Source organism: Perognathus longimembris, chromosome 6 (assembly GCF_023159225.1).
Source record: "Perognathus longimembris pacificus isolate PPM17 chromosome 6, ASM2315922v1, whole genome shotgun sequence".
Lineage (NCBI taxonomy): Eukaryota > Metazoa > Chordata > Mammalia > Rodentia > Heteromyidae > Perognathus > Perognathus longimembris.
The window spans coordinates 66,547,028-66,617,184 of record NC_063166.1 but is presented as its reverse complement, the minus strand read 5'-3'; the positions used below and the strand labels follow the sequence as shown (position 1 = coordinate 66,617,184).

Sequence of the window (70,157 nt, the reverse complement as noted above, 5' to 3'; positions counted from 1 at the left end):
GGGGAGTGTGCGGGGCGGTCAGAAACCGCCCCCCCCCCCCCCCATCCCTGGGAGAAACGGCTCGGGGTGGAGGGTTGAGGCTGAACTGCGGCTTGGGGAGAGACCCCAGGGAAGTCTGCACTGAGGGGCAATGAGTATCGGACTTGGGACCATGCTTGCATTCATTCATCCATCCACTCCTGCATTCATTCATGTGCTCATTCACCCTGCAGGATAGGAGGTCCTGGAACTCGTGTGTGTGGTGTGTGTGTGTGTGTGTGTGTGTGTGTGTGTGTGTGTGTGTGTGTGTGGTGTGTGGTGCGCGCATACGCCAGCACTAGAGCTTGAACTCAGGTCCTAGGGCACTGGTCCCTCTTAGCCTTTTCTCTCTCAAGGCTGGCACTTGAGCCATCACAACTCCTCCTCTAGCTTTCTGCTGGTTAATTGGAGGTAAAAATCTCATGGACCTCCTCCTAGGACTGGATTCAAACCATGAGTCTCAGATTTAGACCTCCAAAGCAACTAAAATGTCTTTTATGTTCTTTTAAATCTCCTCAGATGTGTTGGAGCAGGAAGGATGTTCACTTGGGTAGAAGAGGAGTTGGTGCAGGGCCTGATGTATTCGTGGCAGGACTAGAATCCAGCCTCCTTCTCCTCGTCGTCCTCCTCCTCCTCGTCCTCGTCCTCCTCGTCCTCGTCCTCCTCGTCCTCGTCCTCCTCGTCCTCGTCCTCCTCGTCCTCCTCCGCCTCCTCCTCGTCGTCCTCCTCCTCCTCCTTCCTCCTCCTCCTCCTCCTTCTCCTCCTCCTCCCCCTCCCCCTCCCCCTCCTCGCCACTTCTGGTTTTCTAGTGGCTCATTGGAGGTAAGAGTCTCATGGAGTTTCCTGCCCAGGCTACCTTTGAACCGCAACCTGACTAGCTAAGATTACAAGTTTGAGCAACTGCCTCCAGCCTTGGGCTGGCTTGGTGCTTCTGCCTGGGCCTCCTGAGTAGCCAAGATTCCCGGGCTGTTCAGTCCCTTTCATTTTTGAGGAGTGGGGTCATGGTGATCTGACTGTTCCTGTGGGTGGGGCTCATCCGCATGGCTGAGGGGCTCCAGGTGACCACTTGGGAACAGCTCTCACAGCAGCCCATCATCCTGCCTCAGGCGCTGCAGGTTTGGGGACAGATGGCATCAGGGGCACCTGGCTTCCTTCTGGGCCTGGCCTCTGAGACCCCAGGGTCCCGCCATAGGATGGATTGCACTGAGCAGCGCCCTCCACCATCCTGCAGCAGGGACTTGCCTTCCAATTCCCAGCTATGTCACTTAGCTGATGTGTGAAGTTAGACAGGGCACTTTCCCCTTTTAGGTTTTAGTTTCTTTATTTCAACATTGTAATCTGAACAGATTGCACCCTGATTAAAAAAATAAAAGCCGGGCTGGGAATGTGGCTTAGCCATAGAGTGCTTGCCTAGCACGCACGAGGCCCTGGGTTCAATTCCTCAGTACCACGTAAACAGAAAAACCTGGAAGCGGCACTATGGCTCAAGTGCTAGCCTTGAGCAAAAGAAGCTTAGGGACAGTGCCCAGGTCCTGAGTTCAAGACCCAGGACTGGCAAAAAACAAAAACAAAACAAAAAACTTTTGACTACAATACAAAAGCCTGAGCTTGAGGTTCAAGGCTCTGGGTGCTCAACCTCCTCTCCCACGGAAGCCTTATTCTGCTGTACCCCATTTGTCCTCCTGGTGCCTTGCTCCACCCCGCCTACCCCATGAGTTCCACTCCACCTTTTTCTGACATATTCTATTATTATTTTTTATTGTCAGGATGCTGTACATAGGGGTTACAACTACATACTTAAGGTAGTGAATACATATACATTTCTTGTCATACCAGTTATCCCCCTCCTCATTTTCGTCCTCCTTTCCTCCCCCCAGCCCCTCACTCCACCTGTCTTGCTTTCTTAATTATTTTTTCAGAGACCAAAACATGAAATAAAATAAACAGAGATCTTATCCTTAATGTCCATTGTCCCTCTCTAGTCTATAGTGCTTATGACCTCCATGATTGGTAACTGTAGAACAATTCCTTCCAGTTTGGGTGATATATGTCTCTCTCTCTCTCTCTCTCTCTTTCTCTCTCTCTCTCTCTCTGCTTCGTGAAACATTCTATTCTATTCCTTTTGCCTAGGGTTCCCTTTCCTGATATAACTTATGTCTCAGACTCTAGTCAATGCTTTGGGCAAGTTTTATCTCAGTGGTTTTCATTCTTCCACAGGGCATTAGGAATACCTAGAAGGGAGCTGGTCTCTGGTAGCTCATGCCTGTAATCCTGGTTACTAAGGAGTCTGAGATCTGAAAATCACAGTTCAAAGCCAGCCCAGGCAGGAAAGTCTGTGAGACTCTTGTCTCCAATCAACTGCCAGAAGACTGGAAGTGGCGCTGTGGCTCAAATGGTAGAGCGCTAGCCTTGAGCTGAAGAGCTTGACAGTGCCCAGACCCTGAGTTCAAGCCCAGTAACCAAACAAAAAAGAATAAAGAAAGAAAGAAGGAAGGAAGGAAAGAAAGACACCTAGATAGCTTGGTAGGCTGCAGCTTCTGGGACCCACACTCCATAGCTTTGGTCTAGTAAATTTGGGGTAGGAATGGGGGATTTACATTCTAATAAGTTCTAGGTACTTGGTACTTGGTACTAGGTACTTGGTATTGGGAGGGCACTTGTTGGAATGTATTGCTTCATTTAATGCTCTCAATGAAATTGGTACATATCACCTCAGGGAGCTAAGTCATCCCCCCTTTCAGAGTAGGTCTAAACGTATGTTTATTAGAATGGTGCTGTGAATTCTGGCTCTCTCTCCTTGGCATTAAAAAGGGAAACCATGCCCGGTGTTGGTGGCTCAGCCTGTAACCTTCGCTACTCAGCAGAATGAGATCTTCTAAGGATCAAGATTCCAACCCAGCCTGGACAGACAAATCAGACAAATTCTAGAGACTCTGACCTCCCGTTAACTAGCAAATAGCCAGAAGAGGAGGTGTGGCTCAAGAGGTAGAGTGCCAGCCTTGAAGAAGAAAGCCAGGAGAGAGCCTAGGTTCAAGCCCCAGTACAGACACCGCTAGAGAAATAGTTAAATAAGTAAAATCCTAAGCAAAGCAGAAGGGAGACCTCCGTTTATGAGCCTTGCAAAGGAGGCTTGTTGTCATTCTGTAGATGAGAGCCTGGGGCCCAGGGTTTTGTGAAGTGGCTTGTCCAAAATATTGCCATCATTATGGGAGCCACTCTGTCAGGTCAAGGGTTTTCTCCCTCTGTCCGTCTTTCTTTTTCTTTTCTTTTCCCTTGCAAGGCTGGGGATCGAGTCTAGGGCTTTCTACCTGACAAGTAAGCACCGGACACCCGGTCCCAGTCCCAGCTTCAGAGCTTCACTGCCTCTGGAGGTTGTGGCTGACCAGTTCCCACACAGCTGGCTGATAACCTCGTCCTCCCACATTGGTCAGCTGCCCACCACCCTGCCTTGGTCTGCAGCTCCATAAAGCCTGGGCAGCCAGCGAGAAGACTTGGGCACTTACTTCCCTTCCTGACTTCTCCCTGGTAGCCTTCCCAGGAACTCTGTAGCCATGGCATAGCTACTTCTATTCCCGTGACTCTCCTGGTCTTGGGCCCTGAGACCCCAGGTAACAGTGTGTGTGTGTGCGTGTGTGTGTGTGTGTGTGTGTGTGTGTGTGTAAATGTTGACTAGGTTTCTGGGTCTTAGAAGACAGGGGACATCTAGACCAGTATTTAGATTCCAGCCTTACCATATGGGCCTGAGTTAGACACTGCTCTGATTTTTTTGGAGTTGACAGTGAAAGCCAGCAAGGTACTTGCTTCCTGGAGCTGAAAAATCACAGGCCAGGCAGTGATCAGGGCTAAGTTGAACAGGCAAATGAAGGGTTAGCTAGGAGATTGTCAAGGAAGACCTCTGATAGGGCTTTGTTAAGCTTTTGATTTTGGAAAGATCCAAACATAAGGGAATAGAAAATAATAGAAGGATCAGGTGCTGGGGATTGAACCCAGGACCTCACACACTAAGCCACACCCAAGACTGCACAAAGTGAGATTTTGTTTGTGTTATGGAGACAGGTCTCACTAAGTAGCCCAGGCTGGCTTCAAACTTGCAAAACTCTTGTCTCAGCCTTCTGAGTGCTTGGGTTACAGACACATGAGATGAGTGCTCGTGGTTCAGGCCTGTAATCCTAGCTATGATCTGAGGATTGTGGTTCAAAGCCAGCTGGGGCAGGATAGTTTGTAAGGCTTTTTTTTTTTTTTTTTTGTCAGTCCCGGAGCTTGAACTCAGGGCCTGGACTCTGTCCCTGAGCTTCTCTGTGCTCAAGGTTAGCAGTCTCCTGCTTGAGCCACAGTGCCACTTCCAGCTTTTTCTGTTTATGTGGTGTTGAGGAATCAAACCCAGGGCTTCAAGCATGTTAGGCAAGCACTCTACTGCTAAGCCACATTCCCAGCCCCCAAGTTTGTAAGACTCTTATCTCCAATGACTCACCAGAAAACCAGAAGTGCTGTGGCTCAAAGTAATAGAGAAAAAGAGCTCAAAGACAGAACCCAGGCCCTGAGTTCAAGCCCCACAATTAACCAGAAAGAAAAAAAAGAGGAGTTAAAAATATTTTTATTGTGGAAAAATCTTAAACATGCAAAAAATAGAGAATGATGTCATGATGTGATTTTTTTGGTAGTAGTGGGATGATGTGAATTTTAAAAAGAAACTTTTATTTTAGAAAATTTCAAACAAATAATAATAATTAAAAAATGGTATGAAGAACTCCTATGTGCCCTTCACCGAACCAATACTGAACTTGAACCAACCTTGTTTTGTAATCCCCTACCTTGAATTGTTGGAAGCAGGAAGCAGAGATTTTATGGATCTTATGTAGAAGATGGGTTGCGCAGTATGAACCAGGTGACTGCTCTCTGACAAACTTGTAGAAATGAGGAATCCAAGGCCAGGGGTGTGCCCCCCCACCCCCCGGAAATGCCAGTCATTCCCTTGGGAAATGCCAGCACTGAGCTTTGGGCCCAGGAAGTAAGAGCCGGGTTTCCTGTGGGCCATTACATCTGCACTCTCTTCAGAGTGTAGATTCTTGGCTAAACCAGTGCTGTGTTACTGTTAAGATTCTCTCCTTAGCAAGGTGGAAGGAAGGATGACAGGGTGGGCAGAGCTGGTAAAACTTAAAGGACAGAGTTGGGCACTGGTAATCCAAGCTGCTTAGGAGGCTGAAACCTGAGGATTGCAGTTTGAAGCCAGTCGGGGCAAGAAAGTTGATGACACTTATCTCCAATTGACCACCCAAAAGCTGGAAGCAGAGATGTGGCTCAAGTGGTAGAGTGCTAGCCTTGAGCAAAAAAGCTTAGGGAGAGCACCCAAGCCGTGAGTTCAAGTCCCAGCTCTGGGACACACACACACACATTTACACATTCACACAGAGCTTATAGGAGGGCCCCAAGTTTTTCTGGAAAAGCGTGTGCCATCTCTCTAGAGAAGGCTTTGCCCGGCACCTCCTGCGGCGTCCTCATTCCGCTTGGCTCTCTCTGCTCATCTGAGGACGCATGTCCGGAGATGGCGCTCTAACAGACAAGCTCTCGCCGTCCTCATCCTCCCAGCTCACGCTTGCCTCATCTTCACAGGGCACCCGTCATTTCTCCCATGGCACTGACCACAAACTCGATGGACTGTATTTATTTCTTCGGCTTTTAACTGCCTTTCCCATCAGGGCTTGAGCCACGGGTACATTTTTTTTTTTGTAATTTATTTACTAATTAAACAGAAATTTTTTGACAAGGTGTTGTGCAAAAAGGGCACAGCTACACAGTAGGGCAGTGTGCACACCTCCTGTGACATCCCACACCCCGTTACTTTTTTTTTTTTTTTTAAACTGTGATTTCCCCGACTGCACCACATGTGATGAATGGACAAATGAGAGGCTCTATTCATGCTGTGGCCAAGCGTGGAGCGCGTCCAGGCCCTGTCTTTCCCAGAGCCTTACCTTTTCCGGGTTAAAAAAAAACCCTGTCATTAACAGGGCTTCTAACAAGCAGAGTTCACTCCCTCCACCTTCCTGAAGCCTTTCATAAGAAAGGGGCAATTTTTTATATGGGAGGACTAGGACTGGCAGAAAGAGCAGCTGGTACTGAGTGCATCATGCCAGGAGTTCAGGACAGCAGTGAAAGGCAGGCGATAATAGGAGTGGCTAGTGACCGAGTGAGTGGTGGGGCCCCGGAGCCCAGGACGAGCCCCTGCATTCATCCTGAGAGGAGTTTCTTCTTCTTTTATCTCTGTAGCACTTCAGGAGTCTGCTCACATGGATAGGACCTTAAGAATTTTTTGAATGACATCACCTTTACAATAAAATAAAAAGAAAGTGTTTTTTGAACTAGACACTATGTTGGAAATGAACTAGGAAATGAACTATACAACTTGGAGGGAGGGGGGTCAGGAGGGGAAAACTGGGAGAAAATGAGGGAGGGGTGACACTGTTCAAAAAGAAATGTAGGGCTGGGAATATGGCCTAGTGACAAGAGTGCTTGCCTCGTATACATGAAGCCCTGGGTTCGATTCCCCAGCACCACATGTATAGAAAAAAAAAACAAAAACGGCCAGAAGTGGTGCTGTGGCTCAAGTGGCAGAGTGCTAGCCTTGAGCAAAAAGAAGCCAGGGACAGTGCTCAGGCCCTGAGTCCAAGCCCAGGACTGGCAAAACAAACAAACAAACAAACAAACAAACAAAGGGCTGGGAATATGGCCTAGTGGTAAAGTGCTTGCCTTGTATACATGAAGCCCTGGGTTCGATTCCTCAGGGCCATATATACTGTCCCTGGCTTCTTGCTTTCCCTGGCTTCTTGCACTCTACAAGCAAGAAGCCAGGGACAGTTCTCAGGCCCTGAGTCCATGCCCCAGGAAGGGCAACAAAAACAAAACAAATAAACAAAAAGAAATGTACTCATTACCTGACTTATGTAATGTAACCTCTCTGTATACCGCCTTTACAATAAAATTTTTTAAAAACTTAGAAAAATCATTTAAAAAAGAATTAATCTTTTTTCCCCCCTGTCCTGGAGCTTGAACTCAGGGTCTGAGCACTGTCCCTGGCTTCTTTTTGTTCAAGGCCAGCACTCTACCACTTGAGCCATAGCCCCACTTCTGGGTTTTTCCATATATGTGGTGCTGCTGAAGAATCAAACTCAGGGCTTCGTGTATATGAGGCAAGCACTCTATCACTAGGCCACCTTTACAGGCCAGAAATGAATGTTTTTTTAAAAAGAATTTTTTTTGAAAGAAGTTTTCACATAAGCAGAAAGAGGTGACAGAGGGGAATCTGCCTTATCCAGGCTTGCGGATTTGGGGAACAGGAAGGCAGTAAGAACATAGACAGCTGGGGAGGTGACAGGCAGGAGCAGGGAAGGAACTTGCTGAAAAATTTTGTCTTACATAAAGTCTAGTGGCCAGGCTACAGCTCAGCAAGGAGATTGCCTGCCTAGTGTATATGAGACCCTGGGTTAGCTCCCCAGTATGGAGGAGAGAGAAAGAGAATGAGAGAGGCAGGAGAGAGGGAGGAAGGGAGGAAGGGAAAGAGGGAGGGAGGAAAGAAGGAAGGAAGGAAGGAAGGAAGGAAGGAAGGAAGGAAGGAAGGAAGGAAGGAAGGAAGGAAAGAAGGAAGGAAGACCTTGAGAAGTCAATAGAGTCACTTGACCTACTAGTTTACATTAGCTTGGTGTCACCACTAGGTTGGTGTGTGACTTTGGAGTAAGAAACCAGACCAGACTCTGTGTGTGTGTGTGTGTGTGTGTGTGTGTGTGTGTGTGTGTGTGAGAGAGAGAGAGAGAGAGAGAGAGAGAGAGAGAGAGAGAGAGAGAGAGAGAGGAGTCCTGGGGCTTGAACTCAGGGCCTGGGCACTGTCCTTGAGCTTCTGTTGCTTAAGGCTAGTGCTCTATCATTTGAGCCACAGCTTCTATTTCTACTTCTTTTTGGTAGTTTATTGGAGATCTGTGTGTGCACACGCAGGTGTGTGTGTGTGTGTGTGTGTGTGTGTGTGTGTGTAGTTACTGGGGCTTGAACTCAGGGCCTTGTGCTCTTACTTGGTTTTGTTTTTTCACCCAAGGATGGTACTCTACCATTTGAGCCTCTGGGGTTTTGCTGGTTAATTGGAGATAAGAACCTCACAGGTTTTAACTGTGATCTTCTTATCTCAGCCTCCTGAGTAGCTAGGATTACAGGTATGAGCTACCAACACCCAGCTCCAGCTTATTTTTTGGTGGTACTAGGGCTTGAACTCAAGACCTCTCAGGTTGCATTAGTTGTTGTTGTTTTTTTTTCTTCTCGGCCGGTGCTCTACACTTGAGTCATGACTCCTGTCCTGTAGAGACTTTTCATTAATGTTTATAGCAATGGCTTTATTCCTAATACTTTGTAAGTGGAAACTGTCATACTCATGAGGTGCATGGCTTGTATATCATTAACTATCATGCTTAATAAACAACTCTACATAGCATGAATTCATCTCAGAAACATGATGTGAACTGAAAAAGGTTATACACAAAGAAGTGCACACTGAATGTGTACATGATTTTTCAGAAAGGCAAAACCAAGTGGAGTTAAAAAGTAAGAAAAAGTTGAGAAAAGTCCCTCAAATACTGTTTTCCTTAAAAAGTAAATTGAGTAAATTATCTGCATTGATGCTGCAGCTCCAGCTCCAGAGTAGAATAGACCAAGAATAGGGTCTTGTTTCCTGAGTGAATGGCTAGATGGATGAGCTTCAAGGGGGTGATACTGCCCCCTATGGATGGTGTTGGGAACTTGCTAGGAGTGTTAAGGAGTATTATTTCCCCCCTTTCCCTTTTTGTACTGTATTTCATGCTTATTAAGAATAAAACCAGGGGCTGGGGATATGGCCTAGTGGCAAGAGTGCTTGCCTCATATACATGAGGCCCTGGGTTCGATTCCCCAGCACCACATATACAGAAAATGGCCAGAAGTGGCGCTGTGGCTCAGGTGGCAGAGTGCTAGCCTTGAACAAAAAAGAAGCCAGGGACAGTGCTCAGGCCCTAAGTCCAAGGCCCAGGACTGGCCAAAAGAAAAGAATAAAACCAGGGCTGGGAATGCAGCTTAGTGATAGAGTGCTCACCTAGTATTCATGAAGCCTTGGGTTCGATTCCTCAGCACCACATACACAGAAAAAGCTAGAAACTTGGCGCTGTGGCTCAGAGATAGAGTGATAGCCTTGAGCATGAAAGCTCAGAGACAGCACCCCAAGTTCAGGCCCCAGAAATAAAGAAAGAAACGAAAAAAAAACCAAAAACCCAAAGACACCTCTGTCAGGCTGGGGTGTGGCTCAAGAGGTAAAGTGCTTACATACAAGGCCTTGAGGTCAAACCCCAAACCCTAGCACCACCAATAAATTAGAAAATTAATTGAAAAATAAAGAATCCCCTCCTCCTCCTCCTCCTCCTCCTCCTCCTCCTCCTCCTCCTCCTCCTCCTCCTCCTCCTCCTCCTCCCCCTCCTCCTTCTTCTTTCTGCCTGTGATAGAAAACATGCAACTCTTTCTTCTTTTTCTGTACGTAAATCCACCCATCTGTTGGTGGACATCTAGGCTGGTTCCTAACTTGAGTATAGTGAGTTGTGTGGCAACTAAACATGGGTGTGCAGGAGTCTGGTGTAGTGCTGACTTTGATTCCTTGGAGTATGGTAGAGAGAAAGGATGCTAAGTGTGGCTATTGGGGAGACAATTATGATGTAAATACATTACATACATATATGAAAATGCTGTTATATAGCCTACTGTTTGTACAATTTCTGCACATTGATTATGTCTTGTAGAGTCTAGAAAATTCCATCCAAACTGTGACAATGAGATAGAAAAAGAGAACTAAAGACCAGTCACTGGTGGCTCATGCCTGTAATCCTAACTACTCAGGAGGCTGAGATCTGAGGATGGCAGTTTGAAGCCAGCCTTCATGGGCGGGAAAGCCCATGAGACTTTTATCTCCAGTTAATTACCAGAAAACCGGAAGTGGCACTGTGGCTCAAGTGGTAGAGTGCTAACCTTGAGCAAAAAGAGCTCAGTTATGGTGCCCAGGCCCTGAGTTCAAGCCCCATGACTGACAAAAATAAAAATAAAAAAAAGGAAACAAGAGAAAGAATGCCCCCCTCTTTCCTGTTCCCTCCTCCTCCCCCACCTCCTCTCCTCCTTCTCCTTCTTCTTTGTTTTGACTTCCTGAAGCACTGAAAGGGAACTTTCTGAGAGCAGCCTGGGCAGTGGGCTGCATGCACCTGTGCACACGCATTTACTCATGGCTGCGCGTGCACGTGCGCATGCGCGCGCACACACACACACACACACACACACACACACACACACACACACACACACCATCATCAGCCAGAGGTGTTTATTGAGGGAGCTGTGGGATGGACTGGTTTCGGATTCAGCTTCAGTGTAGGCTTCTTCTGCTCCTGCCTGGCGTCTGGTCTGCGGGCACCGAGAAGATCCACGGCCGCTCTTTCACCTGGTACTTGGGCTTCACGCAGCACACCTTACCATTCGAGCAGTAGATATACACCTTGTCCTTCCTGGAGCATCTCCTGTGGCACTTGCCATGCGAATTCCAGCATCTTTGGCCATCACCTGACACAAAGAGGGAGGGAGACATCAGCAGTGGCCAGGAGAGCTAGGCCCTGGGTTGAAACAGATTGAACTAGATGCAAGAGAAGGCCTCCATTGTTTCCCACCTAGAAACATTTTTCCTTGACTCGGCTCTTTGGGTTTCCCACCTTGCCCATGGACCTAGACCAAGTGACAGACCATGAGACCTTAAAGAAATTCCCATGGAGGACAGTCACTGCAAGGAAATGGCCCCAAACAACCCCAAGCAAAGAGGCAGGACAAACACACAATTGTTTAATCATGCAGAAAGATAAAACCTGCTGCCCAAGACAACCACAGGCCATCCACCCTTCCTTCCACTATCAAGCTGCCAGTCTTGCTGTGACTGAGGGCTGCCCTGCTATCAATTACTGGATGAAGTCTTTAAGCTCGATTTGATTTGCTATTTGAGTCTCTTTTCATGAAGCCGGACAGAGGGAGAACGATAAGGAATGGACAGGCAAGGCTGTGTAGAGGGGTCAGGGAGTTACCTCTCCTTTATACTCAATCTCAACCTGCCGTGGGTGTTTTCTGCCCGCATGCAGGTTAAGGGCATGGACTGTTGGAGCTCCAAGAGCCTGGATTCAACACCTGGCTCCACTATATGAGACTTGGAGATCTTGGGCATCCCTTTCTCTTTGGGGAGAAAAGGCTACTAGCATCAGCTCCAGAAAGCTATAGATGCTAACATAAGAAGACATAAAAATCTACTAGCATACAAAATTCAGATGGTACTTGGTGGCACATGCCTGTATTCTCAGCGGACACAAGATGGAGGCAGAAGGATCAAGAGTTTTGGGGCCAGGCCTGGCTTAGAAGAGCAACTGCAAAATGAAACAAACAAAAGTAACCACTAGGTGCCAGTAGCTCACACCTGTAATCGTGGACTTGCCTGCCCTAGCCAGCCCCAGGTGTGATCCTCAGCTCTCAGCTAAGTAACTAAGATTACAAGTGTGAGTCACTGGCGCCTGGCCTCACTTTCCAGCTTTAAGCAATCATATGATTGGCCCAAGTGGGCCCCAAGCAACAGGCTTTGAGCATTGGCCAATGTAGCACGAGGCTGTGATCTTCCAGCCGAGTCTGATGATCGTGCCCATTTTCCAACTACATGAACAAGGCTTGGGGTACAATTCCTGGCAACACAAAATAGGAGAACCACAAAGATAATTATTTAAAGTAAAATGAGGGCAATCTATACATACATTTGTATGTATAGGAGTCTGACCCTAATCCAGAGGGAGATTAGGGAAATGGAAGTGTACTGTGAAATTTCTCACACTTTACATGAATCGGCTCATTGCCATTGAAAGGCTGGCTATGACAAGGAAAGACATTTGTTGTAAACCTTAGAGCTAATTTCAGACCTGGCACAGAGATTGGGAGAAGATAAGCTTAGAAGATCACTGGTGCAAACTCCTGGAACTGTCTTTGTTATCAATGAAAGGAGAAGCATGTTGAAAAAGCTCCTGGCAGTTAGCAACTTTGTATTTGAAATCCTATCAGCAAGAATGGAACATGATGTTCCTTTTCCTCCTCAAGAAATGAGGTCTTTTCAGTGCAGAAAAGCAGCCTTGATTTCTTCAAGTGCAGTGTCAGAAATGGAGTTTGGGGACACAAGATTCCATCTCTCTCTTGATTTTTTTTCTGTGGAAATGGAGCCCTGAATCTGCAGCCAGCCTAGTTCTGATGGTAACTTTTTGCACTCTGCCTTGTGTTCCTGCCTTGTTTTGATAGACACTGTACCTAAACTCCTTTTTTTCTTGCCTTTATTCTTTCTTGTATAAACGGTGCTATCAAGTAACCAAACAGTAGCCATGTTTGGTTATTCAGCCATTTTTATGGATGACTGCCATTTTTATGTCACTGTTTTACCCAATACCACCACCATTTTGCAATGCCCACACAATGACTGGATGTAGGCTTTGGGCATCAGTGACTGCTATTGACATTGAAAGAGACAACTAGCTATTACAAGAACATATCACCACCAGCAGTTGTACACCAGGGGTATAAGTTGAGCCTCAACAATTATCTGGCTCCAGGTGCCAATTTGCCGAAAACAGAGGGGTCAAAGGAATGCTGGGAATGTCACCCTAAGTCTGCAGCCAGTAAAATCTCCTGTGCGAGGTAATATGTCAGCCACAAGTGTTTTTCAGCAGAAAATTCATGAAAGCAACAAGGGAGGAAGGTGTAACCACCAACTTAAAAATTAAAGGACTATTAAAGGATCTGTTTTTGTAAAAGAAGATGTCAAGCTGTAAAGCTCACTACTCAGGAGGTTGAGATCTGAGGATCACGGTTCAAAGCTGGCCTTGGCAGGAAAGTCCATGAGACTCTTATCCTCAATTAACCACCAAAAGAAGCTGGAAGTGGAATTGTAGCTCAAGGGGTAGAGTGGCAGCCTTGAGGAAAAAAAAAAAAAAGAAAAAAAAAGCTCAGGGACAGCTCAAGCCCTAGGACCAGCACAGTCATTGCTAAGGACTCCTCCCTGGCAATATGACCATTAAAACATGCAAAGCAAGGCCAGGTATAGTAGTTCATGCCTGGGGTTCCAGCCATTTGTGAAGCTGAGATAGGATTGCAGTTCTGAGGCTGGCCTAGACAAAAGCATGAGACCCTATCTGAAAAAACAAATTAGAACAGAAAGAACTTGAGGGCATGACTGAAATGATAGAGCTCGACTAGCAAGTGTGACACCCTGATTGTTACCCTGAACACCCCCTCAGCCCCCAAAAAACCAGCAGAGAATTGATTACTATAAAGTCAGGACATTCCTTACCTCTCTTTAGAGGAGAGAGAGTTGCCGTGAGAGGCATAGGTAGGGAGGCTTTGCCTGACCATCGCCCCCTTTCTCACCTGCATAACATCCTGGAGTGGCCGAGTGGAAAGGTGTGGATGTCACCATTGGTCCCTAAGAGCTACCACCCGTGGCTGACTGTACACAGCTTCCAGTGGCCATGACTTGCCGCCCTTGCTAGTGGGTTGTCCCAGCCCTTTGGACTCCCTGAGCAGACCCCAGTCTGCACCTGCCGCCCCTGCACTGAGGAGGGCCAGGTTACCTGGAGAGAGCTGGGCCAAGAGCAGCAGAACGGCCAAGGTCAGCAGCAGGAGCTTCATGGTTGTTGCTGCAAACCAGATGTGCCAGCCGGTACAGTGATGATGGCCAAGCAAACGGGGAGCTGTACTTGCTTGGATCTCGTGGGGCACACGTCACCCACACGTGCCCTGCGATGCCCACGGAAGCGGCCCCCAGCCTCGAGGCACCTCCCTGTGCCTTTTAGGTCAGCAAGGCCAGGTCAGCCAAGGTCCAAGGCCCAGCAGCAGAGGCCCTGCACCCAACTCTGCGTTGCCTGGACCAAGGGACCACCAGGGGGCGCCACCCACACAGACTCCCCCAGCCTCTGGGAGAAGGCCACATGAGAGGTGGGTGGGTGGAAGAACAAACACTGAAGACCCAGGTACATGACACAAAATGGGGTTCCAGGCAGAAGCAACATCTGTACAGAAGCTGGTGTTGAAAGCAAGAAATAGGATGCAACTGGAGCAAAACCTGGAAGGAAAATGGAGCGCAAGAGGTGAAGCCCAGCCTGAGTGCTAACCATGCACAGGAGCCTGCCCACAGGGTTGTGCTTCTGGGCTTCTTCTGAGTTCCAAGAACAGAAGGTTCCTTCTCGGAACCCAGGGTTTGTAAACATGCTCCCTTTCCTTTCCTTCCAGCCCTGGGGAACCCCTCATCAGAGTCCTTTGTCATTTTTTTTTTTATTCTTTCGATCTTCTACACATATGGATTCAATTCCCCTCAATTATTATACCCTCCATCTCAACTATTTGTGTGGTTTCTGTTTCTGACTGGACCTTGTGCAATGAAGAGGGCCATGGTGTAGAAGCATGCATAAGAAAGCTGCAAGTAGGAGAAAGAAAATAATTACATTTTTGCTGCTGTTCTTTTCCTTCCCTAACTGTTTTGAATAAAACAAGAAAGAAAAATTTTTAAAAAAGAAACCATGCATAAGACCTACAGTATACAAAAGCAACGAAATCCCTCTGTGGGGACAGGAAATACATTGGGTGGTGTAGAAGATGGCAAGGTGAGTGGAAGGGCAAGTAATTCTTTCTAAAGCCTCTGAAACAAAGAGGTGGCGCAACACTGGCTGGGTAGGAACTCAGTGCCCCAACCCTAGAAATCCACACGTTGGGATGTGTGCTTCTGCAAAGGAGGGTGTTGCTGTCAAACATATTAGTGAAGTTTCAGTCAGGAAAATCAAACTTGTAGTTGTATTATGGAACAAGGATCTTATTGTGGGGAAAAAAAAAAAAACATGTCTCGATTTAATAGCAGAAAGCAAGATTTGACAAGGATCCAAGTCACTAACTGGCATTAGAAACAGCGTTTCCTAGCCAGCACTGGTAGCTCACGCCTGTAATTCTGGCTACTTAGCAAGCTGACAGCTGAGGATCACAGTTCAAAGCTAGCTCCGCAGCAGTCTTTTCTCCAAGTCTCTTATCTCCAGTTCAATAGCAGGAAACCGGAAGTGGCTCAAAGTGGTAGAGCCTTGAGCAGAAAAAGCTCAGGGACAGCATGCAAGCCCCAAGTTCAAGCCTTACAACTGACAAAAAAAAAAAAATAAATAAATGAGACAACATTTCTCATAGACATGATGACAAAGCGAAGTAACTGCTGGTCATGTCTGAGTGAAAGCTCCAAGGTCCCTTGGTGGCCTTGTTTATGCAGTCATGGTGTTCTGACCTACACAATATACACAGGAGAAGGGAGGAGCCTCGACTGACTCCGGACATGCCAAGTATGTCTATCCACCCAGTTCCTCACCAATATATACTCTCTAATCCTGGGCTTGCATCTCCTAAGACCTGCGTGGTTGCAAGGGTTTATTCCTTTTCTCCTGTGTCTAGCAAAACCAAATCAATATGCCTGTTGTGTCCTAAACTCCAACTATAGTGTTGAAACAATGTGTGCATTTTTTTCTCTCATCTGCCTTTTTTCTTGCTTGTCCTAACAATTTTGCTGTTCAAGGTTGTTGGGGAGTTATATTATCTTAGCCAGGCCTAGCTGGAAGGTAACTCTGTAACACTTTGAATTCACATGAGACCAATTAAAAAAAACAAAACAAAACACTGTATAAAAAGGGCCTCTAGAAAATCCTAGGGTCAGTAAAGTCTGCATAAGATCTGAAAAATTAAAGCAGCCAGCCAATCAACAACAGCAGCAAGCAAGGTAGAAAAGAGCCAGTAAGAAAGAGATGAGGTGTAGAAAAAAGAAGACATTTTTATGATGAAATAAGACACCCCCCCAAAAAAAAGTAAAGGATTGTTCTAAAATGGAAATATATGAAGAAAGGCAAAACTAGAAAGGTAAGAATACGTGACAGGAGAATATGTGATTAGGTATGTGCCAAGACCCAATTGATAGAATATGGTAGGGGGTGCAAAGAAAATTGTAAGACAACATTTTCTCCAGGAAATGGAAACTTTTTTGTGTGTGTCAGTCATGGGGTTTGAACTCCAGATCTGGGCGCTGTCCCTGAGCTCTTCAGCTCAAAGCTAGCGCTCTACCACTTGAGCCACAGCACCACTTCTGGTTTTCTGGCAGTTAATTGGAGATAAGAGTCTTATGGACTTTCCTTCTTGGGCTGGCTTTGAACCCCGATCCTCAGTTCTCAGCCTCCTGAGTAGCTAGGATTATAGGCATGAGCCACCAGTGCCTGGCCTGTTCATAGTCTTGATGGCAGCTGTAGATGGCTTGGCTGCATCTCTCCTCCATACTAGGAAAGCTCTGGTTGGCTCATGTAATAGGAGATACAGGGTTCTGGAGAGCACTGGACCTGGGAGCTGCCTCTGAGTTTCTTTTGCTCAAGGCAAGCACTCTACCACTTGACTCACAGTGCCACTTCCAGTTTTCTGGTAGTTAATTGGAGATAAGAGTCTCAAGGACTTTCCTGCCCAGGCTAGCTTTGAACCACGATCCTCAGATCTCAGTCTCCTGAGTAGCTAGGATTACAGAAAAGAGCCTCCACCACTCAAACGACATTGATTTCTTTCTTTTTAAAAATTTCATTATATTTTATCATAAAGGTGATGTACAAAGGGCTTACAGTTGTATTAGTAAGGTAATGAGTACATTTCTTGTCGAACATTGTTATCTCCTCCTTAATTTTTCTCCCACTTTCCCCATTGACTGGACTCTCCACCCTTCCCCCCCTCCCCTTTTTTTTTGCGGGTCCTGGGGCTTGAACTCTGGGCCTGGGCACTGCCCCCGAGCTTCTTCTGCACAAGTCTAGTGCTCTACCATTTGAGCTACAGCACTGTCAGTTGCCTTTGTTCAAGCCAATGTCCTATTGATTTAAGCAAGAGCCTAGATTTAAAAGATGGAGAAATACGGTCTATCTCTTGATGGAGAGATAGGGCTGCCATGTTTGAAATCTAGGACAGAAGGTCTAGATTTGGGGATGTAGTTGGCATGGTAGCGCATGCCTGTAACCCCAAATAATCCCAGCACTGAGGATTATGAGTTTTTCAAAACATAATTTTATTGTTATTATTAAGGTGTTTTATGGAGGGGATACCATTTCACAATTCAGGTAATGCATACATCTTTCTTTTGGGCAATGTCATCCTTTCCTTTGCTTTTTCCCCCAGTTCCCTCCTCACCCCCCCACCTTCACCCCCCATCCCCCTCACCCCCATCGCTGCTCCTAAGTTGCTTAAGTTCATTTTCCACATGGTTTCTACTGAATACCATGATTGCTTTTGTTCACCCTCCTTCCCTTCCCACTCTGCCCTTTGTCCTCTCCCCCCACCCTCGCCCCACAAGAAGCAGCAAAAGAAAAAGAAAAGCAACAAAACAAAACAAAGCCACATCACCACCACCACTACCAATAAATAGCTCAGGTTTCCATTTCCTGGGATTCGTGTCAATAAATCACATTTTACACGTTCAGGAGAGTTATGCCTTTGGGTTCTTCCCCTCTTGGTTTCCTTCTTTGGTCTGACTGCTTGTGTGTGAATGCCTAGCTTTGTGCATAGATGATCATGTCCAGTTATAAGGTTATGAGTTTAAGGCCAGCCTGGGTACAAAGTGAGCCCTTGCCTGTCTCAATGAAACCAAACACACACACACACACACACACACACACACACACACACACACACACACACACACAGCTGATGGGACAGTTTCAAGTGAATATTAAGCCTTTAGAACAATTGGAGTAAATCTTTGTGCTTTGGTTACACTGGGAAGAAGGCTGCCGAGGGACTGTGGTATGCACGGGCCATCTAGCATCTTGGGGTGTATATCCGAGGAAGGGAACTTAGTGTAATTAAATTAAAGCATTAAAGACGTATGACTGCCTCCCTGAGCTATGCAACCAGGGATGCTTGCCTACATATTTCTAAAGGATGGATTCCTTTATTTTGAGGTACAAAGCCAGTTCGTTGGGCCTGACTTGGTGGCAGAAATGCAGAGTTTTGCAGCCAATTCATTTTCTGTGTCTTCTCGGTATCCAGGGAACTGCAGTGAGGCAGACTGTGTTGATTTTTACAGCCTGTCAGCTCTAATCTGCCAGCGAGGGCGAGCGTCTGTCCAAGGTCACACAGCCACTAAGAACAATGGGCTGGGTATTTTCAACTCCACTCTTTCCTTTCTTATCCTCCCTCAATAAGAAAATCTCTCCTAAAACTGACCTTTTTTTTTTTCTGGTAAAGTCCGTTTCTTCTGAAAGAGAAATAAATGTTCACTTTTCCTCCTCACTACTCTTGAACGGGAAACACACATTTGAAAAAAAGGAGCTGGTTTAACTTGCATTGGAATCACAATCATGGTGGGTTTGTAGATAACATGGAACTTTGTAGGGCAGGAAAAGATTATGGAGTGCTGGAGGATGTGAAAATGGTTTGATTTATAATTATTTGTTATTATTTAAAAATTTTAATAGTTATAAAAATGATGTACGAAGGGGTTATACTTACATAAGTCAGGTATAGAGTACACTTCTTTTTGGACAATGTCACCCCTTCCCTTGCCCTCTCCCAGATTTTCCCTCCATCCCCACCCACAAGTTGTATAGTTCATTTTCCACATAGTGTCCAGTGAGTACCACTGTTGCATTTGTTCATCCTTTGTCTCCCCATTTCTGTGTCTCCCTCCCCTTATCCTCCCAAAGACAGGTAAACAAACAAGGTAAAAAGAAAGCAGCAACAAAGAAAGAAAATCTCTTGTTTCAATTTTCAGGTGGTTTTTTGTTTTGTTTTGTTTTGTTTTTTTGTCAGTTGTGGGGCTTGAGCTCAGGGCCCAGGCACTGTCCTTGAGTATTTTTGTGCTCAAGGCTAGTGCTCTACCGCTTGAACCACAGCGCCACTTGTAGTCTTTGAGTGGTTGTTGGAGATTAGAGTCTCACAGGGACTTTTCTGCCCGGCCTGGCTATGAACTGCAATCCTCAGACCTCAACCTTCTGAGTAGCTAGGATTATAGGTGCGAGCCACTGGCACCTGGCAATTGTTATTTATTTTAAGTAGTCCAAAGGGGTTTCAATTTAATAACTCATCTTATGAGTACAATGCATCTTGAAGATCAGGTTTCACCAGGACACACACACACACACACACACACACACACACACACACACACACACATCCTTCTGGCTGTTGCATGATTCTTGCCCGTACCTAAAAGGCATAAGGGGACAAAGGGAGACATGTCAGTTGAGGGAGGTGAGGGCCACACTGTGGATGGAGAGGCATTGAGAGGGTGATTGGATCTGACAGAGGAAGGCTGGCCCAGGGCCCACTGTTCACATGGGCAGCTGAAGGAAGGCACATGTAAGGGACATGTGACCTAGTTGATTAAAGGGAACAGAGTTCTCGGCACTCTCATTCACTGCCTTGGCACCTCTGCAGACCGGCGCGGATTCCAAGGGCCCGGGCAGTCATGAAGCCTGTGCTTCTGACCCTGGTTCTGCTGCTGCTGTGCTCGCAGGTCATTCCAGGTAATCCCCACCTCTGAGGGGGAGGGCAGAGGGTGGACAGTGAGTCTTGCTCTGAGACCTTTGGGCCTGGGAAGGCTAGCGGATGGGTGGCACGAAGAAATACTGTTTGTTCTGGGGAAGGGGAAAAAGAGCCCTCAGATCCTGAGCTAGCACCGGTACCCCGGTTTGCTAGCTCTGTGATCCCCCCAGCAAACCACTCAGGTCCTCTGAGTTTCAAGTGCTTCAATTTTACATCACAAATTAAGTTGAGAGGGTCCACACTGAACACATTGACATTTTGGAGTGCAAGGAAACGAACTTCTTTATTGTCTGTAATTCCTTGGGAGGTTTAAGGAACTTTTCTAGTCCACCATAGGGAAGTTGGAAAGGGCCCAGGGTCTGAAGATAAACTCGGAAGATAATTACAGTCATCTTTTCTGATCCAAAACAGCCTCTTAAATAAATTCATCTCCTGCTCTTTCCCATGAGGACAACTCAGTCTAGGAGACAGAGGATATGTCATTAGTTAAACATATCATTATTTAAGAAGTGTTGGGTTAGAGGTATGGCTCAAGCTGTATAACGCATGCCTGGAAAGTGAGTTCAAACCCACACAAATATCGAAAAAGAGCTATTAAGGGAAAGTCTCGCTGAGACTGTGACCCTAAATGAAGATGAAGTGAGTGATCAGGGCAGGTATGTTGGGAAGGTCAGGCATCTATTAGCTTAATGACTTAGCTGACACATGCTTTCCTTATCCGCTATTTGGTTACCTTGGAGTTTAGGGAATTCAGAGAGGAAAGCTTGATTCTAAACAGTTTGCAAGATAATGATTCCTTTCTGTCAACCTCTGAGGTTGAGCATTTGTGTGTGTGTGTGTGTGTGTGTGTGTGTGTGTGTGTGTGTGTGTGCCAGTCTTGGAGCTTGAACTCAGGGCCTAGACACTGTCTTTGAGCTATTTTGCCTAAGGCTAGTGCTCTATGACTTGAGCCATACCTCTACTTCTAGCTCTTCTGGTGCTACATTAGAGATAACAGTATCATAGACTTTCCTGCCCTGGCTGGCTTTGAACCATGATCCTCAGATCTCAGCCGCCTGAGTAGTTAGGATCACAGGTGTGAGCTACCAATGCTTGGTGAGCATTTTTTTTTTGTTGTTGTTAAGTATTACTTATCTTGACTTCATGGTTCTGAGCTGATTTAATTTTTAGTCTACAAGTAGTTTCATGCTTAATACCTCTCTGTTTACTTGACTAAAGTGATCTCTCCAGACTCCTTAGAAGAGGCATGAAGAATCAGTCTCACCTGAGATTCCATGTGTGAATAGCAGTCCCTTTGTGTCCTTGTCCTTGAAAGTCAGCTTTGCTAGATACATTGTTTGCTTACTTTTCTTTCCTTCAGTATCTTAAATACATGTTCCTGATATAAAGTATCATTGTGAAAAAGCCTGAGTATAATCTAATTTTCTTTCTCTTACGTTACTTGATCATATATATGCATATATGTATTTATATCCTGGATGATCCAATTTTTTTGTGTGTAGTGTCCAGTAATTTGGCTACATTATACTTTGTTTGGCTCAGTATTCCAAGTATGTCTTTTTCTTTTTTTTCCAAGTATGTCTTTTTATTACATATTTTCATATATATATTTTATTTCAGGAAGTTTGCTGAATATAGTTTATAGGGTTTGTTCTGTTTCTTGTGTTTTCCTTTGTTTCCTGTTTTTTTTGTGTGTGTGTTTTTAATTTCTTTTTCCTGTTGTCAGTATCTGCCATTTCCCATTGATTCCTTTTTTGATTAAAATATCCTCTTCTCCCCTTGATTTCTCTTCAGCCTGTTATTTGTTTTCTGATGTGTTCCTTCTAGTTGCTTTTTTTTGGGGGGGGGGTGTTGGTCACTATCCTGAGTTTTTTTGCTTAAGGCTAGCACTCTACTACTTTGAGCCACAGTGCCACTTCTGGATTTTAAGTGCTTAATTGGAAATAAGAGTCTCATGGACTCTCCTGCCCAGGTTGGCTTTGAACCATGATTCTCAGATCTCACCCTCCTGAGTAGCTAAGATTACAGGTATGAGCCATCAGTGCCAGACAAGTTAGTTTCATTTTCACTCGTGAAATAATTTGTAGAAGTTTGAATTCTTTCAGAGATCCTGTCACTTCACATCTGTATTTATTTAATGCTAGTGCTTTAAAAACACTATTTAATTTAAACCTCACAACACTTCTCTGGGGTGGATATTATATTTTCCTTCTAGAAAAGAGGAAATTGGGGCTGGGAATATAGCCTAGTGGCAAGAGTGCTTGCCTTGTATACAATGAAGCCCTGGGTTCAATTCCTCAGCACCACATATGTAGCAAATGGCCAGAAGTAGCACTGTAGCTCAAGTGGCAGAGGGCTAGCCTTGAGCAAAAAGAAGCCATGGACAGTGCTCAGGCCCTGAGTCCAAGCCCCAGGACTGGCAAAAAAAAAAAAAAAAGGAAATTGACCTGGGTGCTGGTGGCTCACGCCTGTAACCCTAGCAACTCAGGAGGCTGAAATCTGAGGATTGTGGTACAAAGCTGGCTTAGGCAGAAAACTCTTATCTTCAATTAAACACCCAAAAGCTGGAAATGGAGCTCAAGCTGTAGAGCATTAGCTTCAAGCCAAAAAGCTCAAGGCCAGTGCCCAGGCCTTTAGTTCAAGTCCTAGGACCGGAACACACACACACACACACACACACACACACACACACACAGAGGAAATTGCTGCTTTGAGAAAGGAAGTGACCTGCTCAAGGTCTCCTAATTGACTTGTAACACAGATGCATTACAAGTCCAGGCCTATGGGTCCACGGTCTTAACCATTATAGCCGGCCTCACCCAGGAGGGGGAGCATTCTTGAGTTCTTGAAGGGTTAGTATTGGGCTGGGTGTCCATAAATGGTGAGTGACTGTCATCCTATGAAGTATGTAGGGGTGACTTTCCTTTTCTCTGTGGTTCCCCCTTCTCCTGACTGTCTCCTGCCCCCAGTCTCCATCCAGAACTCATTTTCCCTCCTGACTGTGTCTCCTCTCCGTATTAGGCAGCATGGAGAGATGCTGGAACTCTCGTGGGGCCTGCCGTGAGCTGTGCACCAGGAATGAGAGGGTCTTCATTTTCTGCCCGAGTGGCAAGCTATGCTGCGTGAAGCCCAGGAACCAACCACAGCTTGTCACCTGACATCTGACACCACAAAAGAAATGAAGCTCAACCCCACCCGCAGACTCTCCCTCAGGGATTCCTGAGCTTTATTAAAACCCCTTTGGCTGAGTTCTGTGTGCGTCTCTTTGTATACTTAATGTACCTTAATCAGGAGAGATGTGGGTAAGGAATTACAGACAGCCTGCATTACCTGCGGATTTAACAGGGGGATTTAACCAACTGAGGACTGAAAAATGCAGAAAAAAAATCACACCTGCCTCAGACATGTACAGACTATTTTTTTTCTTGATAATATTTCTGAAAAATACAGCTGAACAGTTATTTATACAGCATTTACGTTGTATTATGTATTAAAGTCATCTAGAGATGACTTAAAGTATAGCCAGTCCCTGTTGTCTATGGGGAATTGGTCCAGGACTCCCTGAAAAACAAAAATTTATGTACCTTCAAGCCCCTTATATAGAATGTCATACTATTTGCCTATAATTGATGTATACCCTCTCCGACGCTGTATTATTTGTTGTTATTAGGCATATCAATTGTACAAAATAATGAGTTTCACTGCAACATTTTCATACTTGTGTGTAATGTACTTTGATCATATCAACCCTCTATACTTCTTCCTACTTCTTTCCCCCTAATTCCTTCCCTCTTTCCTAATAGTTCAGTCCCTCTTCTAAGTGTGTGACCGCTTTATTTTTTCCCTAGGTTCCCCATGTGATAGAAAATATGGGGTGTTTTGTCTTTCAAAGTCTGGCTTATTTCACCAAATACAATGATTTCTAGTTCCATCCACTTTCCTGCAAATTAAGTGATTTAATTCTTCTTCTGGCTGAATAATACTCCATGGTGTATATACACATTTTATCTATCCATTTATCAGTTGTAGGTAGGGCATCTGGGCTGTTTCTACAGCCTGGACTACAGTGAATAGTACTGTAATGAAATATGGCTTGGCAGCTATCCCTAATGTATGTTGACTTTGATTCCTTTGTGTATATATCTATGAATGAGTTTAGCTAGATCACATGGTCGTTCTATTTTTATTTTTATTTTTTTGAGGAACTCCACACTGATTTCCATACTGGTTACATGAATTTACACTCCCAGCAGTATATAAGGGTTCCTTCTCTCTCATTTCCACATCTTCACCAGCATTTGTTAGTTTTGTTTTCTTCATGATAGAAATTCTCACTATAGAAGAGGAGAAAGTCTTTGCTCTCATTCATCCGACAAAGGACCAATATCCAGAATATATAAAGAACTAAAAAAAAAAAATCCACCGAATAACTAGGTGATCCAATGAATAAATGAGCAAATGAATTGAACAGATACACTTCCCAAAAGAAGTACAAATGGCCAAAAAGCAAAGGAAAAAAAAAAGTTCAACATTAACCAATAAGGAAATGTCAACCAAAGCCTTTTGTGTACTTTAAATCATCCCTCTGTTGCTTTAACATGTGGTCAGCGCTATACAAATAGCTGTTATACACTATTGTTTAGGGAATCATGGCAAGCATTCTGCATACGTCTATTTCTGGTACAGATGAAAACCTTATTTTCTGAACATTTTCCATTCATAGTTGTTTGAATTTTTGAGTGGAGCACACTGATAAGGAAAGATGACTGTAGCTGGGAGGTATGTACCTTATATGCAAATACTTTGCCACTTCCTGTGGGCTCTCTCTCTCGACTTCCCCTCGCTTGGGTGGGGGGAAGGGGCTTGTCCGCCCCTTCCTGGGTGGCCCTTTATCGCTCTCACATGGGAGCGATGGCCACAGGTAGCCTCGTCTCTCTCTCGACTTCCCCTCGCTTGGGGGGAAGGGGCTTGTCCGCCCCTTCCTGGGTGGTCCATTATCGCTCACGAGGGAGCGATAGCCACGGGTAGCCTCGGTGGCGTGTGGTCGCAGGGTGCCCCAAAGCCACCAAGAACGACATGGACGCGTGGGTCCCTGGAGAAAACCTCTATGGCTTCTCTCTATTCAAATGAGGAGCCTCCCAGATATACCCCAAAGGCAGGAACAAGAGAGGGGCCCCTGATTGGTCCCAAGGGGCTGTCCCTCAAGTGATGTCAGACTTCCTTCTCTTCCAGTTAAAAGACAGGAAGGGGAGGGACAGGCTGAGGTCAGCTGTGGCCCATTAAAGGTGCAGCTGACCCCAACATCTGCTACTCTTTTTTTTTTTTAAATTAGTAGGGGGTGTTGTAAACATACATGTAGGCATAAGGCAAATACTGACATAAGACATATATATATATATATATACAGGGGGCCTCTTCCACAGAGGGAAGGGGTAGGTAAGGTAGCCGTTCGTCTGGCTTTGTTCAGAGAAGCTGGAATCCTCAGCTGGTTTCTGCCAAGTGCAGGAAGGTGCAGACATCAGCCCTCTTTTGGTGGTGAAGTAGAAGTAGGCTGGAGCTCTGGCATCCCTGGTAGTTCACAGTAGCTGATAATTTAAACATAAGTGATTAGTAAAACATTCTTTTTATATATAAACATTGAAGCGAAGGTGTTAAACCTTTGCACTTACTTTTTAAAAACATTAAGGTTGGGTGTCAAACCCTCAGCTCCTATTTCCCTGTAACGGGACTCCCTTAAACCAAACAGTAGGGGGAGAGGAGTGGAAGAAACATGGTGCAAAATTTCTTTAATTTTTGTACAAAACTGCAAGCGACACTGCCACAGCTAAATATTGCCTCTCAAGAAGCGCTTATTCTCTTTAGAAGAGCAGAAGAATTGCAGTATATTCCTTGTTTTCCTGAAGAGAACAAGAAGAGACATTTCTCCAGAGCTAGTGCTCTGGGTTTTTAGTTTTCCAATCTGTAAAAGCATTTACAAGGCTCTTTCCCACTGTTTTGGGAAGATTTAAATTTTCTTAAGATATTTTCTTAAGATATATAATATAAGCATAGCTATCCTTACTAATCATGGGGTCTACTCTCCTCTCTCTCCCTCTCCTTTTTTTTTTTTTTTCAATTTTTATTTTTATCTATTGTTGGGGATTATTATGGCCTGGGAAAGGCTGCCCTTCCACCAGCCTTGGGACAATGGAAGTCCCTCCCACCTTCTGTCCTCCACCCCTTGGGAGGTGAACACGTGCGTGCCACCATGATGGGGTTGTCCCGCCCACAAAGGGAAGTTTCGTGATGTCACTTGATGAACGTGGTCCCTAGCCTATGACTGGTCCTTTGGCCAGCCCCCTTTCTTTCCCGCCATTACTTCTATATAAGTGCCCTTCCATATTAAAGTCTTTGAGACGCTTCCCACCACCGCAGCGTGTCCCTGATGCCTTCCTTTTCGCCTCCGCCCTTGGTAACATGTGGGGGGACTGGGGGGATGGGAAGCATCAGCAACCCTTCCTCAACTTAGCGCAGGTCCATGTGAGCACGCCTTTGGCCTTCCGCTGGCGGAGGGCCAGGCTGAGTGCTCTTTCATAGAGTTTGTGGTTACCATTCTCCCTGTGGGGGGAGAAAGGGGGTGTCCGAACCCCCAACAATCTATTATTTTTTTTTCTTATGACATGGCAGGGCACCAGGCTGGGTCCAGGGAAGAAACAGGGCCGACACTGGGTCCATTGCTGGTACAGGCAGGCTTTCCCGTTTCTCCATGGAAAATCCACTATGGTCTTTGTTATCCTGAAGAGAAAACAACAAGGGGAGACATTTCTCCAGAGCAAGTGCTCTGGGCTTAGTTTTCCAATCTGTAAAGGCATATACAAGGCTCTGGGGATTTAGTTCAGGGAAGAGCGCTTGACTGACGAGCGCAAGGTCTGCGGTTTGGTCCCCGGCTTTGGGGGGGGGGGGGTGGGGAAACAACAACTATAGGTCAGAGAAGAAAAAAAAAAACCAAGGCAATTTGGGAGCAGACTGTGGAGTCAGCTTCCTGTAGCCACAGACTGCCACAGTCCATGCAGCTAGCACACGTCGACCTGCATCCTATAAAGCAAAGTATTAATCCTGAGTCAGGAAAATCGAGGTTTGCGCAGTTGTTCCAAAATTACTCTGGTCCCTTGATCTTAAAAGAGTTTATGAGAGCCCAGGAGAGAAAGAATAACCTTTTTTTTTTTTCTTTTGGCTTGGAGTTTGGTGATAAGAGTCACACCTGCCTCCAGGCTGTTTACTGCGACTCCACCCACAGGCTGCAAAGAACAGTTTAACATTAAGAATTAAAGTTAAGGGGCTGGGGATATGGCCTAGTGGCGAGAGAGCTTGCCTTGTATACATGAGGCCCTGGGTTCGATTCCCCAGCACCACATATACAGAAAACGGCCAGAAGTGGCGCTGTGGCTCAAGTGGCAGAGTGCTAGCCTTGAGCAAAAAGGAAGCCAGGGACAGTGCTCAGGCCCTGAGTCCAAGGCCCAGGACTGGCCAAACAAAAACAAAAACAAAAAAAAAAAAGAATTAAAGTTAAATTAGTAGTCAAAAGGCAAGTAACTTTGAAACCATGTTTTACCAACACACACGGACAGACATACTGATACTTGTGCACAAGCTTTGAGGCATGCTCAGAATTATTATTATTTTTTTTAAAATTGGCCATGTAAGTTTTCAGGAATTCCTGTGGCAAATGGTATTATTTTGCCCATAATAGAACCACGTGGTTGATAAAAACAAAAGGAAACCTGTCCTCACTCAACAGAAACACTCAGACTCACACAGATGCATGCTGTAGACTCACAATGCCTCTATGCACGTTGCCGCTGGCGCTAGGCTCCACGAGGCCCACGCTCTCCGAGACCTGAACATTGCTGGGGCCATGACCCCCTGCGGCTCCTGCCCCCGCCTTGGGTCCCTCGGCCCTTGGTCCGAGTGCCATTGATCTGATCCAGCCTCTTGGGTCGCGGATTGATTCTGCCCCATCGCCTTAGATGGAGGTACCACATGCTCCGGAGTACTCACGCCCATCCTTCCCGAAGGCTACCGACAGCTCCGATTACTTTTCCCGTGGGCATCCTGCCCCATGTTGGGCGCCAATTTGTGGGCTCTCTCTCTCGACTTCCCCTCGCTTGGGGGGGGGGGAAGGGGCTTGTCCGCCCCTTCCTGGGTGGTCCATTATCACTCACGAGGGAGCGATGGCCAAGGGTAGCCTCGGTGGCGTGTGGTCGCAGGGTGTCCCAAAGCCACCAAGAATGACATGGACGCGTGGGTCCCTGGAGAAAGCCTCTAGGGCTTCTCTCTATTCAAATGAGGAGCCTCCCAGATATACTCCAAAGGCGGGAACAAGAGAGGGGCCCCTGATTGGTCCCAAGGGGCTGTCCCTCAAGTGATGTCAGACTTCCTTCTCTTCCGGTTAAAGACAGGAAGGGGAGGGACAGGCTGAGGTCAGCTGTGGCCCCTTAAAGGTGCAGCTGACCCCAACAACTTCCTTCCTCTTTCCCTCCCTCTCTCCCTCCCAACCCCTTCCTTTTCCTCTCTCTTATTCTCTCCCACTCTTCTGTACCTTTGACCTCTCTTTCCTTCCTTTCTTCCTTTCTCTTTTCTTCCTCCTTCCCTCCCTCCCTTACTTTTCCTCTCTCTTATTCTCTCTCACTCTCCTGTACCTTCTACCTCTCTTTCCTTCCTTTCTTCCTTTCTCTTTTCTTTCTTCTTCCCTCCCCTTCCTTCCTTCCCTCCCTCCCTCCCTCCCTCCCTCCCTCCATCCCTCCCTCCCTCCCTTCCTCTTTTGTACTAGGGTTTGAGCTCAGGGCCTTGAGCTTACTCCGTTGACACTCTCACTTGAGCCATGTCTCCAGCCTGGTTTTTTGCTGGTTCTTTTGGAGATGGAGGTTGAGGACTCCTCTGTGTGGATTGGCTTCACGCTGACATCCTCTGGAGCTGAGACTCTGCGGCTAGGATTTCAGGTGGACCACCGTACTGGACTTGCTTTGCCATTTTTTTTGGGGGGGGGCAGGGTTAGGAATTCAAGCACTGGCAGATACTAGAATCTGTGAGGGTTCTGGAATGATCTCCCTGTGGATACTGAGAGGTGGCTGTATACACAGAGAGGGTGCTGGATCTATTACATGTGAGAGACTTCGTATTCTTTATCTCATCTGTTCATTAAAATATCCACACAGCTTTATTGAGGTAAAACTGACAAATAAGGGGCTGGGGATATGGCCTAGTGGCAAGAGTGCCTGCCTCGTATACATGAGGCCCTGGGTTCGATTCCCCAGCACCACATATACAGAAAATGGCCAGAAGTGGTGCTGCAGCTCAAGTGGCAGAGTGCTAGCCTTGAGCAAAAAAAAGAAGCCAGGGACAGTGCTCAGGCCCTGAGTCCAAGCCCCAGGACTGGCAAAAAAAACAAAACAAAAAAAAACCTGACAAATAAAATTACATGTATTTAAGGTATACCTATGTGATTTGATTTGCATATACATGGTGAACTGATTGCCGTAACTGAGTTAATCAACACAATTCATCACTTCCCATACTTACTGTGATTTTTTACCAAGGTAGTGAGAGGATAAATCTGCCCCCTTAGCACACTGCGAATGTAGTAAGTAGTGCAGCATTGCTAATCCACGAGTCACTGCTGTGACTGGGAAGGATCTGTCCTCTCTGAAAGGCGTGTCCGTGCTGAATACCGGTGCCTTTTGTGTGTCTGGCCCTCTTGTGGCCACATGGAGTCACATCACTCTGACTGCTGCTGAGGTAGGAGCTGTCTCGCCAGAGCCATTGTTCCCTAAGCCATGGTGCTCATCGAGTAACAGTTTAACCAGACAGGGTTTCGTAGTGAGAAGATACAGCCCAGCGTCTCTAGGGCCCCATCACAGATATGTAGCAAGAGTATAAAATAAACTGCTGAGCCAGGCACAATGGCTCACACCTGCAATCTCAGCGAATTGAGTGACAGAGATAGGAAGGACTTGGATGTGAGGCACCGAGAAAAAGCTAGGGAGTGTTTCTGGAGGCACACAAAGCTTATTTTTATTTACTTATTTATTTTTACTTTCTGATAGTTTTTCTTATCTTGAAAGAATGTGAAAATGTGGGCATAGGAAGCCCTTTGTTATAAAGTACTGTGCAGACGTGTGTCACTAGGATTTATTTGCACTGCTAGCTGAATAACATCAGGTCTGTTGTCTGTAGTACTAAACTGCTTTCAACAGGAGCCTTGAACCTGGCTATCTATTTTTTTCCCCTCCAAGCTGATTGTTTGTGTACACACACAAGTGGAAAATAAACCTTAGGTGACTAAAGCAAAGCTTATTTTACACACAGCAAGTATTTTAAGGACAGGAGCCCCCTCGCTCCACCTCACCACCCCACCACCACTTCCACTCTTGGTGCACAGGAGCCACGGGTGGCCTGGGTCGTTTGGGATGGGGAGGAGCGGAGCCAGAGAACCTCACTGCAGGAAGAGTGAAACACCTGATCTGAGCGGTGGTCAGTGTGTGGGGAAAGACCACCAAAGAAAGACGGAGCAGCCTCTGGCAAGGCCTGGGCAGCCGCAGAGATAAGCAGGCCTGTGAAGATCCTGAGAGACACAGCAGGGTGAGGAAAAAGAAATATGCTCTGATACAAAGTCTGCCTCCTTCCTTACTGTCTTTCAATCAAGCCAGAACAGTCCCACTGGACCCATTCCAGACATGGAAAGAGAGACGCTGGCCTTGAACCTGCAAGTCAAGGCAGCTCTCTGGGTCTTCAACTCTCAAAGTCTAAGTCACCAGAGAAGCACAGTGAGCAGAGCAGTCTCTGCAGTCACGGGTCATCCTGAGTCCTTTGGCTCTGCTGACAATGAAGGGGAACCGTGACGGCTTCCGGGAAGAAGGGGTCAGCAGGCCAATGTCCCCAAGGAACCTGAAAGCCATGGTAGTGAGTGCTGTGCTCATGTGTTTCACAATTATTCCCTGACTCAGTCTTCAGCAGCAAACATCTGAGGTCAGCAGAGAAAAATCTGATGTCCGCTGGTTGGCTGCATTGATTATTCTTGGAGACCACAGTCCCATTTCATGTTCGAAAGATGATACTCCATTTGTGAGGATGTCTTTGTGAATGGGAGACCTGGTCATTATTGTGCTCAAAAGCATCTGGCTCATTTCTAATGGATCTACCAATTTATGTATCCATTAGCCGTCCCTATCATTCCCCTCGTGAGCTCAGTGGCCTATGCCAGCAATCTGTGGTGTGCACAGTGTGTCAGCAGGCAGCAGTGGCCCTATTTTTCACTGTTGATCTGTGAGGCCTCCGAGATAACTCTATTCTAAGAGTCTTTTGACCCTCCTGGGAGCACTGGGCTGGGTTGGGAGCTTTTCATGATCATGGCAGGAAAGGAAAACAGAATATTTATTACCTCTTAAATCTTAGCTTCCCACCCACTGTCAACTTCTGCCCAAACAAGTCCCCTGTGAAGACCTAAGAGAGAGACAGTAAAAGGCATTTGCCCTGGGATGGGACCTTAGAATATGAATGGATTCAAGTAGAGGCAAAGAATAGGAGTCTGTAATGCAATACATTACACCTGAAAAGAAAGAACACCATTGTTATACGTGTGTTTGCCATCTTGAAGGGGGCTGAACACACTCTGTTAAAAAATACAGGTTCTACAGGGCATCAGTGGCTCATATCTGTAATCCAAGCTACTCAGGAGGCTGAGATGTGAGGACAAAGCCAGGGTAGGAAAGTCCATGAGACTCTTATCTCCAATTAACCAACCAAAAGCTGGAAGTGGACCTAGGGCTCAAGTGGTAAGAGTGCTAGCTTTTGGGAGTTCAAGTCCCAGGGCTGGCACACACAAAAAAATGACCCTAATAATAACAATATAAAATTATATTTTTAAAAAATGAGCCTTGTGACTTTTCTGTTCCCTTCACTCCATAAAAGCTAATATTCTTGCTTCCCTGGTGGTCATGAAGTTATCAAGGCATTTTCCTCTGCTTTTGCCAGCCCCCACTTTTTTTTTTTTAATCTTACCATGACCCACCAACCTATGGGACACCCTATGATGTTCATATTGCTGGAAACAACCCAAGACACACAGAATTATCACCCATTTTCTATTGCACTGGATTTCTCTCTTTACCACAAGAATCAGAAATGTCCTCCTCCTTTCCCTTCATCCGGCACTCCACAATAAATGTGGTTGATTTGTTGTCGGCCTGCCTTATTGCAAATGACTGTTCTCTTTCCGGTTCACTGGTCACGACGGCCATGTTCCTCCAGACCTTAAATACCTGTCTGGACGTTCGGAAGCCTCCTCTTCTTCTTCTTTTTTTTTTTTTTTCCCAGTCCTGGGCCTTGGACTCAGGGCCTGAGCACTGTCCCTGGCTTCTCTTTGCTCAAGGCTAGCCCTCTGCCACTTGAGCCACAGCGCCACTTCTGGCTGTTTTCTATATATGTGGTGCTGGAGAATCGAACCCAGGGCCTCATGTATACGAGGCAAGCACTCTTGCCACTAGGTCATATTCCCAGCCCCTCCTCTTCTTCTTTGAGCTCTGGTCACTCATGAAGCAATTTCTCCTGGCTTTGACTGTTACCTGGCTCCTGGTCCAGGCCAATGAAGGTAACCAGGATCTCCCTCCGAGGGGGAGCCTCACACATGTTCAGGGAGTTTTGAAGGGGAGGACTTTGAGGCTGGGAGAAGGGGGTGGCAGGCAGGCTGCCTGGAGATCTGGGGGTGGTTGCTACTCAGGGAAAATTTGAGTTCCGTGACACCGATGGATCTTCCCTATGCCCATCGCTTGGCTTCTGAGCATCACTCTGAACATGGATGGGGTGAGGTAGGAAGAGAGCTGGATGTGGCATATAGAGAATGTGATGGCTTAAAAAAAATTCCCTTTGGAGGAGGTCTGTTGGAGGAGGTCAGTCTGTTGTTCCCACCATGAAAATAGTTGGCAGAATTCTAACAGAAGCTTCTGGCTAAACTTTTTTTGTCATGCACTCCTGGAATACTCAGTTGCCTTAGGTTGTCGAGTCTTCAGAAAAGATGTTTCCAATTGCATTGATGGATTCAGGCCAGCGAACAGTCCCAGGATGCTGTGGAGAAGGAGAGAAGGAGTGTGATGTTCATGGGAGTTTTACACATGCCCCAGAGAACTTACAGAGGTTTACATGGGCTTATTTCAGAGTCCCATTCCCTTTCACTGGTGCAGCCAGTGTGGGTACCAAAGAGCAAATGTGACTGGGTAACTAGGCACCCTGTAATATGGAGAGATGACACCCTGGACAAAGGGGCGCTTTTTGTCTCGCTCATATACACCTGTCCATGGAGGAGAAACTTCCTGGTGGGAGGACTTTGAGAGATGAAATTGGGGCCACAACTGGATAAAGAAAGCTTAATGGTCTGTGATTTCCCTTAAACCCAGGGATACTTGATAGGGATTTATCTCCACCTTACAGTTCTCTTCACTGCTGGGATTTAGCCTTTCATTTCCCCAGCCCTTTGCTTCTGCTTTCAGGACTGATGTTTATCCATCCTTCCCTTTTATTTTCAGGCACCCAGTGCTGGGGTACGTCAGGCAGGTGCCAACAAACATGGAAAGAGACAGAAGTATTCCATATATTATGCCAAGCTGGGGACAAATGCTGTGTGAAACCCAAGTATGTTGCTGTGCCACCACGCAAAGAAAACCCCAAGAGAGGACTTCAACAAATGTCTACAGCTTGACTTCTCGCTTCCACACGTGAGTCTCCACATCACTGGATCCCACAGTCCTAGTATGTCATCCCTGGGTTTTCCTGTCTGACAATTCTACCTAATTGTATTTTTTAAAGGTAAATAAAGATGGAAAACATGTGTGTATGAGTGTGTGTGTAATAGAGGACAGGATAGACTATTAAGTAGTAATAACCTCCTTGGGTTACTAGCCTGCTGGCCCCTCGTTGGTCCCAAGGAATGTGTATTTGATTCGTTTGATTTTTGTTTTCTTCTAAAGCTGCCATTAGAACTGTGTACAGTGATGAATGGTCCATATCTGGGCCATCCAATATGGTAGCTACTAGTTACCCATGTGATTGGGGATCAGAAATTGTAATTCCACTAAGTCTGTATTCAGATTTATTTTGTGCCATTAATGAATTCCATTTAATCTGTATTTAAACTTATGTAGGTAAATGTGGTTAGTGGTTATTATGATTATTTTTGTCAATCAGTCATGGGCTTGTACTCAGGGCCTGGGTGCTGTCCCTGTGCTTTTGTGTTCAAGGCTAGCCCTTTACCACCTTGAACCACAGCTCCCTCCCACTCTTCCTCTCTGTCTTTCTCTGTCTCTGTCTCTCTGTCTCTCTCTCATCATGGGGCTTGAACTCAGAGCCTGGGCACTATCCCTAAGCTCTTTTTGCTTAAGGCTAGCACTCTATCACTTGGAGCCACAGCTCTACTTTTGGTTTTCTGGTGGTTAATTGGAGATAAGAGTCTCACTGACTTTCCTGCCTGGGCTGGCTTTGAACCATGGTCCTCAGATTTCAGCCTCCTGAGTAGCTAGGGTTACAGGTGTAAGCCACCGGTATTCAGCCCATTTTATCTTTAAAAGCTTGATTTTTTTTCACTACATGAAATAATAATCTACTGATTTCTCCAGTATTCTGTTACTCTCTCTCTCTCTCCTTGCTTCATCTTTCAAGAAAATAGGTGCCGTTGGAAGCACGCTCTCTCCACTCTACAGAGTCTGTATCCTCTTGTCTCTAGTCCTGAAACTTCTGTCTTCCTTTGGGTGGTCTTTCTCCAGAGACGAACTCTTGTACTTTCTACATTTCATCTCCTCTTCCTGACTAAGAACTCCTCTGTGGTTATTCTCATTTCCCCCATCCCTGCCACCCTACTCCCATTATACACAATGCTCCAGTCCCTCTCCTCTTAAACAGTCCCTTAATCCCACATTCCCTACTGGAAAATAACCCATATCTTCGACACTTTCCAAAGAGCTTCTTTATCCATTACATTTTTTTTTTCTCATTCACTTTCAACTCAATTTGGCTTTGTTTTTTTTTTGTTTTTTTGTTTTTTGCCAGTCCTGGGCCTTGGACTCAGGACCTGAGCACTGTCCCTGGCTTCTTTTTGCTCAAGGCTAGCACTCTACCACTTGAGCCACAGCGCCACTTCTGGCCGTTTTCTGCATATGTGGAGCTGGGGAATCGAACCCAGGGCTTCATGTATATGAGGCAAGCGCTCTTTGCCACTAGGCTATATCCCCAGCCCTTGGCTTTGGCTTTGACCTTGCCATTTACACTTCTTAAGTAAAGATCACCCACTAAGTAGCAGCTGGGAGCCAGTGCCTCACTGCTGTAATTCTAGCTACATGGGGTGTTGAGATCCAAAGGATCATAGTTTGAAGCCAGTGAGGCAGAAAAGTCCATGAGACTCCATCTCCAAAATAACTAGGAAAAAAAGTTGGGGGGGGGCTGGAGATGTGGCTCAAGTAGTAAGGGCACTGGCCTAGGAAACAAGCCACGCAGGTACAAGGCCCTGAGTTCAAACCCACCCCCACCACACATACTGATAAAAAAAGTCAGCTATTCCTGAGATTGCCAATCCCCAAGGAAGCACCTCTATTTTCCTCTTATTAATTCTGAGCAAGTATACGACATATGGACCACCTTGTTGAAATGTTTTTTTTGTGTGTGTGTGTTTTGCTGATACTGGACTTGAACTCAAAGCCTGGGTACTGACCTTGAACTTCTTTTGCTTTAGACTAGGTGCTGTACCACTTGAACCACAGATCTAGCTTTTTAGAGAGTTCATTGGAGATAAGAGTCTCACGAACTTTCCTGCCCTGTCTGGCTTCGAACCACGTGCCTCAGATCTCAGCCTCCTGAGTAGCTAGGATTGTAGGGTTGAGCTGCTGGCACTGGCTTGAAACACTTTTCTAGACTTCTAAGTATCAGAGTGCCCCAGTTTTCTTTAGATCTTGTGCTTATTCTTTTTCAGTCTTCTGAGGACTCAGGCCTCCCTTCCCACATCCTTCCCCACCCCTACCTGCCACACATACACATAAAAGAAAAAAGAACAAACGGTGCGACTGCACAGACTTGAAGGAGTGGGCGGTTCTTAAGGAGCTGGCATGCCAGGTTGTACCTGTGTGGGAGACATTAGCAATCCAGAGACTCAAGCCCATTCCTGGCATGACGGGGCCCACGTGTACCACACAGCAATCCTGGGCCAAACTGGCACTCTGTTTTGTTTTTTGCTTTTTTTTTTTCCAGTCCTGGGGCTTGAACTCAGGGCCTGGGCACTGTCCCTGGCTCTTTTTGCTCCAGGCTAGCACTCTGCCACTTGAGCCACAGCACCACTTCTGGCCTTTTCTGTTTATGTAGTGCTGAGGAATCGAACCTAAGGCTTCGTGCATGCTAGGCAAGCATTCTACCACTAAGCCACATTCCCAGCCCCAAGTTGGCACTCTGACCAAAGCTTAGTTCTTTTCCCATGTCCCTCTCCCTCTCCCTGTGCTAGGGCCTTGTGCCTGCTGAAATTTTGAGTAGTGTTACAATAAACATGGTTGTACAGCTATCTCTATGCTGTATGCTGACTTTCGTTCCTTTTTACATGAGCCCTGGAGTGGTCTACTAGGACCATATAGCAATTCTATTTGTAGTTTGTTTAGGAACCTCCATACTGGTTTCTACAGTGGTTGTACTAATTTATAGGCTCACCAACAGTGTATGAGAGTTGCTCCCCCCATCCAAACCAGCATTTGTTGTTGCTTTGTTGCCATGTTGACTGGTGTGAGACAGAATTGTGATGCAATTTTTATTTGCATTTCATATGGCTAAAGACATTGGACATACTTTTTTTTTTTGTGGTTGTGGGGCTTGAACTTTGGGCCTGGGCACTGTCCCTGAGTTCTTCAGGTCAAGGCTAGCGCTCTATCGCTTTGAGCCATAGCACCACTTCTGATTTTCTAGTGGTTAATTGGAGATGAAAGTTTCACTGCCTTTCCTGCCCAGGTTGCCTTTGAACCACAATCTGCATATCTCAGCCTCCTGAGTAGCTAGGATTACAGGTGTGAGCCACCAGCACCTGGCTGGACATACTCTTTTGAGAACTATTTGTTCAATTCATTCGCCCATTTATTAATTTGATCATTTGATGTTTAATTTTTTGAGCTCTTCATATATTCTGGATATTAATTCTTTGTCAGATGAATGGCTGGTAAATATTTTTATTGTCTTTTCATTCTGATAATCATTTCTTTTGCTGTGCAGAGTTTGTGTATGCATGTTTGTGTGCTGGTCCTAGGGCTTGAACTCTGGGCTTGGGCAATGTCCCTGAATGTTGTTGTTGTTGTTGTTGTTGTTGTTGTTGTTGTTGTTGTGTCCTCTAGGCCAGTAGTCTTAGTCTACCACAGCTCCACTTCCAGTTTTTTGTTTTCTTTTTGCCAGTCCTGGGACTTGGACTCAGGGCCTAAGCACTGTTCCTGATTTCCTTTTGCTCAAGGCTAGCACTCTGCCACTTGAGCCACAGCGCCACTTCTGGCTTTTCTTTTCTGTTTATGTGGTGCTGAGGAATTGAACCCAGGGCTTTGTGCATGCTAGGCAAGCACTCTACCACTAAGCTACATTCTCAGCCCCCCGCTTCCAGCTTTTTGGTGGTTAATTGGAGATAAGAATCTCATAGACTTTCCTGCCTGGGATGCCTTTGAATTGTGATTCTCACATCTCAGCCTCTTGAGCAACTAGAATTACAGATATGAGTCACTTGCACCCAACTGTGCAGAGCTTTATAATTTGAAGTAATTCCATATATAATTTATCTCTTATTTCCTGAGCTATTGAAGACCTGTTTAGAAAATCATGCTATGCCAATATCTTGAAGTATTTTCCACTAGTAGTTTCATGTACTGTCATTTTGTTTATAATTATTTACTTAAGTGAGTAACATTATTTATTTCTTCTACAAGCATCTATCAATATTATTTTATATTAAAGCCAGGCATAATATATTGCCAGCTCTCCCCCAATGTCCATCCTCTCCTTTTTAGTAAAGCAACCCCTGACTTTCAGCCATGATCAGAATAAAGGAAAAGTCCCCAGCCTACCTTGCAGCTAGGTTGGGTCAGAGTGAGAGCTGGCCAATGCACTGGAGTGAAAAATGACACATGCAACTTCTGAGTGGTATTCTTAAATGGAAAGGTGTGGTGCTGAATTTCTTCTACCCTTTCCCTGATGGCTGGAATGAGGACTTGATGGAGGGAAACGAAGCAGTTCTTCTTCAAGCAGAAGCTTCAGATGAAGCTTCTGCTGACGATGGCGGAGCACCAAGTCAAAAGGACCCTAGCCCTCAGCGTTGAGTCTCACAAAGCTGCTACACATAGCTGCTGATTTTGACCTTTGCATAGAAAAGAAATCAATGCTTCTCTGAAGGTATAGCTCAAGCGCTGAAATGTCAGCCTAGCAAATGTGAGGTCCTGAGTTCAAGCCACAGTATCACCAAGAAGAAAGGAGAGAAGAGCAGGAAAGAGGGAAGGGAGGGAGGAAGGAAAAAGAAAGACATCAACATCTATGTTTTGGAATCTTTGTTCTTTGTATATGAGGTGAGCACTTTACCACTAGGCCATATTCCCAGCCCATACTTGTTCTTTGTTAAGACAGATTAATTCATATCTCTACAGCCCAGGTGATGTTATGAGTACTAGTTAATCCATATCCATGAAGGGGCTTTTAGGCTGATTATAGTACTTTGCTCCTGTGAAGAATACAACATGGCTTTAATTTTGCCCAGTTCTCACCAGGAGGGAGAGGCATTTCTGGCATGGGCGCTGGCCATTCTCCAATACACTCATCTTGTACTGTGCTGAGACGACTGCTACTCATTGTCCTTGGGCCCAGCCAACCTCAGAGCAATGCCCTCTTGTTCTATTTGACTGCCCATGGCCCTGCTGATAAAAGGAGTCTCATCTCCTCCTCAGGGATGTCTATTTCTACTCCTGTAGCTCAGTGGCTGCCTTCTCCTGAGTGCAGCCAGACATGAAGCTTCTTTTCTTGCTTCTTGCCATCCTTCTGGCCAGGGAACCAGTGGTGTCGGGTAAGTTGGCCTCTCCCAAGGGTTTGAATCCTGAGGCAAGGCTTCTTCCCTTTCCCTCATTTCCTTCCACTTCCCTCTCATTGGGCAGCATCCAGATCTGTCATTTTCACACACCTTTGTAGGCTTCCCCAAGACCCTGTCACACTGGTATCTCTCCCCGATCCCTTTTGCTAAGTGATGGTCTGGGGGTAATTGGAAGTTTGGAGCCTCTGAGACTTCATAGCATTGGGGTGGGAGCTTAGGAGAAGGTATAGAGGCAAAGGACTGGGTGAAGGAGCTTTACACACATTGAACACGATGCCTGTGAGACTCTCAGCACAACCTTTGGTCGATGAAGACAAGATTATTCTACTACCTTGCCTGAGGAGAAATTTTCAAATAAACCTGTGAAAGGAACTTATTAAGAGATTATGCTGAAGAGATGGGGGAGCCTCTTGAGGCTGGGGTACAGAGGGAAGAAGATGAGCTGGAGGTGAGGACCCGGGATTTCCTGGTGGCCTGGAAAGGTAGAGGGGTGAGATTTTTAGCTTGTGTGGAGGTGGTGGACATGAGGGCTGGGCTTGGGCTGAGACCGAGTCAGGGTCTGACGGTGTTTGTGCTTGGCTTGGTGATGAGAAGCTGCTGGGAGTTGCAGTTGGTGACCTGATTAGATTTGGGTCTGGCTTGGGGTTGAGGCTCAGGCAGGCTTGGGGAAGAACTGGGTGGGTACAAGGTGAAGGAGGACTGGAGACGGGGTTGGGACTGGAGAGGAGACTTGGCGGGTTTCTGTTGCAGGGCCAGGCTCCCAAGAACAGGCCCGGCCTGTTGTAACCGCGGCAAATCTCCCCCACTTCCATGGTGACAGGAGGACATTGTCCCTTTTCAATGATCATTATTCCCACTCCACTAGGTGGGACCTTCACTAGCACCATTTTATCCCCAAATAACACAAGAGATGTTGGGGACTAGGAAGACAGAAGGGAGAAAGGTCCAAAAATGTCTTCCTGGTATCTTTGGTGTTGGTAGCTTAGAGCACTCGATTCAGTTCCCTCTCCTTCAAGGTTTCTTCTTACCTTTCTGGGACCTGGCTTAGCATTACTCCTGGGATCTCTCTCTCTCTCTCTCTCTCTCTCTCTCTCTCTCTCTCTCTCTCTCTCTCTTTCTCTCTCTCTCTCTTTCTCTCTCTCTCTCTTTTTCTCTCTCTGCTTTCATCCTGCTGCACCTTCCCTGTCTGCTCTTGTCTCTCCACTTGGGTGATACTACCATTTGCTCTGTGCTCTTCCCATACCTGCAGCCCCGTGTTGGCAGGACGGGCACTGCCGGCTGGTGTGCCAGGATAATGAAGACAGCGTCATACGCTGTGCAAATCGTAAACGGTGCTGCGTCCCCACTCGCTACCTAACAATCCAGCCGGTAACCATCCACAAAGCCCTCAAATGGACCACTCCAAGGATGCCTACCACAGCCCAGAAGAAGAAGAAGCGGAAAAGAGCTCATGCGTAGAAAACACGCTGTGTCAGGTCTCTTTGGCATTCATACTGGAGGGGGGAATGAAGAGTTAAAGTAAACCCCATTTTCATGCAACCCCCGTTTTGTTGTCTCTTTAAACTATGAACAAACCCAGGGCAAGCTTATTAGGGACCAGAACTCTAGGGTCAAGAACTCTAACCGCCTGGGAATGCTTAACTCTAACCGCCCCCAAAATGCCTCGAGCCCCGAGCCAATCAGATTTGTACCCTTGTCCTAATCTTTCTTATCTTGCTTGCTTGAACACCTGATTGCTGTAGCTTTGTTTTTTGTCTTGCTTGAACACCTGATTGTTGTAACTTTGTTTTTTGCCTTTATAAGCCCTGTGAAATCGCAGCTCGAGGCTGCCTCCTAACCTCCGCTGTGTCGGTGGGTAGGACAAGGCCCGAGTTGCAGCTCGTCTGAATAAAGTCTTGCCTTGCTTTTGCATTTCGGACCGTCTGAGTCTCGGTGGCCTTCTTGGTGGTCTTCTTGCGACTTGGCATAACAATACCTTTCATTAAAGCAAACGAACTTGTTTGTGTTTATCAATCATGCAGGATGCCTCAAATGGCTTCCTTTTGGAGGTGGGGAGATGGCAGGATGGGTTTAAGAGATGTAAAACTTCAGATACTCCTTTATAGTCACCTTGATTTTCCTTCTTCAACCTGTTATAGTCACAGGTTATTCTGTCTGTCTACCTATTGAGGAGGAGATTCCATGTCCCTCCAAGAGTCCACCACTCATAGACAGTCTCAAGCAAAAAGCTGGATTTATGGGGGAAGCGAAAAGTGAACTGACCAGCCAGGGATGCAGCACAGACTCGGGAGCTGAAACTGAGACAGTGAAAAGTGGGCTGACTGGCCAGGGACACAGTGCAGACTTGGGAGCTGCCACTGTGACCCCGAGCAGTCCTCAAATTGGGGTTTATAAAGGTAAAAGCGTAGCACAGATGTAGGAGGTTGATGCAGGGGGGAGGGCAAGAAACAAGTTAAACAAGCCATTTACAGAAGCAGAATTTTGGGGTCAGGTTGACCTAATCTACTCCCCCCAACATTTCCTACCATGTTTCCCTAGTCAAGATGAAATCAGCTGTACTCCCTACAACATTTGAATGGTATTGTATTTTTAACTTCAATGTCTGCATGTTCATCACTGTTATGTAAAAACACAATTATCATTATCCAGGGCCTCACCGAAATTATTAACTCTATGTGTTTCAGGTTTTTTCCCCCATTTTTTGTGGATACCTTGAGATTTTCTACATGAACCATTATGACATCTGCAAAGAGAGACAGTTTTATTTCTCCATTTCTAATCTGTACACCATTTATTTTACTCTCTTGCTTTAATGCACTGGCTAGAGCTACTGAAAATTAAAAGGATCAGCTGGGCACTGGTGGGTCACATCTGTAATCAGAGCTACTTAGGAGGCTGAGATCTGAGGATCATGGTTCAAAGTCAACCTAGGAAGGACAGTCTGAGAGACTCTTATCTTCAGTTAACAACAACAACAACAACAACAAAGGCTGGAAGTAGAGCTTTAGCTCAAGGTGGAGTACGAGCACAAGCATGCGTGTGCGCACACGTGCGCGCGCACACACACACACACCAAAATAAAAAAAAATATCAAGAATCACCTAAGTAATTTGTTGCTTATCATTCCTCAGGTCTTGAAGTCCCTGCCCTGTTTATCATCATTCTCTTCACCTTGCAGAATATATATATATATTTTTTTTTTGGTTATGGGGCTTGAACTCTGGGCCTGGGTGCTGTCCTTGAGCTCTTCAGCTCAAGGCTAATGCTCTACCACTTGAGCCACAGTGCCACTTCTGGCTTTCTGGTGGTTAATTGGACATAATTGTCTCACAGACTTTCCTGCCCCAGCTGGCTTTGAACTGCGATCCTCAGATCCTAGGATTACAGGCATGAGGCACCAGTGCCCAGTGGTTTATATTTACTTTATGTACAATGACTCAAGTTTTAAAAGATTGTCAGTAGGGAAATAGGAAAAAGGATATTTCCTCTATTTTACTGAACATGGTAGTTGCCTCATCCTTGAAGTTTTACGCTATCCTCCCTGACTGTCAGATATATAGCTTGGCTAAGAGGAAATGTGTCGGGATCTGATGGATCCCTTTCTCCCCGATCTCCCGGGAAAAAATGCTTGAACCCTAAAATCTATGAAAGAGCACTCGGCCTTGCCTTCTGCCGGCAGAAGGCCAAGGCGTACTCTCATGGACTTGTGCTAAGTTGAGGAAAGGTTGCTGAAGCCTCCCCTCCCCCCAGTCCCCTCACATGTTACCAGGAGCAGGAGCGGAAAGAAGGCATCAGGGACAAGCTGCGATGGTGGGACGCATCTCAGCCCCCAGAGGCCAGGCCAGAGAAATTTATTACGATGACAAAGGCGGAAGGGGAAGGACTTGGGGTGACTGACTGATTGGCTGACTGAACTGCCACTCAAGTGATATCCTGGAACTTCCTTTGTGGGCTGGGCAACCCTATCATGGTGGCATGCATGTGTTCGCCTCCCAAGGGGCGGGGGGCTTCTTTTCCGGTTGAGGCCGAAAGGTGGGAGGGGCTCCCTCCCACACTGTCCCAGGGCTGGGGGAAGGGCAGCGTCTCGCTCTTGGCGCCCTTCCTCCACCAAGGCCAAAACAGTCCCCAACAGAAATGAATCATTACTCTTTTCCTCTCCAGAGAGACATTACCTTCTCTGATGCATGGTCAATTGCTGCAGCCAGTAGTGGTGGGGTATTTAGGTATCTAGAAGGGGCATAGAGTCATATCACAAAGACACAAGGACAGTCTCAAGAAATCACAGCTAGGGAACAGGGGACATTTCGTCTCACAGGACAAAGGGTCCTAGTTCTTCTATTATCCGGCACGATATAAGTAGAAAAGGCAGTGAATATTGGGCATAACTTGTGATGGCTTAGGTAAGTTTCTTATTCCAAAACAAGGTAGACACTTTTCGTAGTAACAACAATAACAACTACAAGCGGAGCATAACACTCATGAGCCACATACTTAAGTAGGGCTGTTTCTGCATCGCAATCTTGGATAAAGGCCAGGCTCACTGTGCTCCTGTGCATGCCTCTGCACTCTGCCTCGGTGACCCTGGTCATGTAGGTGTTCTTGGCATTGTCCCTCGGCACCCAGTCAAGTGTGCCTCCAGCCTTGCTTAAGGGGAATGGTGGGCCCCGGCAGTCAACAGTAGACTCCTTCTTGGAGAAAGAACAAAATGAATAGCCTTATTTCTGTTGCGCAAATCATCGCCCACACTGTCTATAGTCTTACTAGAGGATATGCTTTTGAAGTGAAGATGAAGATACTAACTACTCCTTATGAGAACCACTGGCCAAGAAATACCTTGCATGCTGGTGAGCACCATTCTCAAACTCTCTGGGGACCCTGCTGGCAGCCATCCTCATCAAAACGCATGCGTGTGTCTGGTTTTCATCCATGGAAACCACAGGAAGCCATTGTTGTTGTTGTCTTCTTTCTTTCTTTTTTTTTTTTTTTTTGTCAGTTGTAGGGCTTGGACTCAGGGCCCCCGTGCTGTCCCTGAGCTTTTTCTCTCAAGGCGAGCACTCTACCACTTTAAGCCACAGTACCACTTCTGGTTTTTGAGTGGTTAATTGGAGATGAGTCTCATGGACATTTCTGCTGGCTTTGAACTCAGATCTCAGCCTCCTGAGTAGCTAGGATTATAGGCGTGAGCCTGCTCAGTTCCCAGCCTTTTTTTTTTTTTTTTTTTTTTTTTTTTTGCCAGTCCTGGGGCTTGGACTCAGGGCCTGAGCACTGTCCCTGGCTTCTTTTTGCTCAAGGCTAGCACTCCGCCACTTGAGCCACAGCACCACTTCCAGCTTTTTCTGTTTATGTGGTGCTGAGGAATTGAACCCACATATGTGAGGCAAGCACTCTACCACCAGAGAAGCCATCCAGCCTTTTTTTAAACCATAAAATTCTAATTTATTTCTTTAAATGTCTTTTAAAGTTAAAAAATGTTGTGTGTGTGTGCTGATAATGAAGGCCTTTCACTCTCCCTTAGCTTTTTGTATTCAAGGTTAATGCTCTACCATTTGAATCACACCTCCATTTCTGGCCTCTTTTTTTTTTTTTTTTTTTGGCCAGTCCTGGGCCTTGGACTCAGGGCCTGAGCACTGTCCCTGGCTTCTTCCCGCTCAAGGCTAGCACTCTGCCACTTGAGCCACAGTGCCGCTTCTGGCCGTTTTCTGTATATGTGGTGCTGGGGAATCGAACCTAGGGCCTCGTGTATCCGAGGCAGGCACTCTTGCCACTAGGCTATATCCCCAGCCCCATTTCTGGCCTTTTGCTGGTTAATTGGAGATAAAAATCTCTCATAATCTTCTTCCCAGGCTTGCTTTGAACTACAACCCTCAGACCTCAGTCTCTTGAGTAGCTAGGATTACAGGTAGGAGTTACCTGTGTAAGCTATAAGGACCTTCCCCACTCCCTAGTGGTTTCAAGACTAGAATAGAATCAGTTGACAGGCTTGCACCATAATCCAATTTTTCTTGACTAAACCTTGAACACACATGAACATACAAGGGTAGGATTGGCAGGAAGTGTAGCATATCAGTATAATATCTAGCAAGTATGAGGTACCCCGGTATTAATAAAAGAAAACAGAACTACAGGGAGAGATGGCTCCTCAGTTGTGAGTAGAAGTCATAGTATAGACTATGGTGAGGAATATACTTTTAACTTAGGAATGAACCAATTTATTCAGGAGATATTCCAAGAACAACGCACAGATCCGCATCCCAAGTCATAAAAGGCACAAGGAAATGAAGGCACCATGAATTAAGGCCAGCAGAGACGTCAGGCTAGTGACAAAAACTAGGCTATCAGAATAATTATGAGTAGTAGACAAATCTGAAAAAAGTAAATCCATGAGGCCCAAATTTCCCATCACAAGTAGAAAATCATCTAAACTCCTTGAATAATAACAGAATTGTGAAGACACCTTCCGATGTTAGGCAGAAGTGGTCTGCCGTAGGCTAGAACTGGGCAGGCCTGGGAGACTGATCCTTAGTCACTTATGGCACCCACTTCCTTTGTCCCATACTAATGTATCATGAGAAATTCCCATGTCTAGCTAGTGAGGGAGAAGAGAAAACAAAGTCAGAGTTTTGACGTGGTCCACATCATATGCCAGGGTGCCAGACAGACAGAAATGTCCCATTGCATTCTGATGTAGAGGTCCATCTGAAAAAAAATTAGGGACATTCTTCCGGAGGAAGGGAGGATCATCTAAGATATGGCTCTCACAGATGGTGGAAATGGGTTGGATGGATACGGGCATGAAAAGAACAAGGTTACAAGATAGGTAACTATGAAAGGATGGGCCTCTCCAAAAGGGATCAGGGTGGGAGAGTATTTTTATTTGGGAGGCGAATAGCACTCGCAGTAATCTAATAGACAAATGACCCATCTTTCCCATCTTGAGGGGTCATCAGCAGACAATGGAACCCATAGTTCCATTTTCTCTTCGTTGGTATTGGGGTACCTCATGCTTGGTAGGCAGATTCTCTATTCCTGGGTTACAGCTCTATCCAGTTCGGCTCAGCTCTATACTTGGATGTGTATATGTGACCAAGATTTGGTCAAATAAATGTGCTTTCAGGCTTTGAATTCCCTCTATTTCAATCTTGAAATAATGACCAAAACAACAAACAAACAAAAAGAGATCTCATAGCTGTAAGCAGGCGATGAGAAAGGGTTCTAAGTCAAGTTATGTAAAAGGAAATTGGATGTTTTTTGTGGGAGGTGTTTGCTGAACTATAAAGCTTTTTTCCCCTCTGATATCAGCACATATTTCCATGAGCTAAGTATTTAGAATTTTGGCGTTGGCCAGTTATGCTCTTACTAATGGCATGACACATAAGGAATAACTCTGTTATTCCTAAAACATTTGCTAGGGAAACAGTGAAAGCTGCAGGTTGGCATACTTTACCTAAGTGATTACAGCCACTGGCAAATAAGGAACCCTAAAAATATGGGTTAAATCTTGTTGTGGAAGTGATTTGACATTTTAAGACCAGCCTTGAAGAAATTATTATTGAAAATAGTGGACACTTGAGACTCTTTACACAACTACTTTTACCTAGAATTACACTTTGGTGGAGGAAAGGGTCATGGTATTTTCAGAATAATCAAGAATAATCAATTATCTGTAGGACTTCATCCATCTCTCAGGATATACGTGAGTGGCAGCCACCTACGATGAGCTATGATGAATCTCTGGGTCAGGGGTTTGAGTCTCATGTTTCCTATCAGATTTTCCCCCATCGTCCTTTTGTTTGTTTGCTTCAAAGTTGTCTGTAGTGAGAATCATTTTCATCATGTCTGTAAAATCATAGTAGGTAGTGGTGGTTGTCTGCATGTCCTCATAGAACACTGTAGGGGCTGGCAGACGTGTATCATCAAACATTGTGGTGGTTATCAGATAGAAAGAATCGTAGAAGGCTGTGGTAGTTTTCTGTTTGTAGAAGGCTGTGGTAGTTTTCTGAGTAACTTTGCTGATTCTAAAGCCTCGATTGGATGAAATGCAGCAGACACGACGGTTCTTACATATTTCTCGTGTCAGCTCTCCATCTTGACATTTTTTCCTGCACTGTCCCGATTTGTTCCAGCATTTCTTTTCACCACTATAGGCTAAATGACCAAAGGAAAGACCACTGGTTTTAGGTTACTGATGTTCTCTGTGTTACCATAGGATTGGATATCTGTCATCCCATAATAATATCAAGCTTCATAATAACATGATGGATGCTAATCTCCCAGTTTGGGCCTGTTTGCCCGGATATCTAGTCTTGACCTCCCACTTGCCCATGTTGAACTTTTCTGAAAGTGAGATGGATGTTTATCATCAATGGAAAGACACTTTATGGCCTTAAGAAATTGTGTGTGTGTGTGTGTGTGTGTGTGTGTGTGTGTGTGTGTGAGAGAGAGAGAGAGAGAGAGAGAGAGAGAATTCTAATAAAATGACCTGGGTGTTGTGTCAAGCTACTCACATCAAGAAATTAATCTGGTTACTATAATTGAATTCTTCATATTGGTTCCATTTCTTTAAATACATTCCACTATAAAATGTATATACACATGAGCATGTATTATTTATGTTCATAAGACAAATAATAATCATGTACCTGCATGTTAATTAAGAAATAGAGGGCTGGGAATATGGCGTAGTGGTAAGAGTGCTTGCCTCATATACATGAAGCCCTGGGTTAGATTCCACAACACCGCATATATAGAAAATGGCCAGAAGTGGCGCTGTGGCTCAAGTGGTAGAGTGCTAGCCTTGAAGCAAAAAAAAGAAGCCAGGGATGGTGCTCAGGCCCTGAGTCCAAGGCCCAGGAGTGGCAAAAAAAGAAAAAAGAAAGAAAGAGAGAAATAGAACATTGACTAGAACCTTGGGTTAGTGTAGACATTCCTATGAGATCCTCGTATGTGGGTTAGGCTGATGCTTTTCAAGCCCTCATGTGCATAGAAGTCTTGCTAAATGGCAGATTTAGATTCAACTAATGGGGCAAGGCCTAGCTTTTGCATTCTCTAACAACTTTTAAAAAGATGTCTATATTTATGATCTAAGATTCCACATTCTGTAGCAAATTATCAGGCCATAAAAGTATCTTGAGGTCTGGGATTGTGGCTTAGTGGTAGAATGCTTGCCTAGCATGTATGAAGCCCTGGGTTCGATTCCTTAGCACCACATAAACAGAAAAAGCCGGAAGTGGTGCTGTGGCTCAAGTGGTAGAGTGCTAGCCTTGAGCAAAAGGAAGCCAGGGACAGTGCTCAAGCCCTGAGTACAAGCCCCAGGACTGGCTGGAAAAAAAAATCTTGAGAAGACCCAAATGTTCAGTATCATACATTCTATGTTTTCTAGTCAAATTCAACAAACTAGGATAAAAAAATTCCTTATAATTAGAAATTAGATAATGCAGTTAAGAATAAAACTTAGATAAGAAGAGTAGTGGCAAAACTCAGGTTTCTAGAAAGACTGAATAAGGAAAACAGAGCAATAAAAATAAAATACTGTGAAACAACACAGTAAGAATATATTCAATAGGGTCAGCAGCCCAGAACATCAATGAGATGTGTGTGTGTGCGCGCAGATGTGTGTGTCCTGGCACTTGAACTTGGGGGCTTAGGCACTGTCCCTGAGCTTTTGTGATCAAGGCTAGCACATTAGCACTTGAGCCACAGCTCTACCTTCAGCATTTTGGTGGTGAATTGGAGATAAAAGTCTCCCAGATTTTCCTGCCTGAGCTAGCTTTGAATCTCAGTGCTCAGGTCTTAGCTTCCTGAGTAGCTAGCATTATAGACATGAGCCACTAGTGCCCACCTTGGAATGAATTTCTAAACTTACCTTTAACCCAACCATTCCACTTCTAGAAATGTATCTGTTTAAAATTTTTTCAAAAGATATAAATGTATTTGTACATATATGTTCACAGATATATCAGTAGGAAGTGTTCTAAATTCTTATATATAAATTAACAGTTTTTCTCACAGTGGAACTTTACAAATTTGTAAAGAATGAGGCAGATCTCAAATGGGGATATGGAAAGATGGCCATAATATATTAAATGAAAGAAGGACTCCTTGTCACCATGTGTAGTATATTTTCTTTCTATGGAACAGCAATACCTGGACTCACTTTTATGTTGAATTTGATCATACATTGAAATGTGTCTTGAAAGACATACAAGAAAGAATGGTGGGTGGGGGTGCAAACAGACCCTCTTCATGTTCAAAGCTCTGATTGTGCCTTTAGGTATATTTTTAAAAATGCAGTGGTGATCAAAGCTTAGACTTTATCGTTAAGAGAAGAAAAGTCCATTCTTTCTTCCATATAAAGCTCGGGAGATATTTTCTGACCTGCTTGTCAAATTGCCAACCAAAAGATTTCATTGCAAGCTACCACAAGACTTTCAAAAAGGCCAAGAAGACATAGGGGCTTGAGCTTTGGGAGTCACTCAGAAAAGAGAATCAAAGCAAGTCAAGCTCTCACTTGGATTCCTTAGGTGGTAACTGGGAACCACGGACAACTCCAGACACTGGGACCATCTTGTCTAGCAAGGATAGCTTGCCTGGCCCCTGCCAGGGCTCTAATCCAATGTGGAACCTAGAGAGCTGCTCAGGTGGGAGAGAACAGGTCCACCCTGCAATTCCCTGGGCCAGGATCCCATTCTATCTTCATTTCTGTAGCTTGGGGGGTGTGGTGGGGGGTAAGGAGGGGTTCTGATTACCTGGGGTCACTTGGGGCAGGAATGCAAGAATGGTGAGAGCCAGCAACAGAAGTCTCATGGTCCTCGGGATGAAGAAGGCGGTAAATGCCAGGAATCCCGAACGCTGCTTGCAGTGAGAATCTGATCAAAAGTTTTATGGCCCTTTTGGTGGTGGGGGCAGAGAGATGGTCACTGAACCAGACCGAGAGGTAAAAATGTACCCATGCGAAACTTCCGTCTGTTGGTTGTGACTTCAGCATCTGGTCTCACACTGGGAGGATATGCAGAGGGCTGTAAGTCATAGGCTTTGAGGCAGTGTTTGGAGGAGACCTGGAGAGGGAGAACTCAGAGACTAGGGTATTTTGGGGGTGGGGGGGTTCTTCAGAACTATAAGCAGGTTCCTACCCTTACTCATAATAAAATAAAAGCCTGAGTTTGAGCTTTCTCTTCTTCTGTGTCCCTCTGCATTTAATGGGGAGATTTCTAAGTAGGGACAAGGCCTCTCATTTTTGAACCTTCAGGGGAAGAAAGCATGTTCTCAGTGAAGATATTTTAGAATAATATCCATATAGAGGCCAAATCACTCCAATATATTCTCTCAGGGAAAGTGATTTGTTCACTAACTTGCAGCAGAATTTGAAGATCATTGGTAAGAGGACTCAAATAGGTTATAATGGGATGCTAATCTGTGTCATCCAGAACACTCCCTTGCCTAAGACAGCTCCATAGTAACCTTACAAGTTACTTTTTTGTTGTTGGTTGTGGGGCTTGAACTCAGGGCCTGGGCGCTAAACTCTTTTTGCTCAAGGCTAGCACTCTACCACTTGAGTCACGGCACCACTTCCAGCCTTTTCTGAGTAGTTTACCAGAGGTAAGAATCTCATGGAGTTTATAGCCCGGGGCTGACTGGGAACCATGATCCTCAGATCTCAGCCTCCTGAGTAGCTAAGATCCCCAGCCCTTGATGCTGCTTTTGACAACGGCAACCTGGGGCACAGGAGGTCTGGGTATTGTCTGTAAAGGCCGAGGAATTTCAATCTATCTTTGGGATGCAGGACCCTGCTGTGACCTTCAGAGTTAGCCTAGTGCCTTCAAGCTTGAGCCACAGTGCTACTCCTGCTCCCTCTGTTTTACTCAGTTCTAGAAGTCTCTGTAAAGCTGGAGAGAAATAGCTGGCTTTCTGGGACGATTGGCCTCACCTGGAAGACTGAGCAAGGCTGCCGGGCTCTTTTGGACCGACCCATGGGAAGTGCCTAGGATGGTGAGATGGCGACAGGCTTTCCCCGCCTTTCACGTAGTAACCACAGAGCTTCCTCATTATGGGATGGCTGCCAAGGCTGACCTTGTGATGCTGGGCGGGGATTGTGGGGGACACGTTTGCCATCTGGTTTTCTGTTCTATCTTGTCAGTAGGCATTGGAGAGGTGGGGAGGGAGAATTGTCTTTCCACCTGTGTCCTGCTGTCCTTGTATCACTGGGCAGCCTTACATTGTCTCTTCACCTCAGCAGCAAATGCTTTCCATCTCCAGCTCTGCCCTCCTCCTCGCTCCCCCCCCGCCCCCCGCGCCCCAGCAGTCATAGAAATTTTTGTCCTTGTGCCTCTTTGTAAGAACATGTGGTATGGAGATGTGGTTCAAGTGGTTAAAGCATCTGTCTAGCAAGTGTGAGGCCCTGAGTTCAAACGCCAGTACTTCAGACAGACAGACCCAGGCTAAAAAATAAGAATGGAATCTGTAATTCTCAAGGATCACATCCTTGTCTGTCTCCAAGGAAGACATGCAAAGATCAATGCTAATATGGTATTCTTGGGGTCCTAAGTAGCCGTTAGATTGAACTTCCCTTAGGGGAACCAAAAGAGCTCTTCCATCTCCATGGTTCTTATGCTGGAACATTTATTTGAGATTCTTTTTTTCCCCTTTTCTTGTTCTTTCCTGGGTTCTCTACCCCCAACACACATATTCTCAGATATGACCAAAGTATGAACAAAGCTAGGACCAACAAAATAACTCATGGAGTCTACAAAACACCAATACCACCCTTGTCGTTTATGTCTTCTCTGTACCCACTATATATATATATAGCCCTGGGGCTTGAACTCAGGGCCTGGGCGCTCTCCCTGAGCTTCTTTAGTTCAAGGCTAGAGCACCTGAGCCACAGCACCACTTCTGGCTTTTTCTTATTATGTGGTACTGAGGAATCGAACCCAGGGCTTCATGCATGATAGGCAAGCACTCTGCCACTACACCATATTCCCAGCCTCCTCCTCCTCCTCCTCCTCCTCCTCCTCCTCCTCCTCCTCCTCCTCCTCCTCCTCCTCCTCCTCCTCCTCTTCCTCCTCCTCCTCCCCCTCCCTCCCCTCCCCCTCCTCCTCCTTTCCTTTTTAAAATCTGCAGTGTAGACTTTAGCCTCAGGGTATCATACTTTCTAGGCTGGCACTTTATTTCTGAGTCGTGCCTTTTTTTTTTTTTTGGTACTGGTTATTTTTGAGATCTTGCTTCTGGCCCCGGTACCTGCCTAGACTGCAATCTGCCTATTTTAGGTTTTCTGTTGATACAGGTTAATAGGAACACAGGGAATGGTGGCTTGTGCAGCTTGCAGACGGCAGGATAAGCTAATGAACTAAAACTTGCTTGACAGTGAAATGGGGGCATAGGGCTACAAAAGCAAAAGGAAGTAAGGAGGATAAAAGCATGAAGAAATAAGGATAGGACAATAAGCCTTTGTTGTCACAGCCTTACAGGAAACAGATGCCTGCCAATAAGAAAGCCATTCAATTCTTTTTTTTTTTTTTGGCCAGTCCTGGGGCTTGGACTCAGGGCCTGAGCACTGTCCCTGGCTTCTTTTTGCTCAAGGCTAGCACTCTGCCACTTGAGCCACAGCGCCACTTCTGGCCGTTTTTTTTCTGTATATGTGGTGCTGGGGAATCGAACCTAGGGCCTCGTGTATCCGAGGCAGGCACTCTTGCCACTAGGCCATATCCCCAGCCCCCATTCAATTCTTAATATTCAACCCAAGGCCAAGCTCTAACAAAGAAGATGCCGAGATGGCAGAGATACACTAAACTGCCATCTTCCTCATGGAATTTCTCTGTCACTACTCTCTTTCTCCGCCATATTTATTTTCTGGTAAACTTTCCCATCACTGTTAGCTGCCCTTAACTTTCAGGAAGTGCTTGGTGTGTCGGTGGAGAAGTTAGGGATTAAGTATGTCTTATTCTGACTTGGACTCCTCAAATCTCGACACCACTAAAACTGGGATGGCAGACATGGGCCACCATACTTTATACAGTGGCAGAACCTTTCTTTCCTTTCATTATGCCCCTTACAGCATTTTATAACTTAGACAATTAAGAGAATTAAGGATTCTTTTGCTCTGGAGTAGAGTAGCAGGAGATCCTTCTCCTTTCAGTATACACGGTGCTTATTATAAAACCCCACCCTCTATGGCCTTCCTTGATCACACGATCAGAACTTTGACCTCTCAGAGCCAACTGACAGAGTGCACAGGCATTGCCTTGGTCCAAGATCATTGTCTTCAGAGAGTGGCAGCCATCTTTTACCAGCCGTGGCATTCGTACGATGTACTTTCTCACTTCGTTTATGTCATCTAAAATGTGATCCTCAGAGAGAAAGAGAGGTAACATTTTATTAGTGATTACCCTCCCTAGTGTGTTTTGAATTCTTCCAGAATTGCTCATCAGTATTGTGTCCAGGTAGAGAAAGCAGCTCCTATTTCCATTTGCAGGTCTATTGTGACTTTTCTGGCAGACTTTGATACTTGTGAAAGGTGGTCTAGATAACTAGGTTTTAATGATTGTATATTTAATTTTTTAATGGATACAAAAACATAAAAGGTTTTCTAATATCAGTGCAGTAACACATTACTGATTACTGACGCATTGATTACTGCTTTCATACTCACAGGTTGGCTAGTGAGTTCATTTGTTTGTTTTGTGAGATGAGGTCTTCTTAGGTAGCTTAGGCTGGCTTAGAACTCACTGTGCCTTCAACTTTCCATCCTCTGATCTCTGCCTTCTGACTGCTGGGATTATAGACATAGGTCACCATGCTTAGCCACATTGTGTAATGTTGACATCAAGAAACTTACGTATCTTCTCAAATATTTTTCATTGTCCTGTGATTTTAAAAAATTCCTTTCTTAGGGCTTCTGGGAATGTACAGTATATCATGTCTCCCTAGAGTCACCATATTGGTTGCATAGCAACCCAGAACTCCTGTTTCCCATGGAATCATGGGGGATTGTATGTGCTTCGTTAAGAAAGCTGTAGCTGTGGCTTTGTTAGAGATGTATGCAGGGTCTGTGTAGTGACTTTTCTTTTTTCATTCTTTTTCTTTTCTTTTTAAAATGAGTAGTGGGCAGTGATGTCTTGCTAGCGACTCCTGTCTTGGCTCTTTATTTTTCTTCTTCTTAATGCAGAGACAAAGCCATGATGTCACTGGGAGATAATAAAGCACTTCCCAGGAAAAACAATTTTTTGGACATAAATTATTGCCAGAGAGAAAAACTTTAATGGTTCTGCACTTGTTAGACAAAGGGATTTTCACCGAGCCAATTGCAAAGTGAATGTACAAGGAATTCCATATTCCTGCTGTCTCCTGAGATCTCAGATCACACCCCACTACCACCCACTAACTTGTAAAGACCTTGTTGATTTTTCTGCAAATACACAGACTCTGTGTGTATATGCATATGTGGGGCTTGAACTCAGGGCCTGGGCACTGTCCCTGAGCTGTTTTGCTCAAGGCTAGCCCACTACCACTTGAGCCACAGCTTTACTTTTGACTTGTTTGATGCTTAATTGGAGACAAGTCTCACAGACTTTGCTGCCCACGTTAGTTTTTAACCATGATTCCTCCTGAGTAGCTAGGATTACAAGTGTGAGCCACGGGTTCTATAAAAGGACTTCTATAGTACTCATCTCTCTCCTTTCTATAGTATAAGTTTCAAAGTTACATCTCCCCTGTTTGCCCCTAACCTCTGGGATTGCAGCATTTGTCCTTGAAATGGTTTCTTCTAGTAACTGTTGGTGAACTACATCTCAGCAAGAGGCCCTCCTCCATGCATACGCTTTGCTGGGAAAGCAGACTCCACACAGCTTGACAAAGCAACTCTTAGGAAGCTTAGTGCTAACTAAGGAGCTCAGTAAAATTCTGGGCTCTGGTTTGCTCCCCTGTCCTATGAAATCCATCTCCCCCTTCCCGAGGTCCACACTTGTCACGCTGACTGTATTTGTCATATTTTTTTCATCTGTTCTGAAAGACAAAAACCTCAGAAAGAGATCACTGGGCCTTGTGCCCCTTCTCATAAACACGGAGCAAACAAGGGGAACAACTCCAGAGGGGTTTTCATCCAAACCCGATGTTGCATTTAAGTTAGTAGTGGCTATGAAGAAAATATTGATGAAATGGTGTCATTGTACAGCCCATTTTTGTGAAGAAAACATAGCTTATTCAAGACTTCAGATGAGCTGTGTTCCCACCCTTGGACATGGCCTTGGGAAATCTCCCCCTTCCCCCATCTGCATTTGTAATTACTGCATGTGTTGTTAATTGGAACAAAGCCAGACACGAATGTTCTGGACTTCAAGTTTTATTTCCTGGCCAGTTCTCTTCCCCCATCCCCAACAGGTACCACTGAAGTCTCTGCTTCCACCAGTTTAGCCACTAGATTCCACATATAAGTGACACCATACACGTTGTCTTTCTAGGTCTGGCTGACTCTACTTAGTGTCTTCTAAGCCCACCCACATTATCATTAATGTGAAGGTTTCCTTCTTTATAAAGGCTGAATAGCAGGGTGCCAGTGGCTCACAGCTGTAATCCTATCTACTCCAGAGACAGATCTGAGGATGGAAGCTCAAAGGCAGGACTTTCAAGAAAGTCTGTGAGACTCTGATCTCCAATTAACTTGTGAAAATGGAACTGTGGCTCATGTGGTAGAGCACTAGACTTGAGTAGAAAAAGCTAAGGGATAATGTTCATGCCCTGAGTTTAAGCCCCAGTACTGGTACAAAAAAGAAAGTGAGGGAGAGGAAAAGAAGGGGGGAGGACAGAAAGAGAAAAGAAAGAGAGAGAGAGAGGGAGAGAGAAGGAGGGAAAGAAGGGAGGGAGGGAGGGAGGGAGGGAGGGGGAAGGAGGGAAGGAAGGTATTAAAGTAAAAAGTTGTCAACACTTTGTTACATCTATTCTCTCTAGATTTTTTTCTCTTCTGCCCTTTTTCTAATATTTAGTATCTAGTGTTCAGCTCATTGTTAAACTGTTATTATGAAAGCAATATATGCCATTGTCTATTAAAATACAGAAAAGCAAAGCTGAAACAATGCAACGCCATACTTCTAAGTCACCTAGATATTGCCTTCTCTTATGTTATAATGCTATCTTTATATACACATAGATTTCACTTAGAAAATGAAACCTTCCACACACACTGTATTATAAGCTTCTTTTGTTTAACTAATAATCCTTATCTTTTGTTTTCAGTACATTTTTCTCCTATTTCATAACCATTGTAAATCCTAAGTTCCCCTAGTTGGGCTAAAATGTCCTCTGGAGTCGATATGGTGGAGTGAACCACAGTGTGATACCCTTCAAAGAACAATGAATACCTTAGGACAGAAATAATAAAACCAGAATCTGGATTCTCACTATATGTCAATAAGATAGCTCAGATCTTTTAATCAACTGAAAAGGGAAAGACATAATTATAAGCAAAGAAAACCCTGGAAATAACTATAAACGTAAGAAAGGTTCCAAACAATAAAATTTTGTGATGAGGAACTATGCATAACAAATGGAAAATGACTTCAAAGGAAAATAATCCCTCAAGGGTTGTACTGGCTAGAAGAGAGGCGGACTTGAAACCATCAGCAGAGCATGAAGACCCGGATGGCACACAGAGCCCTCTCTCACTAAGCCCCAGGCTCCCAACGTGCCAACCTTCATGTCCTGCTTATTTGGCCTCTCATACTCCTTGCTCACGCTCTTTTGCTCAGGCACAATTAGTAGCATTTTCTTTTTTTTTAATCTCAAATGTGCCTTGGTTACATAAATCATAGACTAACTGTATGATCGCCTCAAATCAAGCAAGCTTGGAAGGATTAACTAATTCTGGGTTTATACAAGTTGTTCCAGAACGCCGTGGAAATGCAGAAGCTGCCCAGTTGATTCTAAGAGGCTAATGTCAAAGACACAGATGAACAATGGAGAACAGAATTAGGGGGGCATCTCTCCTCCATATGTGCAGTCCCAGATCCCAAACAAAATTGCACACAGCTGAATCTGATCATGAGTGTCCAAGACATAACTACCACTCAGCTGAAACACGGGGGGAGGGGGGGATGGCAGAAAATGGAACCATCCTCTTCTACCTTAAGAGTGAGATACCAGTCATACGGTAGTCTAAATGATAGAGAAGTCATCTCAGCAATTTCAGAAAAGAATTATAGTAGTATATGGTAGCTAGTTGAAAAAGAGACAAAAACTACTAAACATGGTAAAGATTAAGCACCATGATTTTGTGGCTAATAATGAATTGGTTTAAGGAGTTTTAGACATTTTTCTCTTTAAATTGGAAAGTAAACACGAATTTCCATGAATATTTTATGTATTACCAACAGTGGAGGGCCTGGCCCTTGTTATTAGCAAACGAGGAGGCGGTCCTCTAAGTCTTTGGAAATTGACAAACGATCCATGTATTTATTAAAATAAATGGGAAAAGAATAGTAGGAAGGATCTTGAGGAGAAAAGTTCATTGTATGGCAAGTTTTGGGATATTAAAGTTTATCAGAAACCCACAGTAAAAAGAAATTGGTGCCTCTTTTCCCCTCCTCTCATTCTCCCTCCCCCTTCTCTTCTCCCTCCCTCCCTTCCTTTCTTTCTTTTTATTTGACTTTTTTTGTGCTGGGGTGAACATAGGGAGGGCATGGAGTGCAATATTACCCTGTGCTATGGAGCTATCTCCCCAGCTCAGGAAGAAATGTTTCTGATGGAAAGATAAACTAAGAGAACAAACTACAGAGTCTGCAAATAAAACCAGCTCTACATTGTTCTGTGAGGGAAAATGGCACAATAAAGTGATGGGAGTCAGATGGTGTTTAGCTTTTTTAAAAATTATGTTTATTTCTTTGTGATTAAGGGGATCCACCCCAGGATCTTGGCTAGGCAAGTACCTTACCACTTGAGACATACCCCTAAGTCCCCATCTCTTTTAATGACAGAGTCTCATTATAGTCTGCTATGTTGTGGCCCAGGCTAGCTGCAAACTCATGAGCCTCCTGCCTCTGATTCTGCCTCATGAATAGCTGGAATTACAGATGTGTGCCCTTGTGTCTGGCTAAGCATGGCACTTTTCATCATACCTTAATAAAGAAGGGCATTTATATATATTAACAATTATGACAAAACAATAACGTTTCTAGAATGAACATAGGAAAGTATGTTTATGACTTTGAGATAAATAAAGTATTTTTTTTCCCCCTTATGGTACTGGGGTTTTGACTCAGGGTCTGCATTTGCTAGGCAAGAACTCTACCATTTAAACCACTGTCCCAGTCTTCTTCTTTTCTTTGTTATTTTGGCTGACCTTGAACTCTGGGCTTGGGCACTGTGCCTAAGCTCCTTTTGCTCAAGGCTAGCGCTCTACTACTTGAGCCACAAGCATTAATTCCGGCTTTTTCTGTGATTAACTCGAGAGGATTTCATGGCTTTCCTTCCTGGGCGAGCTTCAAACCACCATCCTCAGCTCTGTCTCCTGAATAGCTAGGATTACAGGCATGAGCCACCTGGTGCCTGGCATCTCAGCCCCTTGCTTTGTTGTTTTCTGAATAGGGTCTCACTTTCTCCCTGGGATTGACCATGATCTGACACTGAGTATCTGAGGAGACAGGCATGAACCATCTTGTCTTGCTTTTATTGCTTGAGATTGGGCCTCATAAACTTATTGCCTGCCCAGGTTGGCCCTGATCTGTGATCCTTGTGGTCAAGAAGAAGAAGAAGAAGAATACAAATATAGGCTGTCATTTTAGCTGGCACAAAAACTTAAATGTTTAATGGAACTGGGCATTGGTGGCTCACACCTGTTAATCCTAGCTACTCAGGGGGTTGAGATTTGAGGAGTACGGTTCAAAGCCAATCCGAGCAGCAAAGTTCATGAGACTCTTATCTCCAATAAACTACTCAGAGAAAGCTGGAAGTGGCACTGTGGCTCAAGTGGTAGAGCACTAACTACCCTTGAGCACAAAGAGGCTCAGGGACTGTGCACAGGCCCAGAGTTTAAGTACCAGGCCTGGCAAAATAATAATAATAATAATAATAATAATAATAATAATAATAAATTAATGGTTAGAGTAACTAAAAGGTAAATAATAGGAGTACACTTATCTTATCCATACTGCATTTGAGACCTCCTCCCCCACATTGAATATTATCATAAATTACTGCCTGAGGATTATAACTTCAGTAGGAACTGTAGGCCATTGGTCACTGAATTGTGGGTCTTATACGTGAAGTGTGTGACATACTTTGTTACAACTTCACTTTTATGGAAGTGTGTAATATCAAGAACTTCTCTGAGGGATGAGGACAATCTAGCCTGCCAATGGAAAACTTGCTTTCCTTCCTTTGGAGACAGGGTCTGGCTCTGCCTCCTGATGGAAAACGTTTAATGTAGGGCAGCTTTGTCCATGAGACACTTTTTCAAGGGGACTATGCTACCATCTGGCCACATGATGGCGACATAAAACCAGGGAAATGAGCCATTCCTCTTTCTGAACGCTTTGGGGGCATCCTCTAAGAGAATAGGCTCCATCTCTTTTCTTTTCTTTTTTTTTTTTTTTTTGGCCAGTCCTGGGGCTTGGACTCAGGGCCTGAGCACTGTCCCTGGCTTCTTTTTGCTCAAGGCTAGCACTCTGCCACTTGAGCCACAGTGCCACTTCTGGCCATTTTCTGTATATGTGGTGCTGGGGAATCGAACCCAGGGCCTCATGTATATGAGGCAGGCACTCTTGCCACTAGGCCATATCCCCAGCCAGCCATCTCTTTTCGTAGTGTTTCCAAACCTTAATTTTTACAGAACCCATGGAAAGCCTCTGGGCCAGTGACACCAGTCTCTTAATTTAGTCAAAAGATTCTTTTGGGTAAGGTTCCTTCATCTCACATAGACATTATCCCCAAAGTTCGTCACACATGAAGCGCTCTCTCTGGTCCTCCCTTGCCGAGGAAAAGTTTGAAAGTTTGAAAGGTCCTGTTGCACCCAGCCTAGAGCAGAGGAAACACATGAAACATTTTAGTTAGTGCTACCTCTGTTTGATTCATGGGTTAGATATAAGAGATTGAATCGAAGTTGAGGAATTGTAGAGAAGGAAAAATGAAGGGCAGTTTGGTGTTGTTATACATTGTGGCGGAGCGCTTGTAAGAGCTTAGATCAGAGTTCTATTAGAAAAATGAAGGGGGGAAGGATAGTCAATTCCATTTGCAGAACTGGGTTAGGCTGATGCTCGGTGATGTCTAAAGACAAGTGGTATTTTTTGGTTGAATGGAGCTAGGAGAAGAGTTGGGTAAAAGTGACAGTTGGAGTAGAGATATCTGAATTTTGACTGTGCTTTGGATTGACACAGCAGATTGGGAGTGTCTTGTGTGGTCCTGTGTTTGTGTTGTGTTTTGCAACAGGGCCTAGAATGTTTTATTAGCCTGGATTGGGGGTTAAGTTTGAGTACATCCCAGCAGGGCTGTGGTTATTGGCTTTGGGAAGGCATTAACCCTTTACCAGAGATAGGACTTTGAAAGTACTTTTTCCTATACTGCTGGTTCTTCTCCATTTTGTCAAGATGCTTTTTAGATCAGTGTCACTCTACTTATCTATTTTTTAAAAAAAAAATCTACATGCCCTGTACTTTGGGGATAATAAGCTATTGCCATTGCCAATATTGAGATGTTTTTCCCTCTGTTTTCTTCTAAGAGTTCTATAATTTCAAATTGTATGTTTATGTCTTCGATCAATTTTGAAGTCAGCCCAGGCAGGCAAATCCAACCAGCAAAAAGCCACTCTACCAAAGGGTAGAGTTGCTAGCCTTAAGGGGAAAAAGTCTAGCAAGAGGTTGGACACAATTATTTTTGCTTGTTTTTTTTTTTTGCCAGTCCTGGGGCTTGAACTCAAGGCCTGAGCACTGTCCCTGGCTTCTTTTTGCTTGAGGCTAGCACTCTACCACTGGAGCCACAGTGCCACTTCCAGCTTTTTCTGTATATGTGGTGCCGGGGAATTGAACCCAGGGTTTCATTTATATGAGGCTAGCACTCTTGCCACTAGGCCATATTCCCAGCCCCTCAGAGTTGTTTTGATTTGCATTTCCTTTATGGCCAGGAATGATGAACATTTCCTTAAGTGTTTCTTTGCTATTCTAACCTCTTCTTCTGAGAAGTCTCTCCACTCCCTTGCCCATTTAGTGACTGGTATATTAAGTGTGTGGGAGGGGTTAGTTCCTTGAGCTCCTTGTGTATATTGGACATTAAGCCTTTGTCTGATGTATTGCTGGTAAAGGTCTTTGCCCAAATGGTTGGCTGTCTTGCTAGTTTAGTAACTATGTCCTTATCTGTGCAGAAACTTTTCATTTTGATGTAGTCTCACTTGTTGAGTCTCTATTGGTTGTACCAAAAACCATAGTTTTTTCTTTTTGCTTATGATTGGTAAGTCCAATGTTGATTTGATATATTAGAATCATCATTTATACCAATTTTAAATGAACATGATTGATATAAATTCAAATCCTTCCATTTTAAACTACTAAAAATGTGACTGCCCCTCATTGATCAATGGCTTTGCGTATTAGAGTAGTTTTATAACGTGATTATAAACATATAGAGAACACTTTGATGTTGGACAGAATTTGAGTGTTATTTTTTGTAGCATTTTAGAGTACATTTTCAGATTTGTTTTCATTTTAATAATGCTAGTTTTATTTATTTATTTAAATTTAGAGGTTATTGTTTTTGTTTTTACAATCAGTCCAGAGAAGGCATTGGCATGCTGGATTTGGGAAAGACACAAAGGATACAGGAACAGGATGTTTGGGTGGAGACCCATTTTGTAAGTAGTTGCTTCACTAATAAATATTCTGTCCTGATGACTTTCCGGCTGAGATCTGAGGATCGAGGTTCAAAGCCAGCCTGGGAAGGAAAGTCTGTGAGACCCTTATCTCCAATTAATCACCAGAAAACTGGAAGTAGCCCTGTGGCTCAAATGGTAGCGTGCTAATCTTCAGCTGAAGAGCTCAGGGACAGCGCCCAGGTCCAGAGTTCAAGACCCATGACCGGCAAAAAAAGAAAGAAAGAAAAAAGAAAAACAAGAGTAAGAAATGAGCTTAATAATTTCCCTCAAAACAGAAGCTGTTTTTCAGGTCTGAGATGGGAAATGGGGGGCCAGGGAGGCCCCTTGATTAGATTACAGAGGAGGGAGAGGACCATCTTAAAGGGATTTTAGAGTCAATTCACATAATGGTTTTATAGCTCTTGAAAGTCTTGAGAAGAAAGAAGGATACCACTTAGAATGCAAATTACACACACACACGCGTGTGCGCATGCACACACATATGATAGATATACAATATTTATGACATATAACATATGTCATATATGTACTTTATTAGTTTGTTGAGCTATCATAACAAAGGACCACAAACAAGGTGGCTGAAACGAGAGATTTATTTTAGAGGCCTAAGGTGAAAATACGTGTAAAGTTGACTTCCACCGAGTGCTCTTTCCTTGGCTTGCAGCAGGTGGTGCTGTGGGTCCTAACATGGTCCCCTACCTGTGCATGTTAAGTATTTACAAACAAATTATCCTATCCTAATGCCCTTTTGCAGGCTCAACAGTCATGTGTGTTGAGGGCCTACCCGAATGGCCTCATTTTACCTTAGTTTCCTCTTGAAAGACTATCTTCAAACATCTTCACATTCTGAGGCACTGAGGGCTCAGACGACAACATGGACAATTTTGGGAGGAGGGTGATCAGACATTGTCCATTGTGACAGGTAAGGAAAGATGCTGCCGGAACTAGGAGAGTAGCAGGGCAGGCTTGAAGAGCAGGTGCTCTGAAGAGCGGCCTGTGAGGAAGGTTCTCTAGGTGTCTTGGGATTGTGACTTGGTCCTCAGACCGAGGGCCATGTTCTCATCTCTTCTTCCAGTCTCTTTTCTTCATCCTCCATCCCTTTGCTGTCTAAATAGCATCTTCTGAAATCAAAGGCCGAGAGGACATTGTCACTATCATTTAACCAATGAAGGAGCTCCTAAGGGACCAGGCTAACATTCCACTTTGGTGATGGTCAAATGAAAGCCCATAGTGGTCGGATGCTTAGCCAGCTCCTCGTGCATCGGAATTGCCTCTGCACCCTTCTAACTTCTTTGGACGGAGAGTCTGACATCAGTCATGTTTACACAACTGTATGATTCCTGAGACACGGGAACATTGAATGTCACGTCCCTGAAATGTCCCTTCCCACGCAAATAAAGATAGTAAGTGTGGCTGAGACCAGGATGACACTATAAGTGCTCTTGAGGACACTGGAGACAGCAAACCTGTGTTGGCCATAGCAAGAACCAAGAGCTGTGCCCCTGCGGCACTACAGCCAGCCACGCCTTGGAATGCTGGACCCACAATGGGACAAAGCCAGCTAAGAAGCCAGTGTGTGAATAAAACCCTCTCTGGTGTGAAGCGCTGTATAATCACAAGATTACAGTACTGCTTACATATAGATACATGCATATAATATTTTCTAACACATATTCTAAGACAAGAACAGAGAAGCCTCCTCTGCCTACTTGAAAGAAATACTCAGGCCCAAACTACGGTGGAGAGGCAAAGCAATGAGACTACTTATTGTAAGAGATAGTAGCAATAAGTTAGAGACTTAAGGGGCTGTAACGGTTGACCTTCAGACCAGAAGCATTAGGACCTTAGAGATGGAGTTGCTTCTGCATCTGGGAGGGACGTCATCTAAGATGCTGAGGTCTCTCCTGATACTCTCCAGGCTCCTTGGTAAGAAGTGCCACCAGAGTTGAGGGTGACCATCTTCCCATAGGAAAGCATATTCCATTTTTTTTCTTTGAGGTGTGGATCAAACCCCGGGCCTCCCTGGTTAGGCGAATTGATGCTTGATCATGGAGATACCTCTCCAGCCCCAAAGACACACTCATTCAAAGACTTGTCCCTGACTTTCGGTCATCTCTGTATGTCATCCTCCCTCCTATGCCGGTCCACGTTTCCAACGATACTGTGAATGGGACTCCATGATCACTCCACTTTTCCTTTCTTTCAGCTGTTCTGGTTCCCTGAGGAATTCACAGCCAAGAGCACGAGGACAGCAAAGACAGGAAGATCTCCACTCAAGGTTTCAATGACTTAGGAAGCTCTGCACTCAATGTTTTAATGACTTAGGTAGTGGGGGGCTGAGACACATGGCAATGAATGGGAGACACGTGAAGGGTTACAGCAGCCTGCAGGTCAGGAAATCGACAATGCCAGTGTTCGGGGTCTGCACTGGGAAGGTGATGGCTTTCGTGGAGGAGATACGAATCCTACGCAAGTCTGGCTTTGTCGAGAGAGCAGATGTAATTTCCAAAAAGTCTTTCCTACCATTGTCTATGGGAAGTCTAACCCCCTGCCCCCAGTTCTGTCTCACTGCTTCTTACTTCTGTTAGGTTTACCAAGATGCATTAGTGGTGGATGTTTTCTAGTTCATTCTCCCACCGGTGTGATATACTAAAGGAGAACTTGGAATCACTGTGAAATCCCTAAAGGTAGGGACAGTCTATTTTTCACATTATTTGTTTGTTTGTTTGTTTATTGACAACCTTGGGGTTTGAACCCAGAGGCTGGGCACTGTCCCTGAGCCTCTCTGTGCTTAAGGGTGGTGCTCTATCATGTGAGCCACAGCACCATTTCTAGGTTTTTCTGAGTAATTTATTGAAGGTAAGAGTCTCATGGACTTCCCTGCCTGGGCTGGCTTCCAACTGTGATCCTCAGATCTCAGCCTCCTGAGTAGCTAGGATGACAGGCCTGAGCCACCAGGGCCTGGCTTGGTTTGTTATTTCTATAACCCCAGTGCCTATTTAGCTGAGCCTGGTCAATGTGCTCTTTACCATGTGTGTTGGAAAATCCACAGGCAATTTCTTTTGTCAGTCCTAGGGCTTGAACTCAGGGCCTGAGTGCTGTCCCTGAGCTCGTTTGCTCAAGGCTCGTTTGCTCTACCACTTTGAGCCACAGTACCACTTCCAGATTCCTGGTAGTTAATTGGAGATAAGAATCTCACGGACTTTTCTGCCTGAACTGGCTTCAAACCCCAATCCTCAGATCTCAGCCTCTTGAGTAGCTAGGATTACAGGTGTGAGCCACTGGTGCCCGATAAGAACATATATTTTTGCTGTTGCCTGAGAGGATTATGTTTCAGTGGTGGTGGAAGGAGGAAGCAGTAATGAACTGGAAAAAGTCATCAGAGCAATCTTCAAGTCTCTAAAAGGTAAAATGAGTACAGACCCAGAGAGGAGAAGCAAAAGGCCACCAGAGATAGCAGGGGGTAATCGCATTGGAAAGACTGGAGACCTCGCAGGTATCTAGAGCTATATGGAAAACAGCTGAGTTTAAGGTGGGGAGGGGGGGAAGCGGTGGCTCTCAGCATCTTTATGCTGCAAACCTTGTTGGTGCAACCATGCCCTTAGAGTCTAGGGGAGGATGGCTGAGCTGTCTGCAGACAGGAGCATACACCAAGTTCAAGTCTACATTTCTCTTATGAGAGAAAACAAAGCCCAGCCATTCTAACAAGGAAGACAGAGGGACAGAAAAATAGAGAGACAGAAGGACAGTACAGATGAGTGAGACATATATATATATATAACACTATATATATGACTATAACTATATATATAGTATATGTATAACTAAAGCAAGGCAAGAGAGATAGAGGCCAATATGGACGGAGTGAATGTGTGTGTGTGTGTGTGTGTGTGTTGTGTGTGTGTGTGTGTGTGTTGAGCAGGGGAGTCAAGGAAGGAATCTTTGAGAAAATGACATTATAAGTAGAATCTGATTGTACTGAGGAATTGAGCCATATCAATGTCTAGAATCTTCCAGGCAGAGAGAACAGCAAGAGCAAAGCCTTGGGGCATGAAAGTACTAGGTGTCCTGGGGAAAGCAAGAAGTCAAGTGTGGCTAAGGGAACTGGTAAGGGAAGCCAGCCTCCCAGAAGCAGGTGGAGCTGCCCATGTTGGGCTTCAGGGCCTTAGTAAAGATTTGGGGTTTATTTAGATGGGGATGCAGAATTGTGGTTTATCTTTGAAATAATATTTTACTTTTTTATCTTTAAGTAGTTTTTCAAAGGAGTTGCTGTTTAAAAAAGCAGTTTGTGAATACAATGCATCTAGATCAATGTCACCCCTTTCAACATTCTCACCCACCTTTCCATCCCCTCTTTCCCTCACACTTCCTAATTTTGTAGGAATACATTGAATTCTTGATTGCATTCTCCCTCTTCATTCGCCTGCCCACTTCACTTTGACCCCACCTCACCCATTTCTAGTACCTGCTTCCTGTGTGTGTGTGTGTATGTGTGTGTGTGTGTGTGTGTGTGTGTGTGTGTGTGTGTGTGTGTGTTTGTGGAACTTTGTCTTTCTAAGGAATTCCACTATTTGGGTTCTTCCTTGAGCATACCAAATTTCAGTTAATACATTTTTATGCTCTTGCATAATACTCAATGTATTTATTTGTAATTTTATAAGCTAAGTCTAGCTCCCACATCTAAGGGAAAACATGTATTCTTTGTCTCTCAGGCCTGACTCACTTCGCTTAACATAATCTTTTCTAGGTCTTTCCATTTGTTTACAAATAGTACAATATAATCCCTTTTAATGGATGAGTATTCCACTGTGTATGTATACACCACATTTTCTTGATCTATTCATTCATCCACTGTTGGGCATCTGGGCTAATTCCATCCCTTGGCTATGGTGAATAGTGCTGCAATGAAGATGGTTGTGCTGATGTCTTCACTGTAACCCAGTTTGTAATATTTGGGGTAAGTACACAGTAGTAGAATTGCTGAATCAAAAGATAGTTCTACATTTAATTTTTTGTGGCACCTCCATACTGCTTTACAGAGTGGGCGAACAAGTTTACATTCCCACCAAAGGTTTCCCTTTGGCCTCATCCTCATCAATCTTTGTTAATGTGTGTTGATAAAGACGATTCTAAGTGGGTTGAGGCAAAATCCCAACATTGTTTGATTTGCATTTCTTAAATGATATTTAAAATCTGATAGCTTATTTTGCCAATGAGACTTAACTTTCTCCATCTGCAAAGTTAAGTAACTTGGGCAAAACTAATGTTTCCTGAGTGTGTGTTACCCACATCAATGGGAGTCTGTGCTATTATTTAGGTGACACACTAAAGTTTTTAATATTCTCACATGAGAAAAAATCACTAACCATTGATTTGGTTGTTTTTCTTTTTTTTTAGATCACACTATTCAGGATTTAGACTTATATGGAATTAATTTATAAACTGTTGGTTGCTAGGAACAAGTAAGTAATATGACAGGTTATACATGATATGACAAAAGAAGTTTATACTGTGAGAAGGAAATGATAAACTCTTTGGATAAATGTCTGTTATCTGATATCCATTTTCTAGAGTCTGTGCTACATCACTGATCAGAGCAGGTCTATGTACTGAGGAAACTGAGGATCAGAGTTGTGCTTTCTCAAGGGCATCTGGCTGTAGAGGTCACACTCGGCCTTCTTTAACACCTCTAATCTCTAGAAACTACTACTTTCTCTTCCACTTTTCTAGATTCAGTTTATATATAGTTTTTATAGTATTATATATATGTAGTTTTATATAGGATTTTTATATATAGTTTTATTTATAAGATTTTTATATATAGTTTTAGAATGTTATATAAGTGGAATCTTATCGTATGAGACCTTCTGCAGTTTTCAACTCTATCAAGTTTTTTTTTTAATTGCTAAAAAGTATTACATGGGGGGCTAGGGATGTGGCTTAGTGGTAGAGTGCTTGCCTAGCATGCATGAAACCCAAGGTTCAATTCCTCAGTACCACATAAACAGAAAAGGCCAGAAGTGGTGCTATGGCTCAAGTGGTAGAGCACTAGCCTTGAACACAGAGAGGCTCAGAGACAGAGCACCGGCCCTGAGTTCAAGTCCTAGGACTGGCAAAAAAAAAGTATTACATGATATGGAGCATTTATTTGTGTACAGTTTCTATTTCTTGTGTGTGTGTGCGTGTGTGTGTGTGTGTGTGTGTGTGTCTGTCTGTCTGTCTGTCTGTCTGTGTGTCGGTACTGGGGCCTTATACTCGTACCTACTTTTTTCTGCTCATGTCTGGTACTCTACTACATGAGCCTCCTGCTCTGTTTTTAGATTTGTCTTGTAGAGGCTGGCATCAAACTGCAGCCCTCAGATCTCAGCCCCTTGAGTAGCTAAGAATATAGGCATGAGCCAAGGGTTCTTGGCCTAGAAACTTAGTATGTAATAATGTATCATGCTTTGGTTTCAGTTCCTTAATCACCAATTATGTCTTTTCATGCACTTATTCACCATCCATGTCCTCTTCAGTTAAATGTCTGCTATATCTGTTTTCTTTTCTTTTTTTTTTTTTTTTGTTAAATTTTTATTGTCAAACTGAGGTACAGAGAGGTTACACTTTCATATGTTAGGCTGTTTTCTAAGTATGTTATTATTATTATTCAAGCTTGAACTCTGGGCTTGGGTACTGTCCCTGAGCTTTTTGCTCAAGGCTAGTGCTCTAGTGCTTGAGCCATAGCCCTGTCTCGGTCTTTTTGCTGATTAATTGGAGATAAGAGTCTCACAGACTATCCTGCCCACACTGTCTTCTAATTGCGATCCTCAGATTGCAATCCTCAGCCTCCTGAGTAGTTAAGAATTACAGGAGTGAGTCACTAGTACCCAGCTTAAATGTATTATTTTTGATTGCTTAATTTTGAGAGGTCTTTATTTTAGATGTGAGCTCTTTGTTGGACATGTGGTTTGCAAATAACATCTCTCAGTATTTAGCTTTCCTTTTTATTCTCTTCACAGGTTTAAAAAAAATTTTTTTGCAACAGATGAGAAGTGTTTAAATTGGGGCACCAAAATTAGTTCCCTTTTCTTTTAAAGATTATGCTCCTGGCGCAATGTCAAAGAACTCTCTACCAAGCTGTATGCCTTTGAATTTTTCTTTCTGGGCACAGTAGTGAATGATTATAATCTTAGCACTAGGAAGGTTGAGGCTGAAAGATTGGATGTTCTACTCTATTTCAGAAAAATAAAATTTCAGGGGGGAGCAGTGTGTGGGGGGGGGGGAAGCAAAGGAAGGGTGACATTGTCCAAGAAAAGAAATATACTCATTACCTGACTTATGAAATGGTAACTCCTCTGTACAACACCTTAATAGAAACAACAAATTGCAGTAAAAAATGAAAAAAAAATAAAACAACAAAATTTCAAATCTCAATGTTTGTTCTCATGAATTATGTTTTTTTAGTGTTAAGATTCTTTATTTTTATAATTTATTTATTAATTAAACAAAATTTTTTGACAAGGTGTTGTGCAAAAGGGGTAGTTACATAATAGGGCAGTGTGTACATTTCTTGTGATATCTTACATCGTGTTTTTCTTTCCCTTCCCTAGGTCAGAAAGACATATATACATTACACAGTGTACCAAAAACATATACAGTATCCACGTGGCCTACGCCAAAGGAAATTTACCTAGGGCTTTAAATGTAATGTCGACAATAGAGTTTGCTTATCCTTGTCTTATATGAATGTACATACATAGCTTTTGAGCTATTGTGATCCACTGAGAAGTCTATTTTTGGCCTTTATATGTTATGTAGTTGTTTGGTTTTAGTTACATAATGTAGGATCGCTGACCCAAACCTGTGGGAAATACCATTTGACAAGAAGTTTTTGGTTTCGCAGACCTGGTCTCTACTATCTCCCCTCCCCCCACCTTAACAGTCATATATCAAGGAGATCATGCACCTTTGTTTTCTGTGTTCTAGGCTTGTCTCACTCAACATTATTTGTTCAAGTTCTGACCATTTCCCTGCGAATAACAATATTTCACCATTTCTAATCGCTATGTAGTATTCCATTGTGTATAGGTACCATATTTTTTGGATCCATTCATCTGTGGAGGAGCATCTGGGTTGTTTCCATATTTTGGCTATTGTGAATTGTGCAGCGATAAACATGGAAGTACAAATGTCTTTTTGATATCTTGGGACCTGTTTTTCAGGATAGATGCCTAGGAGTGGTATGGCTGGGTCATAGGGTAGGTCTATGTTGAGCTTTTTGAGAAACCTTCATACTGTTCTCCAAAGTGGTTGTACTAATTTGCACTCCCACCAACAATGGAGAAGGGTTCCTCTTTCCCCACACCCCCTCCATCATTTGTTGTTGCCTGAGTTCAAAGTATAGGCCATTGTCACTGGAGTGAGGTGGTATCTCAGGGTTGTTTTTATTTGCATTTCCTTTACTACCAGGGATGTTGAACATTTCCTCATATGTTTCTTTGCCATTTTTATCTCTTCTCTTGTGAAGTCTCTCTTGAACTCCTTTCCCCATTTCCTAATTGGCTTACT

At 44.6% G+C, this 70,157-nt stretch overlaps 4 protein-coding genes across 4 annotated transcripts; 3 read left to right on the top strand and 1 right to left on the bottom strand.

Moving 5' to 3' along the window:
* Window positions 1-10,429: 10,429 nt before the first annotated feature.
* LOC125353731 (beta-defensin 36-like) lies at window positions 10,430-13,758 on the bottom strand. The gene is made up of 2 exons (XM_048349388.1): window positions 13,701-13,758; window positions 10,430-10,623 (listed from the first exon to the last, which is right to left on the bottom strand). The coding sequence occupies exons 1-2, from the start codon at window positions 13,756-13,758 to the stop codon at window positions 10,430-10,432; spliced, it is 252 nt and encodes an 83-aa protein (XP_048205345.1).
* Window positions 13,759-19,585: 5,827 nt separating this feature from the next.
* LOC125352352 (beta-defensin 122-like) lies at window positions 19,586-22,910 on the top strand. The gene is made up of 2 exons (XM_048347448.1): window positions 19,586-19,643; window positions 22,684-22,910. The coding sequence occupies exons 1-2, from the start codon at window positions 19,586-19,588 to the stop codon at window positions 22,818-22,820; spliced, it is 195 nt and encodes a 64-aa protein (XP_048203405.1). The 3' UTR covers window positions 22,821-22,910.
* Window positions 22,911-32,441: 9,531 nt separating this feature from the next.
* On the top strand, window positions 32,442-33,391 carry LOC125353730 (beta-defensin 121-like). The gene is made up of 2 exons (XM_048349387.1): window positions 32,442-32,499; window positions 33,219-33,391. The coding sequence occupies exons 1-2, from the start codon at window positions 32,442-32,444 to the stop codon at window positions 33,389-33,391; spliced, it is 231 nt and encodes a 76-aa protein (XP_048205344.1).
* Window positions 33,392-38,685: 5,294 nt separating this feature from the next.
* On the top strand, window positions 38,686-40,225 carry LOC125353729 (beta-defensin 121-like). The gene is made up of 2 exons (XM_048349386.1): window positions 38,686-38,743; window positions 40,017-40,225. The coding sequence occupies exons 1-2, from the start codon at window positions 38,686-38,688 to the stop codon at window positions 40,223-40,225; spliced, it is 267 nt and encodes an 88-aa protein (XP_048205343.1).
* Window positions 40,226-70,157: the final 29,932 nt, after the last annotated feature.

Excerpts from the sequence above, each read along its gene's own strand:
- LOC125353731 (XM_048349388.1), bottom strand. The coding sequence starts at position 13,758 with ATGAAGCTCCTGCTGCTGACCTTGGCCGTTCTGCTGCTCTTGGCCCAG. Across the intron at positions 10,624-13,700 it reads CTTGGCCCAGCTCTCTCCAG|GTGATGGCCAAAGATGCTGG; the intron begins GTAACCTGGCCC and ends TCTTTGTGTCAG.
- LOC125352352 (XM_048347448.1), top strand. The coding sequence starts at position 19,586 with ATGAAGCCTGTGCTTCTGACCCTGGTTCTGCTGCTGCTGTGCTCGCAG. Across the intron at positions 19,644-22,683 it reads GTGCTCGCAGGTCATTCCAG|GCAGCATGGAGAGATGCTGG; the intron begins GTAATCCCCACC and ends TCTCCGTATTAG.
- LOC125353730 (XM_048349387.1), top strand. The coding sequence starts at position 32,442 with ATGGATCTTCCCTATGCCCATCGCTTGGCTTCTGAGCATCACTCTGAA. Across the intron at positions 32,500-33,218 it reads TCACTCTGAACATGGATGGG|GCACCCAGTGCTGGGGTACG; the intron begins GTGAGGTAGGAA and ends TTTTATTTTCAG.
- LOC125353729 (XM_048349386.1), top strand. The coding sequence starts at position 38,686 with ATGAAGCTTCTTTTCTTGCTTCTTGCCATCCTTCTGGCCAGGGAACCA. Across the intron at positions 38,744-40,016 it reads CAGGGAACCAGTGGTGTCGG|CCCCGTGTTGGCAGGACGGG; the intron begins GTAAGTTGGCCT and ends CCATACCTGCAG.